We start from the raw sequence: 72,089 nt of genomic DNA on the forward strand, positions 1-72,089 counted from the left end.
CTCTTCCGACCCGCTCGGCAGCCCGGCGAGAAGAGCCGAGCGGGGCGCGCTCCCGCGCCTATCACCTCCCCGGCACCCACACCCCCCCCCCTCCGCACCCCTCCCGCCCCCGCCGTACCGCGGGGCGCGCTCCCGCGCTGGGAGGGGTGGGGGGGAGACAGGGGGACGGGGCGGGGAAGGCGCGCGCCTGCGCGCGAGCCGCGCCGGGGCGCGCGCGGCGGGGCGGTGCCGGCAGCGGCGCGGGTCCCTCGCACCTGAGGTGGCGCGCGGGGCGGCGGCCTCCATCTTGGGCATCGCCTCGCGGCCACCGCCGGGGGAAAGGGGACCGCCCAGCCGTTCTTCGCCTCGGGGCCTGGGGCAGGGGGAGGGGAGGGGGCGGCTGCCGGTCCCCACTCCCTCCCTCTTTACTTCCCTCCCTTACTCCGCCACCTGGGTAACATATCAGAGTAAATTCATCACCGGACCTGCAGGCAGTGCCAAGTCTCGCCCTTCAAAGTCCCCCGTCCCCCCGCCCACGTCGCGCCGCGCCTAACCGCCGCCCCCTCAGGGGAGTCTGGCAGATAACCGCGCCGGCCCCCAGCCCGGCGGAAGCCTCCTGGGCACGGGGGGTGTCGCTTCCCTGCCCTCCCCCGGCCGGGGAAAGCCAAACACTTGTCGGGGCACCCCCACACCCACCCCCACCAGCGGTGCGGGCCCTGGCAAAGGCGGCGTTTTAAATAGACGCATTATTTTAGCCCGGCAGTGCCCCTCTAAATAGATGGTTTCAGCTAGTTCCCAAACTGGAGACAAGGATATTATTTTACACTCGAGAATAGTCCCATTGAACTCGGTAGCACAGCTCACATGTGTGTCGTTAAACACGGGTGCTGGCAGGATTGGAGCCAATAATTTCGGCTGTGGTGGGTACAACAATACAGTAAATGAGCCTGGCTTCGGAAAGACAGAGGCTTGCATTGCCGGCTCCTTCTGGGGGGGCGGTGGAATCCTCCACGGCATGCCGGTTGTCCTGGGGACTGCCGCGAATAGCCGAGCCGCTTTGGCCTGCCCACAGCTCGTACCAGCGCGTTCTCCTCCAGTCAGAGCAAAATTCAATTAGGTTAAATTTCCAGTTCACAAGTTCAGGAAGTCCGAGGTTGAGAGGCGATCGCTTAAAGAGAAGCTCTGGGCGACAACGCTTGGTGGCGGCCCCGGTAGTGGGTTATCTCAAATAAACCTTTCTGCTGAACACGCCTCTCAACTCGAGAAGCACTCAGTGCTCACCTTCCCTTTGACATCTTGCACATCGCTTAATGCACAGTGTCAGAAGGCATTTTAACATCATTTTGAGACTTCTGTGGGCTATGCTTAATATGGCTCCAAATTAATCCAAGTCTACATTTCACATGTAGCAAGTGTCATTATCTGCTGCTGATGAACTTGCTTTTGGATCAGCTGTGTTAGGAATAGCCTTTTGTGTGTTGCAAGGTGGCCAACTTTTATAGTGGTTAACGCTTTGTGATCCATTTCAGGGACCAGCTCTCAAGGTGAACTCTATGGTGATAACTTAATAGTGCAAAACGCAATGACCAAGATAAGTGAAAAGCCCTTACCCTGCATCTCTGCAGAAACCCCATTAGAAGTCTGTCAAGTTAAATCTGAACAGCTGACCTACTGAAAAACAACACTCTAGATGAATAACAGATTCTATAAATGATATAGCACATGCATATAAATATCCAAGTGTTAAACAATAAGTCAGACACTACTGCTTCAGACTTTGGAGATATTCGAGCTCCTATCAATCTGAAGCCAGGATATTATTGTTTGAGACCTGAATATACAAAGAAGATTAGATGGATGTAAAGAAAATCATTTTTAAAGGAGAGGGAAGTGCTTGAAATGGTCTTTGTTTGCTTACATTATTTATTTAAATTTTCTGTTCTATACGACTCCCATATTTAATATGAAACACAAAAACACTACAGTCTTAAGTAAACATTCAGCAACGTGTAAACAGGGAGCCTAAATATTGCCTGATTTTGCTTCAAAGATACTGTGTTCCATAACGAGGATACATAGCTGCTGCTGGCTTTGAGAAAACATGGATGTAAAATGCTGAGAGAAGGATGGTTTCTCAGACAGCTATCTTACTGCAGCTTTGCCAGATTGCCAGGGGAACATGGTGAGCCAAACCTTCAGGAGGTGGACTGAAGAACTGCAGCACACTTCAAGGGAAAGATTTGAGTTGGAAGTGTAACTTGAAATGTTGGAGCGAGGATCTGGTTAGTATTTGGATGGCATACATACCAAATTTTATAAGCACAAATCAGTGGGCTGCAGCAAACCACTTGGTGCAAGCTAGACCACAGAAACCAAATAAACAAAGAGATTTCACTGTTGCAGGGAGGTTGCAATAAGCAACTCTATATTGATGTATGATTAGGCTGAAATGCTGCAGCTGCTATGATTATACCCTCATGATTCCCCTAAGAATTTAGATTCCATATTTTTTTACATTACTGAGATAAACAAATACACACATTCAACAGCACAAAGCAGAATTTTCCAAATGGTGGCATACATATAATTATCTGTAAACAAGTAAAGGTTAATACAGCTTATTACTTCTGCTGGTGGTGGCATCCACTATTGTGGATGAGTGCCATCCATACTGGCAATCGGATGGTGGCACAAGGCGAAAAGAAACAGGTGGGCTTGCTGGCATAAACAACAACAGCCGTTACAATGAGGAGTTGTTGTGCGGCTGATGGACTATTCACTTTCAGAGTTCTGTGCTGCCTTCTGTGGTCATCATACTTCTTTCTGTGGCATTTCTCCTCACTTTGCCAGCTGTAATTATATCCATAGATGGATAAAGCATAAGCATAATGGTTTAGTCTTCACTTTGCTTTAATAACAACCTTGATTTGCATAGCTACCTACTGCTTCTATATTAATCTGATAGGTTTTTTGTAGTCTTTGTTTAGGAAAGCATGTCAGGTACAGGACACGTTAATTTATACACAAAACTGATACACAGACACATGACCGCAGTATTGTGACACAGGAAAAGCTATGAAAAACTCGTCTGTGATAGGCATCAATCACAATCTGGACATTTGTTTTTAGGGAGAGGTTGCCATACCTAATATTCAGAGGGCTGATACACTGGAAGAGACTAGTGTTAGCTTAAAAGAATTCTTGGACATTTTGTTCCTGGACTAGATGTTTTTAAGGGATATGGAAAGACATCTTGGGTTCTTCATCTCACCCAACTTTAGATGTCTACTATGTGAATGTCTGCATCTGAGCTAGTCAGTCTCTGCACTGAGTATAAAGGGAACCAGAAATAGGCACTTTTAGTGTATGATTCATCTAACCTATTTTAGATGTCTACGTTAGGATAAACTGAGTTGCATCCTAGAAATGCCTGTTTCTCTGCGTTGACTGTAACAGGACCAGCGTGTGTCTCGTTCAGCTGTAAATGCCTACACTGTAAGAGTCTGCTTTTACTCAGCTGAATGCCACCCATGTGATTTTAACATGAGTTATCCCAATGCCATCCACTTGTTCTGAGGTCTTATGCAGGTGAATGGAGCATGGTGTAGGACACCGAGCACTTCACACAAAGTAAAAAGGAGAGGAGTACCCTCTGTTCAGTAGATTATGGGACCCTCCCAATCAAAAACTGAGCAACTTCTGAAATTAATTTTAATCTAATTTATTTTTGGTCATCTCAGGTTTCTTTTGGAGGATCTTCTGATACCCTAATGGTAAAAACACATTTGCCAGTGCTTATTTCCTGTAACAGTACACAATGTGAGTATGTCTAAGCAGAAAAGAAAACAAAGGCAAGATCAAAAGCTTAAGTGATAATGTCTAATGTTAAAACCTGCACAGCTTGGAATACAGTAACAAAATCACCTTTCACAGAGAACCAGGCAGATGATGTGTTTTGGTGTATAGTATGTTGAGAACTAGGCTAGCAAGAGAATCACACAGGAAAGATACTGCATGACAGTGTTCTGATATGCTGTCAAGAATTGAAAAACAATAATTTAAGGCTTCAGAACTATTTTCCCAAAAGACAGTTTGTGCCTATAGTTAGGTACTGCCATGCCTGATACATAAGCTATTGCCTAGACTTCCCTTACAAAAAACATTAGGGTTCTCCTAGCACCTAAGAAGGCTAGCAGGCTACGGAACGAGCCAGCAAGTGACAGCCACACAGAAATGCTGTGGTTTGAATCATGCATTTTTAGGGCTTTAGATATTCCAGGCTGCTGGGAGACACTGCCAGATCCACAGGGCTGAAACTTTCTTTGGGAATTAGATGTGTGAATGCAAAATGGAAGGAGGGGATCCTGTTCGTGGAGGAGCAGATGGAGAGGAGGAGCTGCCAGTGTTGTCACCTGTCTCTGTCTTCCATTAGCTTGATCATTTGAGTGCTGAGAAAGGAAGGAGGAGGTCTGGGTTCAGTCATTTCCTTTGCTTAATGAACTTCAACTTCTCGGGGCACAAACCGTACAACACCATCTAGGAGAATATGAGGATGAAGAGAATTTTCAATCCACCCTTTTGACTCTCTTCCATCTTGTACAGGATAGCTGAACACTGGGAGAATGTAAGATTACACATATAAATTACATCTCCCACCAACACACAGAAACTTGTCAATTGATATATTTCTGTATGTGTGGGGAAACTTGAGTTCTAACCCCGTACACTGCTTTTTTTTGTCTTTTAGTTTAAATTAGATTTGTAACTGAGCCCCCTTCTCAGTAGCTTGACTATGTAGACCAATGATTAGAGCATTCTCTCTTGTGCCTCTGGGTATTTCATAACTCCATGCAAAGTGAAATGCCTTCAGAAGCAGAGATAACAGAACCATTTTATTTTGAAACACTTCATTTCTTGGCTGCTAGGTAGCAAAGGCAGGAAAAGGAGTTAAACATACATCCCACACACCCTGGACAGTTCTAATCACAAGAAGACAGTACTATCAGCTTGGTTTTGTGTCAAGCTTAATCAATCAGATGGATGTGCTCTGAGCATGGTTAGGAGATCAGGTTTTTCAGCCAAAAGAAAGATGAACTTTTAAACAACCACAGATCCTAAAGCATGCAGACCACGGCACTTTTGGCCATGCTCAGAAGGTGATCTCAAGGAACATAAAGGACAGTTGGAACTTGCCAGAAACTTGAGAGAGAAAGGATTATATGAAATATGTGTTTAATGTGACCCGCAGCATATTACAGAAACTACATCCATTTTTGACAGCTGTATTCACCACGCTGAAATGGCTCGAGTCAATGGAAATTCGATATCGATTTCAATGTTTTATCTGCTGTATAAATAAAGGAAGGAAGCCCTTCACACACCGCGGATTAAACTGCCTCCGAACACCAAACGTGTTTTGTGTGCACGATCAGCGTTCGCATTTTTCCATTAGAAGATGTTGGCTGAGACAGATAGAAAAGTCTCACACAAGCCAAATTCGTGGTTCAAGGTTCATGAAAATCCGATCCATGAAGATCAAAAGTCTACAGACACCAGGCAGTTTATCCAAGGGGCTTCTGAAGTGCTGAATACTAAGCAGCTCCGTTTTTAAAATTGGAGCTTAAAATCTGGCTTGACCTTATGGTTTAACCTGTCAGATCTTTCAGGAAGTGTGTCACAGGTTAAGAGATTTTTATATTCAGTGGGGAGTTTTCCATTATGGAAATGAGCTAGGAAGCAACTCCCAAGATTCTGGAAAATGCCTAATAACAGCTATTAGAGCTGTAACTCTTCCTTTAGTGAAACTTAATTCCAGTCCAGCAAGTGTTCATGCACTTGTTTACTGTGCACAGACACAATGTGAATGAACTTCATGGCTCACACAAAAAATTAAGCAGTTGGGTCTTTTCAGATGTCAGAGAAAAAGAGCCAAGAGGGTGCAAGAGTAATGCCTGCTCCCTTCCCCAATGCATGAATATGAATTTTGATCACATGTAGTTATGCTTAGAATGAGGGAAATGTGTTGTGTGGGAAACTAAGAAGGAGAGGGAAACTTTGGTGAAAAGTTACTTCAATTAAGTCTTTTTGAAGTTACCCTTTAGTCTTGAACTAGAAAAATGCCCAAAGGGCTTTTCTAGTCTGCTTGCTTAAGATACACCTTGTTCTCTCAGTCTGCTGGACCTTCTAGGGGTGAGATTAAGTTTAAATTACAAAACCATGATTGCCCTAATGCCTTACGTTTGCATTTATTGAAGCAGTTGAAGTTAGAAAAATCTCTGGTTAAACTGACTAGCTCTTCCCAAAGGAGAGACATCAGTTCATGGTCCTTGTAGCTTTCTGAAGCAGATGACAATGAATAATTGGTTGGCTTGGGTTTTTTTTCTGTATAACCAAACATATTTTCAAGATTCTCTTGTGTTGGTCACCTCATGATAATGATGTATTTTTAAAGGGCCAGAAAACTAAAATTACTTAAAGTGAAAGGTTTTGTACTTCATGTTTTTATTTATTTCTAGTCCAAAATATGAAAGAAAAAAATATTTTCAACTCTGAAAATGTGTAATTCACATGGCCAATACACCCAGGATAGGAGGAAAAGCAATACCTGTGCAGCTCATCACCTCAGTAACCACGCATACTGTAACACGGTGTGTGAATAGTCTCTGCTCTAACTGGCAGTGCAGTTAGTTAATAATTCATAGGGTCTGTCATAGTGCAAATGTTTTTTAGAAGATGTGATTGATGATCACTGCCACAGCTAATCACTAGCCCTTTGGGAAGCCTGGAAGAGGAGCTAAAATCCCCTGGGAACGTTCTGGTTGTGGTGACCTCTAGATATGAATTGGGAATTTAGAAGAGTTCATGAAATCTGCCCCCGATACTTCAAAGGGTTTGGAAAAAGACATGCTGGAAAAGTTTAATGTGTGTGAATTAAAAACAAGGAGTTCATGCTCACAAGAAATGTAATATATACACATTTAACATTAAAGAATTTTAAGTTAAAAGCTGCTGAGATGTTCCAAAGGCTGGCAGCTGACGTCCTGCTGGAAATAATTTTCCCCATGCTTCTGGGATTAAATTGAGGTGCAGCAAATTTACAGAGGTCCTGTTGCATGTGCAGGTGGGAGTCTCAGCATAAACGTGAGGAGTACGTTTCCTTTATCCTCTCATCCTTAACAGGAAGTTGCTCTAATACATAAGCAGCAACCAGATCTATTTAATTTTACCATTCTGTCTCTAGCAGAGGACCTTCTGCCTGTGTTTCTGTCTTTTGTTGGATCATTTTCAACTCACAGTACACCAGCATAGCACTTCTCAGTAAAGCAACTGTAAACACCTCCCTATGTCCTCTTCTGCCCTGCCCTTTTCTGAACAGGCCCCGAGCTTTGTTATTTTTCCATTCTTTCCTGGAGAGAGGATGTAATTTTCCTTTCACAAACTGAAGGGAAGTGACACAATTTCTGAGGAGAATACTGGAAATGAGTCTTCTCCATCTCACTATTTACAGGTTGCTGTTTGACATACAGCAATTACCACGAGAGTTTGGCTGGCTTCCATTTACAAGCAGTATCTCACTCAAATCCATGAAAAACCTTAGGTAATGATGTATGATCCCTGGTGTCCACGCTTTCCTCTCACTGGAAGTGAGCCTTTTTCCAGTTCACATTCAAGAGTGGCAGTGAGTACCCCTGCTCCTCCCAAAGTGCTCAGGCAGGGCTTATGTTTAAAAGACAATCACTGACCTCCTCTGGTGCTGGAGCCCGCTTCCCTGCTTGCTGTGATGCTGGCTGCTATAAGAGTCCTGCAGTTTCCTCAGCTCGGGAGTTCCTTTGAATGTCTGGAAAACTTGTAGAAGCAAATGAGTACAGTTACCAGCTGTATGCCCTTGAATCTGCTGGGGGAAGTGACAGAGCCCACACTGGGTGATATTTCAGCAGCAGCAGCAATGAAGTTTCCCTGGTTTACTCAAACTGACCATTATCAACCGAATTTTTCATTTCTTTAATAATAAAGACAGAGTGGAAGCTGGAAGCGAGCCAAAGAAAGGTGAAACATGCAGTTTGGTCCAACTGGAGACAAGCAGTGTGGTCATAGCCTGGCGCTGGTCCTCGCAGATGTAGCTGGCAGACTCTGAACCCACACCTGGAAGCAAGGTGGGTCAACATTGCAACCTCAGGAGAGGTGGTGGAAACCTCTGGATCTGTGGAACTGATTGCCCAGCATCTTAATCTAATACAATCCTTAAAACAGAGCCAGGAGAATGCCTGTACTCCTTACGGGGTATGGATACATCCAGGGTTTTACTCTATGTGTGCATGCACCTGTTCACTATTTTCCACTCCCACGGATCACAGAAACAGCTTCAAGCCTGACTTCCCTCACATATTTAAATAACTATTTTATTTAGCATATACATTAGTAATTTACATATTTGATACATGAATATCTGCAATCAATACACAAAGTCGTAGCTTACTGTTTCAATCTGTGCCTTCAAGCCAAATAGATTCATCTGTCATCTAGATTTCTGTTCAAAAACATGTCATATATATTAATCTTGGCATCAAGCTTTGTTTTTTCTGCTAACATCCACTTTCTGAAGTTATTTTTCATTGCAGGGATTAGGGAGGAGCCTTCTGACACACCCAGAACCAACCCCTTAGCACCACCTATGATCTGTTATTTTGGCCATGCAATCATGATTTTCTCATTGCTCCAATTATCTTTTGTTCTGACAAACATATGTGACCCTCTCAGAGGTTTAGAGATGCTGTAACACTCATATTTTTGAGCAGAAGAGGCAAGGCTATTGCTTTTTTTGCTGTAACACTTTTATCATTCTTTGTTCTGTGGCACAAATTCAAGAAGTAACATGAAGAGAGCTATCTTAGGCAAGTACACACTTGTCCAGAAATAAACAGAGAAACAAATGAGCACAAGGACTGTTCTATAAACCATTTGACAATTGTTTATAATGGCAGCACTAGGTTTCAAAATCAGGCATGTTACCATTAAGGACAGTACTTTAAAACACAGCATTAGAGGTACAGGGGCATCAGAGCTCAAACCAGGCACAGGCAAGTCCGCAGGGTGGGGTTTACAAAAAGTAAGAATTCTTCAGAATGTGGCACAATGACATATAAAAGAAGTGATGTTGTCTGAGAAAGAGAAAGGGATGATCTTGAAGCAGTACTCAGGTAGGAACTCATGCAGAAATGCTATCATACCTCTTGTCCCTAGGGAAGTTTAGACCTTGATTCACAACAGCTTTTGCTCTAGACCTTGAAAGCAAGATGAGAGTAAGGCACAGTGACTGAGCAAACCTCTGAAATCCTGGATATCTTCACAGAGATGTGGAAGAGTAGATGCAGCTGAACGCACGGCTTCTTGCCACCATCTACCGTGACGTCTTGTTTCGGTAACGACAGAGACACACGCAACAAGATAAGAGATTCACAGCCCTGACATACATACTGGAATCAAAGCTCAGAGATGGAAGATGCTAACACTGAGCCTTCTGTGATCTGATTTCTTGACCTGCACAGCAGGTGACAGCGGACAAGAGGTTAACACTAACATACAGACTGGCTGGAGCAGGTATTGTTTAATTCAAGTTAAGCGACAGCTGCAGTGCTCTATCTCTGTAAAGCTATTTGAGCATGTCTGCATCAGATTAGAAAATCAACTGCATTCAATCATTTTCTAGTCTGCTGTTTACTGTTGTGGAGAAGGAGTTTATGAGATGCAATGTGTGTGTTTCCACAAACACAGTCTGACAGGGTGACTTACCTTCTGAAGCAGCTCTTTATTCTTGTTTCTTTTTAGGTAACTAGGGAAGAAAAGCTGTTGAGGAATTGTCACGATAAACAAAGTACACACTTCTGAGCACCTAATTAGAAATTCTGTCTGCTGCTCTGTATAGACTTTGGGTCTGCTTTGCATAGCTTCAGATTCCTTCATTGCCAGCAGCACTGGCAGCAATGCTTTGGGGCTCTGGAGAAAGACCCAGCTGATGTCCCTCCAAGACTCTTAGGTCACCTCCTCATGTGCTCTGCAGTGATTTCAGACTGCAGGCACATATTCCATGCTCCCCCTCAGTGCATGCTTTTGCCCACACAGACAGCACATCTCTGCAAAAGCACAGCAGCACAGGCACCTAAGTGGACCAATTATGGTTTTCCACCACCGAGAAGAGAGCGCCCTCTCTCGCATGTGATAGGAAACTCGGCATTTGGAATAGCAACCTGCCTGTGACCCCACGATGACACCCAAAGTCATACAAGTGGCTTGTAGAGTTAGGCGAGCAGCACCCATGCTTATCCTTTGGTTTGCTCAGGAAACCAGGTCCCTTCCTCACACCCCCGAGAAGCTGTTCTAACACTCTTGAGCCCAGCACTGAATCTAGCTTGGGAACTTCCTTGTCTCATCACGCAAGAGATTTCTCCAGGACAGAAGGTTGGAATGGGAATCCTCTTTCGAGGAACTGTCCCAGGCAGGAAGAAGGCTTGGCACCAGCTCTATACTAAGAATAACTCTCTGCCCATTTCACAAACATCCCTATCTGTCAGCTGGGCACTTGATACCAGCTGTGTCAGGGATGTTCCTGTACCTGTTTACCAAAACAAGGTACCTAGTGTCAGCTGGAGGTTATTTGTTTGAGGGACTCCATACGTCTGAAATGCTTTTGCAATAGGGAACTTACTGGGCCAGGGTAGGGGTGGGTGGTGGTGCTGGCTTCTGCAGAGCCACATCTTGGCACTGACAGTCTTTCAGAATGCCTTAGGGTTTGGCAGTCTAAGCCAAACTGGAAATCAGACATTGCTGAGTATTTTGGGGACCTGAGAAATAGTTCTGCTCAGTGTTTTTAATGACTTAGAGCTGACTGTGAGCTACTGTGACTGTGGAGTATTGTTTTTTGAGGCCTGGCTGCAAGAGCTTCTTCTTTACAAGTAGCCATTGTGAGGGAGGAAAGCAAAGGCATTGTGTTCTGGACAGTAATAATGATCTGAGTCCTCTTCCTCATCATCTCCAGAAAGACAGACAAGTATCTTTTTCTGTGTGCTTAATTTTGTGAAGACCTGACTGCCCAGACTGACTACTGGTATGAAGCAGCTACAACTCCGACATGAAGGAAGAGAATACCCACTGAATAACCGAATGCTGCCTGCCTATGGCTGCCGTGGTGTTCCATGCCAGCAGGGACCATCCACAGAGCACCGGTGCAGCAGGAACTGCCTGGCCGTAACGCTGCTTATGGGGTGTGCCACAGCGATCGTGCCTTCCAACCAACTCAGACCAGCTGCTGACAAAAGATCCTCAGATTTGATCTAACACATTCTGGGTCTCTCCTGTGATAGTATTTGTTTTAATATGATGTGCCTGTTCTAAGGCTTCAAAGGAGGTAATGTTTGCCTGAGAGGCTGCAGTGCGCTGAGCCCTGAGTAACAGATGAGGACAAGCTTTCCTCCTCTCTAAGACAGTCTGCATCATGCTGCAAATATTTTGGTCTTGGGTTTTTTTCTTTACTATGTCTAATATATACAATTATTTTTAGATAAATATGTATATGAACCCATGCAATAAGCAGCTGTCCAGAGCACACTTGCTTCCTGGCAATCTCACCTAAGCTTTCCTTGCTGATGTGTAGATCTTCCCAGGGATTTATGACACGTCTAGTACAGATTATTTAAGTCTGCTATAGTAATACTATTGTCTTTCCTGCTGTATTCATATCCAGATTTGTCTATGTATTGTTCAGACCTGCTTTGTGATTGTTTTAATTCTAATAATTAGCAAGAAATAAACCAGACAGAATGGACACGATGCTCAAGTTCTGATGTTATGACACGCTTATGTCTTAGCAGACTCAGCGAAGTAATGCTTGGAAGTCAGATTTAGCAGTGCCAATGTTTTTGTTCTCTGACTCTACATTTTAAGCAATTTGCCTTTCCTTGCAGGAGGGTAGAAATATTCCCTGTTCCAAACTCTCAAATATTTCTGCTTCTTTTCTCCACAATACATCTCATCATTTCATCGTTCCACGACTGCCTGAAAACATATTCAAGTGACGAGTACGAAAGGCCAGGACACTGCTACTCATTTCTACAGAGCAGCCAAGAAGGCAGCATGCTTTGCTGAAATTATGCCCCCAAATGGACAGGTTTTAAAGGAATTACTTCTGGGAGTTTGCTATCAAAGTTTTGAGACATTCTGGAAGACTTTTTCCCTGTAATACTTACTTGGGTGATTATTATCTCATTCAATTATGAAATAACGGCGTGAGAACAAAAAGCTGTGCCTTTTGCTCTCTATAAGGTTTGAAAATGAAAAAAAAAAGCTTTTAAATGCTAAAATGGTGAGTTTGCTGCACTCAGTGTTTCACTTCAATGGTATTAGTGATCTCTCCAGGTTCTCTCTGTGGTATTACATGATGACACAGTCTTACAGCTTCTTCCTGAAAGGGAAAGATTTCAAAATGTTACCTGTAATTTTAATGCTACTGTAACTGTATGGTAAAATAGCCATCAGCTATAGTGTTACACCAATAAATTAAATCATCAATAAAAAGCAAAAGGGCATTGCTATGAAGGATTAAATATACATTACCGGGAATATAAGTACTGAAGTGTTTCAGTACTCGTTTCATTTTTATATTACGCTTTAAATTTCATTTTATAGATGCAATTTATAAAATTGTGAGTGGTTCCCCTTACAGAAGGCTGCCAGTTTTATTAAATACCAGACTTGTCCTTGGTAAATCTTGCAGAAAGAACAATAACCAAAGTTTTTCTTTGTTATTGTAAGCAGCTGCAAACAATGAAGGACATCAGCAAAGCACTGAAGCTGGTGGCCTACTGGAATTAACTGGTATGTACTGGGAGTGTTTGTGACTGCAGGTATGGAAATGAGGAAGCTGGGAGTGAGGAGGCTGAGCAGGGAATCCGGGAGGGGGCATCAGCCCCTTGAGTTCACACCTCAGTGATGAGGAAGAATCACCTTGTTCCTACAGGGTTTGGGAAGAGGCATTTGGCATGCTTGTTTTTCTTTGTAAGTGAGTATGATTACACTAAGAGTACAGCTTACCTCTAGCACTAGACTGTCCCATCTGACTGTGATATCTGACTCAGGTTACAGCACCAGTGCAAACAAACCCCAGTGGTTTTGCTTTCTTGCCTTACGTAGTCGAGTGCGAAAGACCGTGGGTTGTACCACAGCTGTGCCCCTGAGTGTGGTCCTCCAGCAGAAACAGGAAGCCTCAACGCAGCCCCTCATGCAAACCACTATGCCTGTATTTAAAACCTGTGACTTTGAGGACAGCCTTTTAATGGAAGAAAATCCGCACCATTTGTTGACCCAGCAGCATGTAAGTATTAAAATGTAATCTCTGATGAAAAATGGTGTCAATGAGCAATAAGCACACACCAGATTTTTCCTTCACCTGTCATTCATGTGTCTTGTATTACTTCAGCCTCTGTCAGCTCCCTTTACCAGCTAAGCAAGGAAAGCAAAGTAAATTAAATGCTCTGTAAGCGATGGATCAAAGACAAGACATAATCCTTATCTATTAGGCCTAATGAGGAGAAGGTGTTGGATGCCATAGGCACATAGATTCTGTCACATACAAAGGGTTACTGAGTTCTTACCTGCCACATGGGTTAGAGGGGATTTGGTTGGCCATGGAGACTGTAGTCTTTCTCACAGTGGGTTACAGAACCCCATTCATGAGCTCAGTTTCTAAAAGTTACCCTGAAGCAGATTCTTTTGCCCCATTACTTCTCTGTACAGCTTTCTGTAACCTTGCTCCTTGGGGCTTTAGCACCTTTTTACCTCCTGGCTAAATTTACTTCTGGACAGTTTGAGAATTTGTTTTATGCAAGTGTTACCCTTTAATTTACTATCTTTTCCTTCCTTAAGTGCTTTTAAGCAGCACCATGTTCTCCCCTCCCAGCCCTTGCTTTTTTAAGATGAAACTAACCATGTTCCCTTAAACCTTCCCTTTGGCAGCCCTTCTCTGCATGTGTTTTAGTCTGAATCTCTCTTTCTCCAACAGCAATGACCAAACCTATAATCACATTTGACTGCTGCTGCCTGCGCCTTGTGCAGTAGAATCAGCATCTTCACATCACTGCTGGAATGGACACTGGCAGGAAGTATCCTAGAATCCATGATCCTGCTTCTACATTTCCAAGTTTTATTTTCTTTCCTTTGGTAATGAAACCTCATTCAATTAAGATCATCAGTAACTAAGAGATGACCTAGCAGCTTTTTCTGACTTTGCATAAAGGGACATTATTTTGTGCCTATACCTTTTAGTTCCCTGGTCTGGACTCTTTCTTCCTGCCTTTCAAAATCAGAGCAAAGACATTAACTCGATTTTGCAAAGATTTCACACTACCACTGTGTGGGGTCTGGCTGAGATGGAGTTAACTTCCCCCTCAGCAGCCCTCCTAATGCTGGGTATTGGCAGCCAGCAAGGTGTTGGTAACACACCAGGGGTTTGGCTGCTGCTGAGCAGCGCTGGCACAGCATCAAGGCTGTGTCTCCTACATCCCCCCTCACCAGTGGGCTGGGGGTGGGCCAGATCTTGGGAGGGGAGACAGCAAGGACAGCTGACCCCAACTGACCAAAGAGATATTCCATACCATGTGACATCTGAACAGTGATAAGAAGCTGAGAGAAAGGAGGAGGAAGTGGGGAGCACTCATTATTTATGACAGTTGTCTTCTGGAGCAACAGCTACGCATCCTGAAGCCCTGATTCCTGGGAAGGGGCCGGACAGCATCTGCCAATTGTCTAATAAACCTTTCGGGTTTGCTTCACTTCCACATGTGACCTTTTGCTTTGTTAAACTGCCTTTGCCTTGACCTATGAGATTTTTTCCATTTTAGTCTCTGGCCCTGCTGTCCTGTTGAGGAGCGGTGATAGAGCAGCCTGGTAGGTACCTGGTCACAGTCAGTGCACCACTAAACCAAACTAAAGCATGAAATTCCCGATTTTTTTTCCAGGATGCAAACCTGGTACATTTCAAATGGGAACACTCATCTGTGCAGATAGACCTTGTTGTCTTCTCTGGATTCATGAGTAACCTGGAATGGTTATCTACTGTCTTCATATGATCCTTAATTCACATTGGTGTCTCATTTCTTCAAGCTTGGTCAGATTTTCCTGGCTAAGGAATTCTCTGGTGCGTTGATACGCATCCTGACTCTTGTAACAGTGACTGCTGGCTCAGTGTTTGTTAAGCAGATAACCACACGGCATTCCCAAGGGTCCTTCTTCAAAGCAGGGCTCCTTTAACGTCATGTCCTGCGTTAGATTATTCCATCTCCCATTGTTAATTTTACATTTGCATTCTTCAAAGGCTTTTTTTTTTCATTCTAGCCTATTTTACTCTCGAATTCATGCTGCACTGAAACCCTATCATTCAGAACATTCAATCTCTCCTAGATTCACCTGTCAAGAGAATTATCATGTTCTTCAATCCATCCAAATAATTAAAATACACTAGCATAATCCCTCTGCTCCCTATCAACAAATCCCCTTTTTAATAAATTCTTTTTTCCTTATTTAGCCAGTCCTCATTCCTCTACAGCTGTCCTGATTCCATTTGCTTCCATTAATGGATTGTGGGGGTTTCCTAACCTAATGCCTCTATAAGCTTTGTACACAGCACCGCAGGAATACCCCCACGATAGCTGGGGTTCTCTGCAAACTGCCAAGGTTTTACTTGTTTTTCTGAAGTAACTAAACCCTAGTTACAGTTAGAGAAATAAAACTGTTGTGCCTGCACATTTTGAAGTGGGTTTGGGGGGGGGAGGTTTGGAGGGGCTTGAAACTCTGAGGATCAAAGACTGCATCTTGTGAATCTACACACAGTGGCCTAAAAACAGTCTGAATTAATTAGTCTACAGCTCGACTCAATTCCATGTGTACTTTTAAAAGCCACACCTAAGAAAAAATACTGTCACAGCAATAAAGGAGAAAGGGCGTGAATGAACATAAGATAGTAGCTTCCAGGAAAAAAGGTGCAAACACATATCCTGATTTCATCCTGACTGAAATGAACTCCTCTTTCCCTCTCCTCAGAGCAGCAACATGTAAAAAACCAGCAATACATTGAAACTGAGTCAGAGTACTCCCATAGAATGAATAGATTTAAATAGAGCCTTTGCTTTTGGCTTTGTAAGTAGCCTTGACCTCATCAGTTTAAGAGCTGTGGTGTTTTTACCTTCTGTTGTCACAAGAGATTTACCCTGTGCTGTTGCCATTGCTCATCCTTACATCATCTGTCCATCTCAAGTATTAGTTCACCCACCTCAGAACCAGACTTCCTTCAGTGCAAACGAGAGATTAAAACCGAGCTGTACAAGGGGTCTATCATGAAGCCCGTGTGTTTCTCCTGTCCCAGTTTGTGAGCTGAAGTAACACATGCTGAGATTTTGCAGAGACAAAGCTGCAAGCGCCCTTTTGAAGGCCAACCAGTACTGGCCTTCACTTCTGTGAGCTGATCAAACACGTTTGTGTACATCCACTTGGAAAGGCCACCTCAAGTAACACGGAGACAACGTCAATGTCTTCACAAGTACACTGGAATTTCTTAAACACGGGATCTAAAAAGACAGCCAAAGACTCACCAGCCTAGAATACATTCAATGTTGCCTTCTGGAAGGCAGGTTAGGAAAGCCAGGGCTCTATGCAAAATGACTTGTTTTTTCACCAGCGCTGTAGTAGAAACGTTGTAGGTACCTTATAAAGAACTTGAAAACCACCCTATTATTAAAATAAAGCTAGCTTGAGATATTTTGTACTCATTCAAAAGCTGAGTAGCTTTCCTGGGTTACAGTGGCAAATCACGCCCTGGTGATTATACTTATCCATGGGAAGCGTACGGAGACCTTCGAGAACTTCCCCATGAAGAAAACCCCCTGGATGATGGCAAACTGAAATGGCATTCCACCTGCAAAGACCAGGGCAGTATATGCACTTACCCCACTCTCTAAACATTAGTAACTTTATTTACTAATTTCATTTGGGTGAAAATTAAGTGGAAAGGTCTTAAATAAAGGCTTCTGCCCAGCAGCCATGACTGGACACTTATGAATTTGGAATCACACCTCTGACAGCCTTATGGAGGATGCCATGGCTTCTCTCTTTGCCAGTGGAAGCAGCGTATTACATACATCGTTACATCAAACTCTCCTGTCTTGTTTAATTTAGGATGCTGGCAACACAGGCAATGCTGATGTTGCTCTTGTATATGCTGAAGCTCTCTCACATCAATGGAAAAGGCTTGCTCTCCTGTTACTTTTCACTCAGTTCTTAGTGACTGGTAGGAAGGAGGTTGAGTTGTACAAAGCACATAGAAATTTCCTTTTTAGTATTTTTAGTGCCCCATTAAAGGAACGTTTGGCTTTCATAGTTAAATAAAAGATACTTCTTTCAACGTCTTATCTTTAAATTGCTGTAGCTTTTTAACTTTTCTTTCTGTTTCTCCTCTTTCTCCTTCCTCACATACTGAATTACAAACACCTCTTTAGCCCTTATGCACCCAGATTTGTTTGTTCTGGGAACAGTTTAAAAAACCTGAAGGCTGCAGCTTACATACCAGTGACACTCACCAGCTTCACTGGCAAAAACAAGCCAGGGAGCCAAGGAAGCACCTGAGAATCATGGACAGCTGAGCACGATGGCACAGGCAAAAATGAAAGATGTGTCAGGCTGGAAAAGGAACAGCCCATGTCAAATGTTTTCTTGCACAGTGACAGAATAGGATAGAACGACCTGTAAGGTAACAAAGCTCATCTGCCTTCCAGGAAGTTCCTTCCTAAAGCCAGCCTAATAACATTTGCAACGTTTTAAGATGAGTATTGAAGGCGACTATTGAATTAAATGTTCTTTTTAGTAGGTAATGCAATGGCAGATGATTAGTCCCAAAAGGCAAAGTGACAAGGGCACTGTGTTTCTGTGAAATTGGACAGTTCATCTACCACATCAAACACACATTTTACCTGGTTAGTATTTTCACATACTGCAGCTGTGTACCACAAGACAAAACCTCACCCAGCAACCTGTCAAGCCATCTCACTAATGGGTACATGCCCAAGGCGTGACAGCAGCTGTGCCCAACTCCAATTTCACTGCAGTCACACAGGTCTGAAGGACTCACACGTACCTACCTGTTGCTGGAAAAGTCGTTTCATTGACCTGGTATATCCCCATGCTACCCTTCTTGTCATAAACAAGAAGTTGCAAGGGAATGAGTAGTAAGATCACAGTAAGCTCTCAATGTAGCTTCACGATTCTAAGGTAATTTCAAGAGGATGCATTATAAGAAAGTTTGAAGGCAGAAGGAAATGCCTAAATTATTTCATCTATCAACTGCTGATTTTTTTCTTGACTAGAGACACCTTAAGTTCAGCATCCAAAGCTTCCAAACCTGAAGCTTCTCTAGCAAGCTCCTAATTTACTTTGGTGAACTATTTCAATATTTTATCTGTTTTATCCTGTGATAGTAACAGCTGCTCGAGGGAAGTTTTTGGGCTTGGGAGTATTTTCAAATCATCAACAAACCAATCTAATCCCAAGGGAAAAAAGAAAAAAAAGCAGCAACTCCTAAAAATATTAGTTAATTTTCATAATTTAATATTCCATTTGTAGTTTTCCAAACATCTTAATACCATTATGTACAAAATCCACTGAAAAAAAAAAATTAAGTGTTAGCTTTCCAATGTAAAAGTGCAATAAATGGAGGCAATGGTTTTTTTATGCACATGACATTTCTATAGACTTCACTGGCTGTATGAGCCTAACAGGTATACTGCCTACACTAAAGCAAACGAGGAGTTTATTTGTTGTTAATTCTGAGTAAGCCTGGGAGTTGAGAAATAAAGTTGTTCTGCCACCATCATTATTTAACATACATCCCAAACTGCATAGCACAATTTTTTTTCCCCATAATTTTCAGTTTTTTCGACTTTAACAAAGTAGAGCAACGTTAAGATCCATAAAGTTCAAAAAATAATTAACACCATAAAACCTTGTATCAAGTAAGGGTGCACAAACCAGCCATCCTGAATCGCTTTCTCCAGAACGCTGATCCCTTTCCAATGGCGTAATTTACCCGCAATAAACTTCCTTCCTTTACAGTACTGAAGGGATTTTCTAGGACAAGATTTACATTGATGACCTTTCATGCATCACACGTTCACAATTTGGAAAGAAACGGAAGGCCCTCGTACATGTCAGCCTTTAATCGGACCCAGTCCTGAAGCCTCTGCAAGGTTGACTTCTCTTGGGTTAAAATTTTTGCAGCTTTTCTCAGTTTTTCTTCATTTCGTTCCAAATAACGAATTCCATCTGTCTGCAGCTGATTGAGTTTCTCTTTACGACTCTCATCCAGAGGGATGTCTTCATTCATGAGAGGGTTAAATCTGAAGTAAGTGTCTGGAGGTAAGAGCGCATCCAGCATGGTGTGAACTTCTGCAGCGGGAACAAATGAAGGGGACAGTTACATTTCCCTGAGGCACACAAACCCTCCTCCAATCCGAACAAGTGCTCTGGAGTGACACCATGAGTGTCAATATCTGCTGCTTCATGGTTTTCCACCACCATCTTAGCAAAACCCCTTTCTCACTAGAAGGTTTTTACACGACCCCATAGCTCTGATTACTCTGGAAAAGATTCATCCTTTATTCAGAGACAACTTCCCTAGTATGTCAGTTAAGAAGGTTTTGCTGCTATCCAGGTTTTGCTGCTATCCAGGTGTTCTGAGGAGCAGGACTGTGACCTAGCTGCTCCCGTTCAGGACTCTCATATGCGTCACTCGGTACTACCAGCAGGAGGTACTGGGAAACCACTGGCTGCATGTTCTTCTCTGATCTCCAGGACTGCAGTAAGAAACACTCTTTTGATGGCAACTGATTATTTTATATATTACTACAGATTTGGGGCTTAATGCAATTTTAACAGTTCAGTGAACTAGTGCAATAATCAACTGGCTACGTAACATATTTCTATGTTGCTCTTTTCTTTTTATAACTTATTTTCTCTCTCTTTTAGATCTCTTCTATTTATTGGCTCACATAAAGTGCCATTTTTCTTACTTCTTTCATTCTTCTATTTGTTTCTTCATTGCATCCTTACCATGCTTCCCCATTCTTTTACTGTTACAGAAGAATTTTGAAGTGGAAAAACCCATCATGGCTAAGACCCTAGCAAGAGATGCTTGTCAACCTGACATCTTCTCTGCTTGGTCCCACCTCCTGTAAGTTCCTCAGCTGCATCTCTAGTCTTGTCTCACCACATCCAGTCTGCCTTGCCCTATTCTCCTTTTTGAGCGAACTTCCCATTCGCTCAAGTGTGTTCTCCCTGTTTTCCATTTCCTTGCCTTTGGTCTTCACAATGAACTTCCCATTCCTCCTTCTCCCAAAATTTCTTGCCTGATTTTTCTGTGGCAGTGAAACAGTTTCTTCACTTAACAGAATGTCTCTCCTTCCCACAATTCCCACTGCCTTTCCAGGGTTGTGCAAAACATAGAGGCAGCCCAAAACTTTACCCTCTTCCTAGTGACAGTTGACAGAGATCATTCAGCAAGGGATCTACACCGTAAGAGTACTTCTTTGATCCCCAGCATTTACCCTATTGCTTCTCTTTGTAAGGGGGGAAAAGAAGCATCTATATAGCAGTATTTGTAAAACCAGAACTGATACAAACTGTTACTGACAGAATTCCAGTGTTCTCCCACTTTAGGAACAAGAGTTTATTTTGGAAAACACATGCTTGGCTCCTCCTGACAGCAATGGAAGTCACGATCACTGGCAGATACAGTCTAGCCTTGGAAAACTACACACTAAAAACATAGAACAGAACTAAAGTACTTGTTCTGAAGCTGCTGAAAACCAGTGTTCTACATTAACTAGGAAGTATCTCTGTTTATGGAAAAAAAACAAAGGGCATACAAGTAATATAAGTTTTCTATTTAAATGAATTCCCCTTTAATCTGAAGCACAAGTAAAAGCAGATCACTTTGTATAAATCCTGTTGGATTATCATTGCTGCTCTGAATAAATTTTAAGCTGCCTGTTGTCCTTAGTATACATAGGTCATCCACCTCATGTTAACGGTTGAGAATCCATAAACTAAAGAGCTTAGCAACAACACAGGGAAGACGAGACTCACAGAGATAAGGCTGACACACAAGTCTCATTATCACCTCCAAAAAACCTGTAACACTGGTACTAAAACCACCCAGGACACCTAATGAGCTACCAAAAACGTGTTTTGCATAGTTTCAATGTTGGGGGCGGAGAGAAGAAGGGGAAAGACAGAAGGCTGCAGATTGTTCTCTGAATTGATGCTACAATTCTAAGAAACACCAAAAGCTGGAAACAGCAACACCACACAGGTCTCTTAAGACACCAACCTTCTGTATCAGTTGCGCTGCTGATAACGTTTGTGAGTTTGGCTTTCAAGCTGGTGTACGTGACGTTCGCCTTCCCCTCGCTCTCATATCGGCCGGTGCCCAGCGATATCAGGCACTGCAAGGGAGCGCCTGGCCAAAGACACTTGCACTCGTGAACTGCCAGCGCAGAAGGATTGTTCAGCAGCAGACCTCCGTCCTGCAAATCAGAGACACACACAGGTGTTAGTGCTGGGGGTAGTCCTAAAAACCTGAGATGCTAAAGTGCTAAAGCATAGCACTAACACAGAAAAATCAATGCAATCAATCAAGCACTGATCATCATCTTTTGTGCCACTGCTCATTTGTGCCGCGCAGCAGCGGCATCACAAGGCTTCCCGGGCTTGTGGGCGCTGTCAGAGCAGCTCCTGTGCCTGTGGTCAGCTCTGCTCCAGTGAGTGAGGTATAGAAGAGGCAGGCTGAAACAGCCACATTCACTGGAATATCTGAAGTTGTGACTTCTTCTTCTGAAGAGGTTTTAGGTAAGACAAATACGCATACCAGACTTTTTGATAAAAGTGTTTATTACTGATATTACTGGGATATATTCCAGAACAAAATCCAGTCACTACCTGCAGATTTTAAAATAAAACCCCACAAGAGGTGCACTTGGCCAAAGCTACTTTATAAGCACAGTCACTGCACAGTATGCTATATAGCCTGGATTTAAGACTTAGGAAAAATCAGAGTAATTTAGGATGGAAGGGACCTATTGTACTTCCCTGGCCCAATGCCTCTGCTCAAGCAGGGTCACCTACAGCACATTATCCAGGGCCATGTCCTGTTGGGTTTTGGAGTATCTCTGCAGACAGACTCAAAAACCAATCCGGACAAACTGTTCCGCTTTTTGGCTGCTTTCAAAGTAAAACCTTTTGTTGTGTTCAGATGGAATTTTATGCATTCCCATTTATGCCATTGTCTTTTGTCCTTCCAGTGGTCCCTGCTGGAAGAGTACTGTTCCCTCATCTTCGTTCCCTCCTGTCCCTTATTCATACACATTAGTAAGATCCCCTGAGCCTTTTCTTCTCCAGGCTGAACAGTCCCAGCTCACTCTGTCTCTCCTCATATGAGAGATGCTTCAGTCCATCACCCTTGTGGCCCTGTGCTGGACTCACTCCAGCATACTCATGTCTCTCTTGTACTAGGGAACTGGACAGAGTGCTCCAGATGTGGCCACAGCAGCGTGGAGAGTCAGGATTGCCTCCAGTGGCCTGGTGGCCACACTGTTCTCAACACAGCCCAGGATGCTGTTGGCCCTTTTTGCCACAAGGGTGCATTGCTGGATCACAATCAGCTTGTCCAACAGAACCCCAAGGTCCTTCCCTGCTGAGCTGCTTCACATCCAGTTAGTTCCCAGCATGGGTTAGTGCATGGGATTACTCCTCCCCATATGTGTGGCTCTGCCTTTCCCCTTCATGAACTTCATGAGAATTCTCCAGCCTGTTGAGGTCCCACTGAGTGATGGCCCAACCATCTAAAGTACCAGCCATTCCCCTCACATTTGTTCCATCTGTGAACTTCCTGCAGGTACACTCTGTCCCACCATCTAGGTCATTAACAAACATGTGAGACAGCATTCAGTAGCAGGCCACCATTCCTCCTAGTCTTCCTTTTTGCTGTTTATGTACTTGTAGAACTCTTGTTGTTGGCCTTCACTCCCCTCTCCAGATTTAACTCCAGGCTGGCTTCTGCTTTCCTAAGTCCATCTGTTCAAGACTGGACAGGAGCTCTGTAGTCCTCTTGGGTGACCTTTTGTACACTTCCTTTTTGTGTCTGAGATCAGTTAGGACCTCCTTGCTTATCCACAACTGCCACCTTTGCTTGATTTGCTACTTGCAGAGATGGTCCTTTCTGGAGCCTGGAGGAAGCGATCCAGTTCTCCTAGACCCCTCCTCTCTTAAAGGGGATAGCCCTTGGGATTCTTCCCAGCAGAACTCTGAAGAGGATAAAGTCTGCTCTCCTGAAAGCCAGCGCTGTAGTCCTGCTTTCTTCTACTTCCTTCCCTTTGGATCTTGAACTCTATCACCTCATAGTCATTGTACACAAGGCTTTCTTCGATTTTCATGACCCTGACCAGTTCCTCATTCTTCATAAGCATCAGCACCTTTCCTTGTTGGCTCCTCCATCCACTGTGCTAGGAAGTTGTCAGCAACACACTTGAGAGATTTCCTAGGTTGCTAGAGCTCTTCTATATTGTCCTTTTATCAGGTATCAGGTCCCCCCTTGAGGACCAGGCCCTAGAAACATGGGGATTAAATTGTCTGAAGATGAGAATTCAGCCCAAGACTAATAGAAACAAAGGTAACTGTTCTAAATCTGGAAGTGAGGAGAGACATCTTCTGCTAGTAATGTGTCAAAAGTACAGGTGATGAGGCTGGGACAAAATGCTTTAAGACAAATAAGCATCAGTAAGTCTGAGAAACATTCAGACAAGGAGGTTTTGATCCAGCAAGTCTCAAAATGTATGTTCAACACTTTCTGGAAGTAGAACAATCTCTCCGACTAAAGAATACATTACTTTTAATTTGACAAGACTGTCCGTATTTGTAATACCTTAAAAAAACCCCAAACAGTTACAGAGGCAAAACTTAAGCTGAATTATCAACAGCAGAGATGAAGATCTTTATGGTCATTCAAAATCTATACAAAGAAACCATGTTAAAGATAAAAGAAACAGAATAGGAACTGCAATATGCATTATGCAAAGGCTTCATATAACCTAAAGCTTGCTGATCTCCCATATCCCATACCTGACCATCACAGTATGAGAACAATTAAAAAAGTGACTCAAACAGCTGTGAATTAAAAAAAAAGTGGTTTACTGTTGATAAACGTTTTGCAGAAACTCCTTTTAACCACAGCTGTGCTAGATAAATAAGTAAAAACAGGATTACTGAGCTGAGTTTGTTTTGGGGTTTTGTTTTGTGGTTTTTTTTTTTTTTTAATTAAGCTTTCATTTCAACCTACAAAAAGCTCTTTGAACTCCTTTTGGATACTGTCCCCTCTGCACAAAACATTGCTAAAATGAATAGCCTCTTCAGTGCCTATTATCCTTTGCTTATGTTTAAATTAGCTTCTACACAGAAAACTAAACACAAGGATGTTTCTGTCCTTGATATAATTCCCCACAAATCTTAATCACATGATTTAATAACTTTAATTATCTCTAACCTTAATAGTTACCTTTGTGGTGCTTTTTTCTTTAAATCCCAGATTAAAAACACACTTACCAAATCATTTCCACTGATCTTGTCAATATAATCTAATTAAACACGAGTGCTTCACCATGAGAAAATTATTGTTACCGAAAGTTAGGGGGTATCTGATACTAGAACACTACAATATTTTTGTAATATTGACAAATAAAAGAGCAAAGGAAGGCAAAGTACACATACCTACACATACCAAATGTGTACTGTGGTGATACCAACATCATCATTATTTAGACATTCTCCAATTTAGGTTAATTGAAATGATAGTAAATATCCATTCCTAATAATTTTTAAATGTAGACATCTTTTACATAACTTCTAACATTTATATAAACGTCATTTATACTAAGTCAGAAATAGGACTCAAAAGTACTTGTGGTTTTTCTCTTTCCCCTCAAACAGATTGTGGTTGATAATGACCACATCCCAATCAATACTGTGCTTCAAATCAGCTTACTCTGTTAAATTAAGAAGTTCATGTTGCTCTCTTGCTTACAGTGATCGACTCCCAGAGCAGTAAATAACGTTGTTAGTTAAATTGGACTATTAAGGACTCAATGAAGGAAATACCACAATAATTTAATTCTGCAGCTCCAGAAACCTTACAGCAAATTATGTCAGACATTCTTGTGGAACAATATTCCGCAAGTTTTAAAATGAGTTGCAATGATTTCATGTGTTTGTGAATTCTAAGAGAAGTGTAAGACAAAAATTGTCTGGTTCTAATATTAAAAAATAGATACTAACCTGATTCCAAACAATTCCCCTAACTTCATAAACCTGAACAAAAAGTCCTTCCTGAGATACAGTAAGCTAGCAATGCAGAAATATGAAAGCCTGATCTAAATTTTTCAAAAAGTAAGAAATCACAACAAATCCTTCTTTATGCTTGTCCTTGAGACACTGGAACACAATTCCAAAGTGATTGACTTCACAGTTTCATACACCAGATATACTGAGATCACAAGAAGCTTCACTGATCCTTGCTTCCTACCTATTTAGACTGTTAACTTAATCTGGAGCACTACTCAATCTGGTATTTTTTTTCCTCCCCCGATTTTATTGAAATTATTCTACAATTGTATATTAAATAAATCTAAATCGTCTATAACTTACTAATTATAATATTTTTACTGTAAGCACTCAACTTTTAAAAGTTAATAAAAATTCATTAACCAACATACAATATAATGAAAAGACTGAATGATTGCTATTAGTATGGAATGTCTTTGTGGCTAAGACAATAGCTTCCTCTTCCACATTAGTTTTATGAGCTTCTTTTGCCACTTCAACATTTCATCCCATTAAACAGTTGGAAATAAACAAACCAAATTTATCTGATCTACACATAGGTAGAGGCACTCGTTGGCCCAAAACCTGAATTCTTGTTTGCCTCCATCTCCAGAAGGAAGTAAAACATTTCATTTCATGAAAACGTTTAGTTTAAAATGTTCTGTTCTCCTGGCACAATCTCATCTTTGCTCCACCTAATTCTCAATCTTAAATTTAAATTTTTCAGCTAGTAGGAGAGTAGAATTAGGATCGTCCCAACAAGCTTCTGCAGGATGGAAGAATGGAAAACCAAGAACAGCAGTAAGCCAGAAGCAAGGAGTTTAACTCAGTAAATGTCCTGATTCAGGCTGTGCACTGAAAGACAGCCAAGCCTGGGGAACAAATGAAAGCAAACACTAGTAAAATACTTTCTAGAAATACAGCAAAGTGAATAGTTGTGACGTGCTATGCAGAAAAATATGACAATTACTGAAAAGATTAGGGACACCAGGTGTACTAGTGACAAGCTGCACCACATACTCTATGGAATGACTGCAGGGAAGTTCCATGGGTCTGACTTTCCATGAATACAACTGTATTTATACAATAAACATTTTAGAGTGACTGTAAATATAGTGATTGGCAAATGTCAGCGTTAGAGATATGTGCAAAATGCATGAACAGAATGTAACCTTCTAAGTGTATGAATGACATCACCTTTGAAAAGCCAATCTTACCAGAAACTGAACTTTGTCAGGCCAGTTGGTGTCTTGTGGAAAATGCAAACAGGCAGTTCATACTGTGGAATCTGTAACTGAAGGGGTAACTTCCAGGAACTCTCCAAATGACTAAACTGCTGACCAACGTCCTCAAAAACCTTCCATTGTCCTGAGTTCTGACTCAGTGCTCAGCGCTGGACAAACAGCCAGAGTAGACCCCTCATCCTCCCATTCCTATCCTGCCTGGCCTTCCCTACGTTTCACCATCTTGCCTCATTTAGCTAGTTCTCAATCCAACTGCAAATTCTCTCTTTCACTTCCCAAACATCCATGAGTCACCCCTTCCCTTTTCCAGTCTTTCTGTGCCCTGTGCACTGGCAAGTATTACCTCCTGCTTCGTATACTAGACTCTGCAAAACCACTCCACACTTGAGTCACCTTAATTTGTGTTCAGTGTACTGCCAGCAAAGTGCCATAGCAGGAATGCTAATGCAACCAAGTGCTGAAAAAGGCTTTATAACTCTCCTCACATGGGAGGAAGGCTTTTGAAACATTTCTAATAAAATATGGAAGTAATAAACTTAAAATGGAGCTTAATACATATAAACCCAGCTCGTTAGTGATAGCAAAGCAGTGTCCCAGTCCCTTGGTTCATTACTTTCAGTCATTTGCCAAAGGCTTTCCAAGTGGTAAATATTCGATTGTTATGTTTTGTTTAACATTTTATCAGCTGATTCCCCAGAGAACTCAGTGAAATGTTTTTTTTTAATACAGATTTTTCAAAAAAGAAAACTCCCCATGCAACTGTAACCATATTTTCAGGGTTTGCTGGTTGTTAGCCTGAAGTCTAAAGCTACACCTAATATTTTAAGTTTTCTGATAGCTGTAAAATAGTCAGGGAAGGCTCCCTCATGATTTGACTACCAGATCATAAATTATTTAAAGCAGGAAAAATACACCCTTTGTAGGCATATGTTCCAATGAAACCTCTCTGATGAAGATATCCCCGAACTGAGCAAGCAGGGTAACAAAAGGCCTGATTAAACATTATGAAAGAGATAGGGCCAAATTTTACAATCAGAAGGAAAACACATTGGGAAGTCTCAATGCAAGCAAATGCTCCAGACCACTTGGGAGCCTGGTAGCACAGAGCCTTCTGAAAATCTTGTCCCATTTAAATAATTCTGGTGAACGTGCATAAAGTCACTGCTCAAGTCAAAACTTTAGAAAACATTATTTTAAATTAAGATGTTGGAAAAAAATTGGCTCAAGCCACACTTCACTATGAGCAGTGGTTTCTAGCAAGTTCAGAATACTCTGTACATTCTCAGGGTATCGTTGCATTTCCTGATTTTGTCAGGCTCAAGTTGTGCCTTGCGACTGTTCTGTGCAAACATCCTGTGTGCTGCTGCACAGTTTCACTTCAGTGATGCTGAACTTTGCGAAGAAAATAATCTAGAACTGGATGAAGGATGTATGACTCAAGAAAGCCAAGTCTGATATTTGGAAGCTGAGTTTGTTGGCTCCATAGTAACCATTTCACCTCACTGCCTATGCAGACATGCTTTGCATTTTAGTTCACTTTTACAGACTTGCTCTGTTGCTTACTTCCATTGTCTTTGTGAAAGAGTGGAGACAGAATTAGTGCAAAGTTATCACAGGCTGGGACAAGACAGGCTAAGATTCTGAATGGACTTCTCAAGAGTATTTTTCAAATTCTATGCTTGAAGCCAAAATAAGATAATAAACTAAGTAAAATGGGTATGCCTTGAAAATAATTCTGTAAAGTCAGCTCAATACATTTACATAAATAGTAAATGTCCTCAGAAAAGGTGACAGGAATGAGAAACAGAAAAGTTATTTTACTACCTGTAAAGTCTACTCCTAGAGATAGCTTCAAGATTCACACCCTGACCTCTCATTGCACTGGGCACCTACTGCCATCATAAGAATACTGGCATATTCACATACAAAGCTTCAAGGCTTGCCCACTCAAACAGGGTTACCAAATTGATTTTCAATATCTGCTTTGTGAAAAAGGAAACTATATGTTTAGCTTTAACTGTGCCATAAACTAGCCCCTATAGCATTGAGCACAAACATACTCTCCTCAAAACAAACATTACATGATCACTTTGTTCCATTAAATATATAAATAACATTCGATGTATCACATTAACTATGGCTCTTCTCTTGTGAGTAGTCAGTCTGTCTCAGTACTACTAAGGGTGGAATTGTGGATGAGGAGCTCCCAGCAAGGACAGGAAATTTTCATGTCCCTGCACAAGCTGTTTTGACCCCCCAAAATACATAATGTTTTATAAAAATGAAATGGTATGGAAGTAGCAGTCTTTCTTCTTTACCTTGGTGACTGCAACGTATGGTGGTGACAGTATTTCTAACAAAGCTCTAAAATGTATAGTGCCCTAAAGCAGTTTGGTTTACAGTGGGTCTGATCCACTTTGCTGCATAAGAGATAAGAAAAGATTATTTTAATAAATAATTTTCTCTAAAGCATATGATCACCTACAGTTATGTCTCCAACAAATATCTGGTGTAATTTCAATTCATCACCCTCACTACATTATCATGCTAATAGGGATGCTATTGGGTCAAGCACATACAATGTAGGATAGATTCCGCACTATGCCAACTCCTAACAGGCTTTAATTGGTGACAGATACTATTGCAATCCTCCTATACACCAAATTTCTAAGTATTTCAGAATGAACCAATTCCATTGCTCCTTTAAATTCTTAAAATAAACACCATATGTTTATTACTTCCTAAGGCTTTCTCAAAATTAGGATTTCTCTTCAGAGACTAGAAAACACAAATGCCCTAGAACTGTGGTGACTAACTGCTCCAGTGGGCACTGAAGACGTGATTCCCCGTGAACTGGCTGATGGAAAAATTCTTTAGAAGATGTTTGTACAGAAAATAAAAATTAAATACATTTATATTTGTACTGAATGACAGTAAGATCAAAGTTTCCATTATGGTGTCTTTGACATTTAAAAAAAAAAAAAAATCAGGGGGTACATTGGCTACATTTGTAATTCTACCACACCAGCTGCAAGAAGAGAACAATTTATACTGAGATCAAATTACATAAAGTAAAAAAAATTATGATGAAGTTTGAAAGCTTACATTTTAATACAACTGTTTTCCCAGAAATCATTTATCTTTTTTCCACAAAAACTGGCAACACCATAATACACTGTTTGTCCACAGACACACGTTATACGCTAAATGCTCCTGAGAGCTATCAATACTATTGCTATATTAAGCTAAAGATTTAGTAGTATTTTACCCTACATTAGCCATGTTTGCTCTTAACATTTCTTTAGAATGGATGGTTGGCTGCGGTAGATTGCTAGGTGATTATCTTAAATTATTAACTCATCCCAGCTAGACATTAATTCACAGCAAACAACCAGCTGCTCTGAAGACATTACTGAATTCATGTTTCAGTCATATCTGGAAAACGTACTCTCACACTGTACTGATGAAGATTTGTAAATATTAGCAGGCATCATGACAGAATGAATTATTGGGCAATAAAACATCTTTTCATTAACAGCACAGGCTGTGCACTACACACGTGATTACATGGAATCCGTAACGAACAACGGGACACATCACCAAAATACTGTCTTAACTGTGGCTCCCAAGTGATGAACGGCATGTAATGTTTGTTACACGTGAGGATCACAGTGTACAGCCTAAGAGAGAAAGCCAGCCTGTGGCTGAATCTGTACAGGCCCCAAGGAAAGGTTCGAGCTTGTGTTCTCCATCTGCTGTTTGTGCATTGTAGGCAAGGTTCAGGAGTACACCAAAAATAATCCCTAACGAGCAAACGGTGAAATTAACAAAACCCCAACAGATCTGACAAAATCCTTCTGGATACAGATGACACTCAGGGGCTCAAGACTAGAAGATCCATCCTTTCTAACAACATTTAACTTTGAAACCACACAAAACACCATTTACTTCAATGGGATATATTAGACTAAGGAGCTCTACTACACAAAAGAATCACAGTGTTATAAAACCTCCACAAATGAGCAAGATGTCCCAGATCCAAAGATATCCTAATCCTTCTGAAAGCTGACCAAATTAGATGGTCAAAATTTCAAAGTTCTTTACACTTCATTTTTGCAAGCTTACAATGTAAATATTCCTGAGACTCAATATATTTTTACATCAATAACCTGCCTGATGTTATTAACCTTATTGTTATTAGTTTTGCTCACTAATTGGTCTATACTTTCAGCTGACCATTTACTAAAGAATAGTAAACTAGCATGAAACTCAAAATGCCTTGAGAAAAATACAGCAGGGTATAAAGACAAGTAGGGATTCATGAGGACCCAGATGACTCATTGGATACATCATTAATAAATGCTACTCAAAGCCTGCTCATCATTCATCAGTTTAAAAATGTACAATAATCAGTGTTATAAGCTAATTCTACAGACAGAATAATAATAGTAATAAACCTAAATATATTACACACTCTACAAATTGATTTTTATCTTCCATATTGTGATTTCAAACTGAAATTAGATTTCCCATAAACCCTCTTTTTTATTAAACTACGTAAGCTATTTAAATGTCTTAATACAATTTTATTCTTTGTTGACTCAAACGTTAGTTTTCATTTAATTGCAACTGAAACAAACCAGGTTCATAACTAATGGGTTTGATTTCAAAATAGATAAAACTTAAACGGGTCCCCTACATTAAGAAGATTCTTGTCTAGATGGAAGAATACAAGATGGATTTATCAAAAGGCAGATAGAAATAGAAACAGAAAACTTTAGATTAAAAAAACTTGGATTTATAAAGCACCTCATACCAGACAACTGGAAGCGATGAAGAGAACACGGTGGAAAAAGAAGCGGTTGATTAGATGGGACAACAGTCTGAATGGGGAAGTCATTCACTGGAACTGTTTGTTATCAGTTACAGCTGGTTTGGGGCTCATCCTCTTTATTATAATATTTTCAGAAGCACTAACTGCTAACGAAATCTGTTACTATAAAGTTAGACACTTTGCAAATACAAAAGCCTTACTGTAAATACAGAACGACTCTGTAGCCTAAGGAAACCCAAAGGGAATGACATCTAGCCAAGTGCTCATAAACAAAAAGCCATGCTCTTCAGAACTATGTTGGAATCAGGCCAACCATGAGAAAGATTCAAGTAGAGCACCATCACAGAACGATTTAACTACCTATATATTAAGTAGCTGTTGAAAGGGCAACTGTAGTTCTAAGTTGTACCGTCCTCTGGAATAGGAAATCCATGGCACAGTTACATCCTCATCTAGAATACAGTGTTCAAGCTTGATCAAGTAACTCCTCTGAATCTTGCTTTTAATTTAGGAATGCTAATTTGGAATCTCGTATTTTATCCAACTTTGCACAATGTGTCTTGGGTCATGCCAAAACGCACTGAATAGTCCAGTTTCAAGAAAGATTACTCAAACTGCAGCAGGTGCAATGAAGGACCATTAGAATCATCAAGAGAACACTGATCCTATTTTGCAAGGCTGAGGCTGAAATATTTAGACAAGAAAAATAAAAAAAAAGGATGAGTGCTTTCTATATACACATCAGAAGGCTAAATAGTACAAGAAAAATTAAACTGGAGAACATTACTGTCACAAGGGCAAGTTGTATCCGTTAGCTAAAAATAGACTTAAGAGCAAAACCCAGAAGTTTTCTAGCCATGAGAAAAAAAGTGAAGAAATATCTTCTTGAAGTAACCTTCTACAAGGGTAGCAATAGCAAAGACAGTGTCACAGGTTTATGAGCCACAGCCTGTGATGCTGTTGACAACCATGACAGAGGACTGAATTTGACCTGAGGGAAACTGTTCCCTTCTATACTCCTTTTTTTCCCTAAAGAAATGCCAGCTGAAATAATTCTAAGTTCTATAGCCCAAAATCTAAAATATATATGTGTTACTAAAGAGAACAATGTAAATGTACTCAGTAAAAGAAACATTGCAAGGTAAAAAAATCTTTGAAAAGACTGCTAACTGATTTGGGATTTGTAAAATTAATGCTACAGATTAATCCTTGTATTGGAAGAGAAGCTCAGGACAGGACACTGGGCATAGACATTGTGCCCTGTTTGACTAATGGGAACGCACTCGGTATGGAACTGATTATGCACATTCCGCATACATGGAGAAAATTATTCCAATCACAGTCCTAAGACATGTATCCATGACAAGAAGAGAGCAGTTTTCTAAACTACAATATAGAAGGCAAATTAGAAGCTGGATCCTAGCTGACAAAACATTGAACTGATTGTTCATATTAAGCACCCGGCCACTATCTATCACAAACAAGCTTTCCTTGAGGGAAGAGGAAACTGCACATCAATAGTGTCACGATATTATTCAGCTTTTGCATGTCACAAGGAAATATAGTTCCACTGGCAGATACAGAACCTGGGAAAATAAAAATTACAAGCTATCAAGAGCTGACTGTAAATTGTTCTTTTTGTTTCTAAGGAATGGTGGCCGGTAACATCTGAACTTGAAAGCAGCAACCTAGATTGCCTGACATTTAAGAACTGAGTCAACTACCAGCCTCCTCCAATCTTACAAGATTTGGTTTATAGCAAATATTAGCGGGACAAGAGTGTCACTAAAGATATATGGATGCTGAACTCTAAGTAAAAAGACAGTTAAATGTAACAACTCATCTGGAAGTGAAGTTATTTTTTTTTTCTTTTTAAAATAAGCTCTCTGAAAGTTACATTAGCAAACCATTACTCGGATTCACTGGAGATAAACGTTACAAAGCATCCAAGTTAAACGCATAAAAACATACTCTCGATTTCATTTCGCTAAAATAAAATCTTCCAATAAAATAAAACCTTCCAATAACACCTCACTTAGCAAGTCCCTGCAGGGAATCCTGAAAGCAGTCTACTCTACAAAGTACTGCTGGTGCAGTAACCGGAGCAATCTCATGAAGGCTGATAATCTGCATCATGCAGCACCACCTTAAGAGCTGCTAACCGAGCCTTTAGCATCCCTAAGAGAAAAAGGAATGCACACATCCACATAGCTAACACATGCCAGTAAACTCCCTCTTCCTTAAACAGTAGGCAACGATGCCTCCAAGGCTGTAGGAAAATGTGTATGGCAACAAGTAGCCAGAGAAACAAAGAAATACTTGTTTCTATCATTGTGAGAACAAGATACACCTATTAAACTGGGGTCTGTATAAGCTCTGGTGCATACTGATCACCGTGGCATATCCTAAGAATGAAAAGCACTTCAATGTGACCTATATTCTATGTCTTCTTAGAGCCTGGGAATCACCCTTGAATCTAATTTTAAAAGCTACCGTGTAAAACCAATTAGGGTAGGATCCACTGGGCGAATCACTTTTGAAGGCCTCTCCTGTAACAAGCTACAAAGATGAAATGGCTTTACAGATTTGCTGCCTAATAAAAGGGAGGGAAAAGTTTTAAAAACGTAAAGAAACCGTGTATTATGTCAAAGGTGAGAACTGACATTTTAGTTACATCATACTATTGCTCTAGGTATATTTATATCTAGGCTGTGTTCTCACCACACGTCCTACTACACTGGCATTATTAAGACTTCACTGAGAGATTAGCTGCCTATTTAACCACTTTAGTATCTAGTCTTGCTCAAAGTAATTTTGAGTTATAGCAGCGTTCAAATAATCAACGCCAGTGTTTTAATAAGAGGAATTGTAATGCAGCAATAAAATCATGGGAAGTTATCAAGAAAAAGGGGATCCAAGTCCTTTGTATTAAACTGGTGATATTTCCTTTTGAAAAACATCTGTGGCTTCGTTAAACTCAGCACCACCACACACACACAGGCTCTGCTGCCCTTTTAATTAATCCTGTGGGACAAATTGAGTTTTCACTGTAAAACCTAGTAAATGAAGTGTGCATAATGATTTTGTTAAATCTTAAATTGCTCTTTTAATTAATTGGTAATTTCCTCAGCATACTGTACCGGCAACTAAAGTGACATTACTGAGTACTCCAAATGCTTTTCACACTACAGGGAAGAAATTAAAAAAAAAATTTAAAAAGGAGGAAATACATTATATATACACACATATACATAAAAAAAGATGCAACACCCCTCTGTGGGAAGTAGGAAAAAAAATAAATCACTGGTTTTAACAGGACTGGGAAGAGATGAAGAGATCTTCAGTGCTTCATAAAAAATTTTTTATATAAAAGAGCTGACATGCGTGGCAATGCAGCTTCTATATTGTAATATCATGACTTGGTCTCTCTTGACTAGCACAGTTCCTGGAGAAGCATGTTACAGGGATTAAATCCCTTTGAATGTTAATGTGCTCCTCTTTTGAACCACAAAGAATATTAATCCTCCTCCCCTCAGCTACCAACAGCTGCACTGGTTTTTCCTACTTGACAGAGTGGAACCAGATAGCATGGCATCATTGACCTGAATGTAAATATTGCTATTTTGTTTTCAAATGCTTTATTTTCCCTCAGAAATTTAGCAAGCCTGGCATCAGTTTATCTACAGCACAAATAAAAGCGAGTGTTCAGACACCTAAAAATCTCTTTGTAAATAATTATATCGGAAGAATTGTAAAAATTAATTATTACCTTAGTAATAAATTAACATACATTACAATCCCCTTGAACATCTGCAGTTCCTAGGACAGGAAGTCATATTGGAATGTTCCCAGAGAAAGGGCATGCACGTGTGTACACAAATATGCATGCCTATATAAATATATTTATTATGGAAAAGTGAGGGTTAAAGCAAATGGCTACAGTTCAGTTCAGACATGATTCCTGATATTACGTCTAGAGTCACACACAAAATCTTTATGGATTAATCTCAGCCCTATACATAACTCTCATTCAACTACTTCATATAGTTTGCGAAAGGACTCGAATGTCAACAAAAGCTAGATAACAAACGAAGAAGATGCAGGCTGACCATAAAACAAATCCAATAAATTTCCATTATCAAAATTATTATCTTCACACACTTGAAGAGTCAGATCAAGTGCCAGAGTGCTTTGCATTCAATTTAAACATACAACTGACTGATAAGCCAATACAAAGCCTGGTCTCCATATATAATCCTTTAGAGTCCCCAAACTTCAAAGCCAGGAAATAAATCCCATTATATTTACTATTCTGAATTTTCACAGGCATTTTACCACCATTTTGAGATTCTGTCCACCTCTATTCTTTGAATTACTTAGAAATATCAACACTGCAGAAACAGATTATATGTAAATTAATAAGAAGCTTGCATGGTTTACCTTCAAAAAGAGAGATTATATTGATTAATTAATGGAAACTTCCAATCCATTTAAAAAAAAACCCAAAAACAACAACAAAAGACCACCACCTTTCTGAAACTGTGCTATAATATTGAAGCTTTTGGCATAAATTATTTTTTACAATTAACCTGTATTGTGTTGATACACTTTGCAGAAATCACAGTACTACTGAGAATGCCTAACAATGTTACACTGCATTTATTACTGTAGACCAAAAGCAGTTCAACCTGTTAGTACACAGGCTTAAAGCAATAAACCAGAAAAGAGTATTTCCATGTAAGCTATAGATATTAGTACCATACATGCCAAGGTTGATGACCTTAACATGACAATTGCAGTGCAGTTTTAGAATAAGACACTTTAAAATTTACTGTCTCATATTTATGACAGAAGCTATAATTTAAGTTATACTTCAAGAATAATCACAAAGCTGTTTTAAACAGGAATATGACTACATTTAGGGTTTTATTTATTTAAAAACATATTTATGCATATGTATTCTTTTGAAATTAATCTTGAAGACTTTGAGAGGTAAGTCTTGACTACGTTGCATTTTGCACTGAGGTACCATCACGCCCAAGAACATAAGGGTAACAGTCTGCTACAAGAATGAAGGCTCTTACCCCAGGGTTAAAACAAGGTAATTCAGGGGGCTTGAGTGTGCAGCACTGGATTTATAAGCACAGATATAAATGTGCACAAGGACAGTTATGTAGCATTTGCTATGTAGCACCTTGCTGGCTGGCCATAAAAAAACAAGCACATACCACAGAAAATCATTATGGAAATAAAGATCTGGTAAAAAAGTGTTCTCTGGGGAAAGAAAAGCATGGAAGTATAAAGTCAATGAAAAATTACAACCTTCAGAGCCTAAAGTCATTCAAAAGTGTTTCAATATCATGCCTAGGTAGAAGAGAGGTTTTCAGATGAGACAGAAGTTAAGGCAGAGAATTTACCATCTAGTTCTAGTAAAACAGTTTTAGAACTGAAAACACATTCTTTATGACTTACAAAAGGTGAACCACATCCTAAGCCCATGTTTTCTAGTAATTAAAACACACCAAATCAAAAAGAATGGTGAGTTTATCACACAGCATTGGTAGGATAATACAGAAGGGCTTTGTCCAAAGAGTCTGGAGTAGGGGAAAAATGAACTGGGCTTCCTTCTAGCTCAGATCAGATACAGTATTCTCAATTAACACTAATCACAGAATCATTAAGGTTGGAAAAGACCTGCAAAATCATCTACTCCAACCGTCCCCCTACCACCTATATTACTAACTAAACAGTGTCCTCAAGTACCTCATCCAATTTTTTTGTTGAGCACCCCGAGGGACGGTGACTCCACCACCTCCTTGGGCAACCCGTTCCAAAGCTTAACTGTTCTTCCTGAGAAGAAATTTCTCCTAAATTCCAACCTGAACTTCCCTGGCACAACTCATAGCCATTCCCTCGTCTTATCGCTACTTATCTGCAAGAGACAGCTGACTCCCTGCCCACAGCCTCCTTTCAGGAGCAGTAAGGTCTTCCCTGAGCCTCCTCTTCTCCAGGCTAACCAGCCCCAGGTGTCTCAGACGCTCCTAAGATTTGCGTTCCAGACCCTTCACCAGATTTGCTGCCCTTCTCTGGACACGCTTCAGGGCCTTGATGTCTTCCTTGTAGTGAGGGGCCCAAAACTGATCACAGTATTTGAGGTGCAGCCTCGCCAGAGCTGAGCACGGAGGGATGATCACCTCCCTGGACCTGCTGGCTACGCTATTCCTGATACAAGCCAGGATGCTGTTGGCCTTCTTGGCCACCTGGGCACACTGCTGGCTCATGTTCAGGCAAGTGTCAACCAACACCCCCAGATCCTTTTCCTCTGTTCCAGCCACCCTGGCCCAAGCCTGTAGCGTTGCCTGGGGTTGTTATGACCAAAGTGCCATGTTGGCATTTTACCATGTTGGCTTTCACTTCATCCTCTGCCCAATGATTCAACCTGTCCAGGTCCCTCTGGCCCGTCTTCCTACTCTCCAGCAGATCAACGTTTGTCCCCAACTTGGTGTTGTCTGCAAACTTACTGAGGGTGCACTCAATTCGCTCATCAAAATCATCAATAAAGATATTAAAGAGGAAGGGCCCCAGTACTGACCCTGGGGAACACCACTTGTGACCAGTCGCCAGTTGGATTTAGCTCCATTCACCACCACTCTCTGGGCCTGGCCACCCAGCCAGTTTTTAGCTCAGTGAAGAGTGTAAGAGTGTACCTGTCTGAGCCATGGGCTGCCAGCTTCTCCAGGAGAATACTAAGGGAGACCGTGTCAAAAGCTTTGCTGAAGTTTCACACAAGTCTGGCAATTCAGAATTACATTTACAAGTATAAGCACTACATAGAAGTTAAAAATCACACTGCTTATGTAGCTGTTCTTCATAGAGAGGCACAGACAGGCTTTGATGTACTCTCAATTCAAGGAAAGAGGGGATAGAAAGGCGAGAAGAGGAAGCAAAGTGCTTCACATAGCTTAACACTGACCCATTCAAGCAGTTAAGGAGCAGCTTGGAACAGGTCCAAAAGCCAAAGCAGCTCCCTTTCCAGTTTTGCTTGGCCAGATGGAAGATGGCCACGATTCAGGATTTCAAGCAGTGCTCAGGGTATCTCATATGTTACACCATTTTTAGCTTTAAAACCCCACAAAACTTAATTATTTCAGGTAGTATTTAATTAAAATGTTTAGGGGATAACAAGATGTACCACACTGGGGAGATTGTAGGGTGAAGGGGAAGGGAGGTAAAAAGAAAGACCCTAAAGAAAAAAAGGAAACAGAATAAAATGGAAGAACTCTCAGAATCTGGCTGATGTAATAGCACCATCCTGCCCTCCATGGGAACCCTTCCCCTTCAGCCTGCAACTTGTATTCAGCTATATAGAAGCTCTACATAATTATTATATCACCTTATAAATATTAATTCAAAACATGGAGGTATGATGTTTTTTTCCCCCATTAAATTTTAGTTGTTTCTCCTTAACAGTGCTTCAGTGAACTATTTCTTATCTAATGCATTTTTCACTATTTCATCTTATCCTCCTTATTTGTTAGTCTTCAAACTTCAGTATTGCTTATGCATGTTATGACACTAATGAGATCACAGAGCCCCCATTAAAAGGGTCACCATGAGAAATTCTCTGTGTGATCCAGGTACGTTTTAAGTCAAAACATGCTCCTTCTGCTTTGAAGTAGTTCAGGCTGATGCCACCATATGGATTAGCAGGACTGAAATGTAACGGGTGCCTTCTTAAGTGATCAAATCCCATCCTGTCTTTGTTGAAGGTCTCTGGTTCAGTCACCATGTGTAGTCTTTTCTCTCACTGAGCTGCCAGCAGATCTTCTTTAAAAATAAATACTAAGAGTTTGAAATGAACGTGTACTGTAAAAAGGAATTTTTTAGAAACTCAAGAGAACTGTGGGACAAGAACACAATGGTTAAAGAACCACTAAAGAGATTAATTTGCCTTGCTCTTTACTAACTAGGGTCACCAACTGAAGATAAAATACAATAAAATAGCATACACTTTTATCCTCAAGGGAATTGTCTGCAGTTGTCCTTTGAGTTTAATCTTACTGTTGTGGCATCTCTTATTCTTTTTCCTAGCTCAGAACCAGGGTAGAACTTAATCACCTATCAATGGAACAAATTTAAAGTAGACCATACACTGAATTTATGCACTAATAAAAGGAACACTGAAATGCGTAACTTGTCTTTTTCACACTTTACAGTATTAGATTTTAGGTCATACCATCTGTTCAGTGAAATAATGCTCAGTGAAATACCAGTTGCAAGTAGGAAGTCAGACACAATTTACAACTCACGTAAGATTTCCTTCCAGACAGAGGAGAAAGGAACAGCAGAAGAACTTATGGTTGCATTGAGGAAACAAACATTTTCAAGCCACACCATTTCTAGTTCTAGAAGTGCTTTACAAGTTAAAAATTTCCTTTCTTACCCCTATCCATCATAGATTTCCTTTTTTGTTACCAGCTTATTTGCTTAATTCTCATTCATAAATTCAGACACCTTTTTTTTTAGGTATAATATTGGAAAATACTTAAAAGGAGAAGATTTCATCTTACCTGGTGAAGATCATTGCCCAAAACGTATTCCTGAAAGTATCCCGGTGCAGCAGATGATGCTCTGATGGCCTGCCACAGTTTATACTGACAGCCTCCAATATAATGAGACTTAACACCAGGAAAGTGGTTGTAGTTTCTGAAAACAAATGCTTTCAGTGGTGTTCCTCTGTTGACAATGGTGCTTACTGCAGCTACCTAGTGAATTAGGAGGAACAGAAAGAGTTACATATGATAATAGTAGTAATGACAACTTCCCACAATGTAAAATGCAATTTATACATTCAATGAATCTCTAAAATTCGACTTGGTTCATTATTTTCCTTTTTATTAATTATGTCTATCTAATTTTTAAAATGCAAAAGTAAAACCAAACCAAAACCAGCCAAAATACACACTCCCGAAGGAAAAACTGTATTTTTAACCTGAAATCAGTTGTTTCCACTGGCTATTCCTTTTCTACCAAACTCTCTCCATTGATATTTAAACAAAAAGCTGGTGCTATCTGTAAGACTTTAAAATGTTTTGCTTTCAGGAGTAAGAGTTTGTTTTCAAAAGTCTGTAACCAGCAATACAAAAATGCCATTAAACATGAAGGTTTGAATCAACCAAAATTTTTTCTCCGATAAAACGATTACTTAAAAATGCAACCTGAGTTAAAGGATTGCAGGAAGAAGCTCTCCCAAAGGAGAAAAAAAAAGGAAAATAATCATACATAAACCTTTCAAAGTTTTTTGTAAGGATACTGAAATGTCATTAACAAAAGTCTGCATATGCAAATCTCAGTGAAAGGCTAGAGAGGTATTTCCATAAAACCAAACGTATGACTGCAAAAAAAATAAGGTACAACTTACGGATATAATGACATGAGGTGAGAGTACCTACAGTTAGGGGCGAGTGTTCGAATGTGCAAGACCTTTTAGTGATGACACACCCAGCCTGGCTGGCGCTGCTCTGAACAATACACTGTAGCAGACAAGAGGGTGTTCAGTAGTTCTGTTTTGTTTACTGTTTTACAGAGTGTTTTTCGGAAGCATTACTCCACAGCACGAGCAGCTGGGCCTGGGATATCGCTGTATTCGCCTCCATTCTCCAGCTCCATGAGTGAAATCATTTAATCCACAGTAAATCCATACTTATAAAAAGGTAAACAACTGCGACTTCCATGTGACAATGCAGAAGCAAAACACATGATGATTCCCACTCCATCATTTGATGGAGGAGTTTCCTGGCTTTATCAAAAGGAAGGTTTGGTTCCAAGCACTACTAGAAGCAGTAAGAAAAAGAAATCTTTGAAAAACTTCACATATAACTATCAAACTGATGCTTGAATTTATTTTTGGTAATATCCACATATGCTTCCACTTCATGATGCAGTTCAAGTTGTGAAGTGCTGAGCACCTTCTGGAAAAATCCATTTCACCATGATTTTTACTGCAGCAGAGCACATAACTATGTTTTATTTTCATTTTGTTGTGTCTTGCAAAGAGTGCCACCCCTGCCAGCACTACAAAGTGATTACCGGGAATAGCTAGCTTCAACTCTATTTATATTCACATCTCATTACTGAAGAACATGGAAGAAAGCCAAAGATCCCAGTTCAAAGATAACTTTCAAGTCAATGTAGGATAGCTTCTCTCTCAGAAAGAAACATGCCACTCCAGCCTTTTCATGTCCTTGTTTTAGATATGGACTAGGAACGCAGTCAGTCAAGCACATGTTTCTATGTTTAGAAAAATGGGAATATCTTCCATTTAACAGTAAAGCATTGAATATAGTGCTATGACACCAAAACACCTGTTAATTACAGATTGTTCTGAAATATGTGCTATTATATTTCTCTTCTTTCTTCACACCCTATCCTTCAACAAAAATAAAATACGCATGCTGTCTCATCTTTCACTCCCATGCTGCTGCTGTATGTAACACTCCTCCAATCAACTGGAGCCCAAGGATCACAGAGGAAAAGGAGACATCTCAGGGCCTATGAATATGTCTGGAAAAAACCTGATAATCCACATAAAGTGAGGAGAAACCCTGTTCTCTCACTATACAGAAATAAATCACAGCTGATCTGACAGGATCTCCAGACAGGAGAAATTTCTTACATGAAAAAACAAACTTTGCAGAACTTCAAGAAGTTTACCTAATGTTTTCTCTCCTTATAAGCCTTTTAACATCTCTGAAACATATTCTAACAAAGTAAAAGATGAGAAACTGGTGCAGAAATTAAGAATTCAACTAATTTTTAATCCCTTAAAAGAATGGTTTATCTCATGTGGAAGCCTGGAGAGCATATCACTCATGCTGTTTTATAGAATACACCAGGTTGGAAGGGACCTTTAGAAGTCATCTAGTTCAATCCCCCCCAGTTGCTTGCATTGTATTCTCCAAGGGTTGGTACTCAGAACTCTTAAAAATACACTTAGAATATAAAATTAGTATTCACCCTACAAAACTGTACTTACCTTTGGACAATTGGAATTTCTTGCAGTTTCAATCATAAGATTTGAGCCCATTTTTTCTCTGAAAATAAATGCAAGAAATTGAAAATACTCCATCAGTTTTGCATGAAGACATAGCATTTTTATTATCTTTCTGAGAACTTCGCAGTTAAAAGAAGCAATGCTTGGATTTCACTTTAGTAATTGGATTTCTACAGTTGACTTCAATGGACCAATATTTCAAAACCTTCTAGGCTATTGGAATTAAGTTTGAAGAGCGACTGAGGTCTTGATTCAGTAACTCCACCACTTTCTAAGCCATAAATCATCAGGATTGTTTTGAAAGAGGAAAACATAATACTTCATTACATTTAAGAATCAAAAAATCAACATCATTTAGTGGTTTTATAAAAGTTAAAATTGTTCTCCTGAACTGTTATGAAAACAAAAGCTAAGGAAAGCAAGGCAACATTCCACGTGATTTAGAAGTTAAAACATCTATATGTATTCTTCCATAACAGTAATTCAATATGTGTTTTATGTCCACCATTTTGCAGGCAGAACTTTTTCTTATGCATACACTTTCATCAGTCTGACAGTGAAATCACATGCATGGTCAGCAATGTAATTCATCATCACAATACCATTAGGGTCAGTACTGTAATTGCTAATTAGACAGTAGCCCTCCTACATAGCACAGGAGGCTGAAGGATCAGCATCCTAGCCAATAAGCTCCTATCAGCATCTATTCCAATTGAAAAGATACAAAACTCTACAGAGTGGATGCTCATCCATAACAACTCCAGACAGGCTTTCATTTAAATCAAGAAGCTTTCTCCCTCCCCTTGTACAGAGCCCACACAAACACAGGTCGTGCATCTACCTTATTCTGCAAAGATGTTTTTCAGTATTGACATGTTTTTTACGTAAGTTGATTTCACATGTTGGTGGTAAGAAGAGGTCACCCATCTGTAGCTCACACTACTGTGACAGCAGGTACCAGTGCTACTGTCAAAAAACACCACTTCAATCCACCTCGTCAGGTCAGAAGATAAGAGCAGCTTTAAATGCTACAATGGCAGTAGTTCTGGATGCAGACAGCAAACTGCATCCAGAGGTAGGACAATTTACTGTTCCACTAGTGGATACCTGTGTTTGAAGGATGGCTGTGCACTTGTCCTCAAGAGGGAGGAAGTGAGACAGATTCTAGTCCTAAAATTGAAAACTGCTGCTGAGACAATTCCTACATCAATAGCATCATTTTTTCAGTAAATACATATAATTACAGTCTCGCAGTCACCAACCAGAAGGGGAGGAGTGCCATCTGCACTCACTAATTGATTACAGAAAGAGATGAAAGCACACAGAAGTAGATTGTCAGAGGTGGGATATGAAAGACAACTACTGATCTGCATCACTTTCATCTACTTCTTCCTAAATATCTGTATAAGATATTTTTTTCCAAGCCCTGAATGCAAAGACTAAAAAACTGCAAAAAACAATATCCACTGCCTAAATACAGGAACTGTCAAACTGAATAATTATTTTCTTACATCTTGTTTCTTATGAAGGCTGGGAACTGACTCTTCAGAGTAAGTACAACAAATTCTTTAAATTACTACAAAAACTCAGACATAAAAGTCTTAATATCACTACCAAATTTACTTTAGTTTCATTGCTAGCATTATAGTATTTTCTCAACCCTCGCTGTTTAATTATTTTCTTTACTGAAGTCACAACATAATTAATTCCAGTTTAGTCCCATACTGTGTTAAAAGAGAAAGCCTCCTAATTTTATTTTTATTGAATAGTCCCTTTTTGAAGAACAGTAATGCTCAAGATACCTTCCTTTCTCAAAGTACCGCTTTAACTTCTTTGCTTTTTTTAACAATGAGGAGTCCTAATCCCTTCAAGCAGGTTGTCTTTAGGTCACTGGGAACTTTATATCATTCTTGCAAGAGAAACATTATCTAAAATGGGGTAAATGGGACTGTAAATAGTATAGAAAATTAAACTGTGTTATGGATTAACGGAATGGTAATATAATATTTTCTGTGTTTTCAATCCCAACCTTCCCACACTGAACCATCTTGTTTGACCACAAGCATACAGATGTTTCATTAAATTGACCATGACAACCCCCAAATCACTTCTGATATTGAAGTTTAAATCCATTCATGGGTTATTACTTTACACATAATTCCACCCATCATCCCATTCTTCCATTTATGTGCTTTTTTGTGTCTGTGACCTATGCCCTCTAGACATGACCTACCTAAGCAACAAGTCTCCTTTACAAGTGTTGCTCTTTCATTGCCCTGAGCCACTAGTATTACAACACTTATTTCAATAGCGTGATGAAGAACATTTTGCCAACTATATGCTTGTTCTGATAGGCTACAGCCAGGGTGCAATCCAACAGTCTAGAGAAAACCCTGTTTGAAAGGCAAAATTGTAACTTTTGCCCCCTTGTAACAACAACAACAAAAACAAAAACAGAAATACCAGGAAACTGTCATCCTTGCCAAAGGTACAGGGGAGACTTTTATTACGCCTTCCATAAAAGATACGGAACAAATCACTGATAACACTGCAAAGTCTGTTGGGTATGTCTGGAGTGACTCACTGGTACAGAATGTGTTGCCTGTCTAGTCACTGGGGAGCAGTCTCAATTTGTATTTCCAATTACGTAACAAATATTAGTTTGAAGCATTAATACTTCCAATCCCAAACACATGCATTATCCATTTTCCTGCCAACAGAGAATATGTAACTTTTACCCTACCCTCTATACACAGTGCTTGATTGCTTCCCAAGATTACAAATTTCCAGCATGGAATTTTAGTTAGCTTGTGAAAACCTCTAGCTGCTCACCCAGTTTCTGAAGACAAATGTGAAAGAAATTTATATATACAAACAACAGTCAAAAGAAAAAACTAGGAACTATAAGCCAGGTTCTTCTTACAAATGCAAACTGAAATTCAAGGAACACATAACAAGAGTTAAATACATATCTAAGACAGCCAATCAATTCCCTACAGCACTCAGAATAAAAAAGTTAATGAAAATTAGTTGTCATTTTCTGAAATGGAATTCAGAGTATGCCTCATGAATGCATCCAACATTAGCCTAATGCAACATTAACTGAATTATTTTCAGCAAGAATACTTTTTGACAGAAAACAATTCTGTCACTACTGTGGTATGGATAAACACATATTGCATGCCCATATAGCATACTGTAAAGGGATGCTCTCCATTTCACGCAAGGCTGACAAGTCTATCATCATTTAAACAACAAAAACCCACCCAGTACAACTAAGGCTTTTAAACTTAAACCACAGAGGAGTTTTGCCATGCAACAACTGAATTAGACCTGACTTCTTTTCAATTCCCTTGTTGGTTCTAGACCTCCGCACCACAAAGAAGCCTGCAGGAATCCCTACTGTTTAAATAAGATGTAGTGTAGGCATAGCATCTCCCTTCAACACTGCACAGTTAGGTCAACAGAAAGTAATTTGTTGATCAGTAAATTTCATTTTTAAATTAATATATGGATAATACAATAAACGCCTGGCTTCTCTCCACTGCACAGGAGCTGAGTGCTTTTACCTCCCTCACGTGATACATGTAGCTGCAAAGACTAATGGCATTTTAATTAAAGATGAGTAAAATACTTTCACATGAAGTCATTCTATTTTCACAAGACTTCTTTTGGTTAGGCAGGGGAGGAAAAGGAAGGTTGAAAAAAAATCTCCTTTCTGAAGAAAAAAGAGGAACTTCAGATATTTGAGAAGAAAATGTTATTTGATAAACATTTATTCCTAAAAATATGTAAGAGCACAGACAAGTGCTTCAAAGTCTCTATCTCCACTTCAGCAAAGTAGTGAGATGCTTAAAATTCAGGCAGCAAAAGTATTTCCACTAAAACATGTAGGGAAAACTTTTTGTTAATATGATTTATGGGGTTCAATTTTCCCAAAGGAACTTATTTATCCAAAGAAACTTTTCACCAATTTACATTTGCTCTAAGAGATGGTTGTTTCTGTTCTTTCATTAGCAAAGCTGCAGCTTACACTGTCTGGGAAACGATTACATTAGTTTGCTAGAAGTCATAAACAATGGAACTATCAATACAAGGACAGATGAATAAAACTAAGTAATGAAACCTGTAATAAATATTACAGATTTCTTCAAGTGACTTTCCTGACTGGCCATTAAAGCATTTGTATACATACCTACAGCAACTAGCCATTTCATTGGCAACTCTGACACTTGAGTATTTTTTCATTGCAATCCTGACAGCAAATTTCCCTTTCCAAAGAAAGGGAAAATGGGCAAACCCCTTCCATATAGCAGCTAAGATTAAAAAACCCTACTACACACATTATTTCATTTCTCACCATGTCTCCTATAAGAAAAAAGGCACAGCAGGTGGCTAGTAAAATTTGTAGCAGATCTATAATGAGTCAGATCAAGCAGAGCTGGCAAGCCTAAAGGAATATAATCAGAAATCAGTGCACTAAAGCTTACTTCACTCCCCAGAAGCAGAAATCATTACATTAAAGGCTTTCAGTGTTGTTGTAAATATGAAAACAGCTATTTCAAAAGAACCAGAGTATATGCTAATCCTTCCTAGCTGTTTGAAGAATTTGCTTACTAGTGAAACAATAACAAAACTGAAGGCTTTTGAAGACATACAAATTCTTTTTCACTTGATCATCGACTTACTTCAGCATTTTTTCCCATATATCACTGTCATAGAAGGCGTGGCTCCACCCCATTTTGACTGTTCCAACAATGACATTCTGCTTAAAGACATCCGATCCCAACTTGCGATACAATTCTTCACAATCATCCAGAGGGATGTGGAACAACCCCAACATAAAAGCTAATATAGCTCCTGAAAAAGAAATATTTTGAAATGTAGAATACAGCCTGGAGTAAGATTATAAATTTGGATTACCATGTAATGTAGTTCATAGGTTGGCAGAATATATATCCTGAAAAAGGAAGATCAACTGACAATTGTATCACTAAATTTCTGTTAAGAGACATAAATCACTAACTGTGTTTCAAAAGGACATATACAAGATACAGAGAGTCTACTTTCAAAAACCAGACTGTTAGAAGCTGATGAACTGAATTACTGCATTTCACATATTTCATCCCTGCAAACATGCATATGGTAGAAAGCAAATTAAATGCACTGCTTTATTTGTAAGGAAAAATGAATAAGACAAATCCATGCTGTGGTATTAAAAAATGTATTTGGGGCATTACTTGCTATCTGGCAAACCCTGAGTCAGTAAAGAAAAATTCTAGAAAAATTATGTAAAAAGAAGGGAGTTTTGACCAGTTTGGAATACATTTGGCCTTAGCCATTTATAATTCACCATTCATACACACTGCCATCTAGTGTGTACCCAAAAATATGATGACCTACCCTTGTAGGAACAAAACAGTACTCAAAAACATGCCTGTGGAATACCATTAAAAAGACTGTGGAAAAATACAATTAATGCATCATTACAAATCTTACCTGTGTTACACCAAGAAGGACATATATGACCCTTAAAACTAATTCTGCAATACTGTAAGGTCTTGTAATTAACCATTAGAAATAATTACAACATGATTTTTCCTATTTGGACATGAACGCACTAGTTTTGATTAAAATTAATTTAAGAAGTAGTACATTATTGAAATAGTAAGGATAACACACACATGCAGAAAGAACTGTGTAGAGAGAGTTACAGGTGGCTTTAAAGGAAACCTGACTTCCAAGCTGCTTTTGCTCTCACAACCACCAATAGCTGAGTGTCAGTGGATTGACAGTCTCAGGTTTTTTTAAATGTAGCACACAGGCTTACAAGAACCTGGGCCTACCTGACACAGCAGTTTCATCAAGAGAAACTTACTCAACTGCCAAATCACCACATGCCTGTATTCAACTCAGACTAAACATCTAGCAGCAGAGAAACACCGCTTTCCTGAATCATGCAAATCCTCAGCTACCTCCTTTTTCTCCTAACTCTGCAGCACCAGTTCTCTAGTATCACACATTTGCTAGTTTGGTGAGCACTTTCAGAGCCAAAGAACTAAAATTCATCCTACAAGCAAACTCATTTTCACTTCACTTCCTGAGAAACAGCACCAGAAACCTCATTTCACATCAGCATACATATAGCACTGGAGAATATCAGAGCCAAGGTACACCTCAAAGGGTGTTGCTGAAACCTGCTGGATGGCTACAAGAGTCTCACAGGACAGAAAGGTCAAACTCAAACATACAATGTAGGTTCTATCAGATGGTCCAGTGAAAGACGTTTCTAACATTTCAGTCCCATCCTGCTCTGTTGCAGACTCCTACGCTCCAGCCACTATCTCAGCCTTGATGGCAAATGCTTCAGGAGGGAAAAAAAAACCCATAAACTAAAACCTGGGAGGCCAAGGAGCATAACTTGAACTGAGAGATAGAGTTGCCTGATGATACGTGGAATAGGCAAGAATATAACCTGAGAAACAAAAGTATTCCTTTCTAATTCAGTACTGGTTAAGACTTCAGCAGAAGTCTGGACCTGACTGATGTTCTTCAAAATAGATGTGGACCAATTGGGAAAGAAACCCCAAATAACAAAACAGAACACACACATACAGAAAACAATCACAGGTCAAGAAAAACAGTCGAAGTAAAGGCTGAGTAAACAGGCTTTGACAAGAACCTTTAAATGTGTGGAAGTCTGCAGCAAAGAGAAAGGAATAAATTCATTATTCATGTTCCATGGAAGTCAGAACAAGAGGAAAAAAATGTGAACTGAAACCACAGTTGAGGATCCACATTAGACATCTTGAATTTTGCTGGGTTTTCCCCCAAACGTAAAAGACAGCAGATTACTAGCACAGATTTTTCTGAAGAGATCTGACATAATCCCAAATCTTAGATGTCAGTTGTGAAACACACACAGAGCTGATCTCTACCCTGGGAAATGAGATAACCTCCTAAGGATGCTTCCACATTTGAAAACGTGGTAGTATGCACTCTACCCAATGGTAGTATGCACCCTACCCCTCTGACTGAAACATAAGTGCACCAATATTGAGAAGTCTCTTTGATCTATTTGGAGACCTCATGAGCAGTGAAGAGAGCATACAAGCCACATCCACAGCATACCTGCAGGTAAGTGGTGCTCAACGGGTTAAGTGCTCTGTGCATCTATAAAAGCATCTATATAATCATTCTCACGTAGAGGACTCCCAGCAGCTCAGCTCCCAGGGCAATGGCACTTTCTTCTCTCATCTTTGCATTTTTGCACAGAACAGGCACAAACTCAGTACAGAATTTACAGTAACTTGGCTGCTCATAAGATTTCCCTGGACATTACTGCATTCCTCGTGCTTGCAGATTTTCTGGTGCTTCCATGCTCAGCAACAGGCAGGTGACCTAAGTATAGAGGGCCCATCCATGACAGCATCACTCAGTGATCTCTCTGCCACTGCTTGCATTTACACCCTATGACCACCACTGAAATACAGGGAAGCTAACTAGAGACAGACTGTGATACTGTATTCGCAGAAAACTGATTATTTCTAAACCTCAAATGCAAAACAGATAAATAATAGTAAGAGATGAAAAGCACAGCAGGAAAAAAAAACCCAATAAAAAACCTGTAATACACAAGAGGCATAATTTCGTTCATTTAATGCATCACTCTTGCAAAGCACAACTCAGCCAGCTGCAAGCTTTTCCAAATCCTATTGGTATATGTACCATCAACACAAATTGAAATGGTAACATACACTACTAGCACATGCTGACAGACATGTACAACCTCTCCTAGTCATGTCTGGTGACCTATTATTGCAAACTGGATGACCTCAGACAAAAGCTTGATCATGTAAACAAGGCTTAAGAGAACACATTAAGTACTTACTAGCAGTACAAAACCCAAAATCTGGTGAATTAAGTTCGTTCTAATTGGAGCAGTGGGATCGAATTAATGTTTAATGTTATTTCTGAATTTAACTTTATGGTAGATAAATATAGTGTGGAAAAAAAGCAAAAAGAAGAATTTAAGTTTCTAAAGGAAACTGAGCTATCGAACTACAGCATATCTCATGTTAGAGTTCAATATTATGCTGTTACTGGTCTAACATAGTTTCCAAAAGACAAAATTGTCTTTAAAGTGTAAATTTCTTTTTGATTTTCCTGCTTCCTAGGGAGGAGTAACTTATCATTGAGTCACAGTGCAATTAAGGCTGGGAAGGACCTCTAGAAGTCATCAAGTACAACCTCCTCTTCAAACAGGTTTAATTACAACAGGTTATTCAGGACTTGTTCAGACAAGGTTTAAATATCTCCAGGGATGGAGATTCCACACCTTGTGCAGTCAACTCATTCCAGTGTCTGACCATCTTCCAAGGAAAACATGACTCCTTACACTGACTGTAATTTCCCATATTCCAACCTGTCTGTTGGCTTTTCTCCTATGACTGTGCACCTTCAGGAAGACTCTTAACTCCATCTTCATCTTCTCCGCATATTGTTGTTGGATGAAACATCAGTAAGGCCTCCTCTTGAGCTTCTCAAGGCCAAAGAAGCCCAAGTCTTGCACTCACTCCCTGTCTGTCATAAGCTCCAGTACCCCAACCACCTGGCCCTCTGCCAGACTCACCCAGTATGTACAAGAATATATCCAACAGATTAATGGTCTACCAAGGAGCCTAAAACTAGATATACAGTGGCCATAGACCCTTAATCTGTTGTGTATGCTCTTGTGCATAAAATCCAGCATGTGGTCAGCTTTCTTTGTTACATGAGTGCACTGATGATTCACATTCAACTTGTTCCAACAGGACCTGGCCTTTTTCTGTGAAGCTGTTTTCTAGCCAGCCAGACCACCTCCAATGGAGGGCCTGGTACTTGGCTCTACTGAACCTTAGGTGGTTCCTGTCAAGCTGTTTCTCCAGCATTCATGGGCCAGTCTGAACAGAGGGCACCACTGTACTGACCACTTCCTCTAACCAACTATCATCCAAGATCTTGCTTACAGGCACACTCTATCCTGTTGTGCAGGTCATTAATAGTGACAGGTAACACTGGCCCAGTATCAGTCCCTGAGGGACTTTACCTTAGTTGACTGTAAAGCCACATAAACATCCAAGATACTAGTACCTGTGTGCAAAACGAAGGGTTCACATTTGTTGAAAAAACCCTGAAGTCAGGTTGAAGTTACAAGTGTATCATGAATCACACAAAGTTCGTGCTTAGAAGGAAAGCCTGTAGAAATCCCACTTGTACCTTCCCAGTTTACACTCCAAGTCAGAAACAGGCAAGTTCTGCAAACTCTAAGTTTATTCTCAGATATTATTTTACTATACTAATAGTAGAATTCCAACGTGTAGCTTAATTACCTGTGCTTACACCACAAATGTAGTCAAAAAGTTGATGAACAGGCTTTCCAGTTAGTTCTTCCAGTTTCCGTAGAGTTTGAAGTGCAACTAAACCCCTGAAACACACAAAAAAACCCTTCACATACAATAGTAGTTTTATTTTACACAGATCTTAAGTAACTAAGTCAACTTCTGCTTAATTATAACTAACCATAACTAACTACAACATTAAGAATCCTGACTATTTCAGGGAATGAAAGAGTAGCAGAATGCAATTAAAATGGAATTATGAATACTGAATATAAATGACACACTCAGGCATACCAAAAACAGTACTCAGCAGCTACAGCCATACTGTTTTGTAGCAAAGCCTCAGTGACGATCCTCTGCAGAGGGAGACTTGGGATAGATTTTAGCTGCATCAACACCACTCAGCACTTTAAGTCTGGTCTTACAGGGCTGTATAATGCACTATGGGACATAGTATTTTTCTGCCTGGGCTGTTCTGCCTCACTTCAATGTGTCTGAAACAATGGGAATGATGCATTCCAGACCACAGCTGTGCTTCCATAGCATGAAAAAGAGCATCTGACATTCAAAGGTGCTAGCTCTAGCTCTGCTGGGCGAGAGCTAGAGAGCTGCACCTCACAAAAGGAGCTCCAAACCAAGTATCACCTTGCCACCATGTTCTTCAGAGAATGGCACCTCCTGCCCCCAAATCTGTCCCAGCTTGTGCTTCAGGGCACTAGTCAACCTAGTCCAAAATTGTAACTGGCCAAACACCATCAACTAAGTGGCACAACAGCCAGTTCTCTGGGTCACTCTCTGAACTTGTTTCATTCAGTGTTCTAGATGTAGAAACTGAAACAGTTTCTAAAGATAAGGTATCTTCTAACGTCACTCCCCTAGAAACCCAACAAAAACTTATCACACTTTATTTATATGCATTGCATCCTTCTTTCTTCTTTGGGAAATCTTTATGACTTACAATGAACTTCTGAAAACACAAATACTGAAGTTGTGACATACACTTACTCCTTATTGAAGACAACTGATTTGGATGCAAGTAAAGACATACTACAGAGGAACAAAAGTTCACAAACCCCTATGTCTTCAATGACTTCATACTTCAATTTCTATCAATAAAGACTTGTCAATCCGCAAATATTTGCCAACAAGGTATCTTCAAATATGCCTGAAAACACCTCTTTTCATAAATAGCAGATTCTGATTTTAGGGAACATGTTTCTGCTACTACTCTTTACAAGTTGTGGTGGGTGCATAAATCATGCAGAACTAGAGCACAGGTAATTAAGGACATGTGGTACATAAAGTCTTCGTTGTAGAAGACACATAAATCAACAACATGACTACAGTAGCTTTCACCACTAGCCTATTCATTCTTTAATGAGACCTAAGGCAGGCCACCCTCAAGACAAGAGCTTTTTTTGTATCACTAAGTCAACAAAATAATAAGATTTCATAACATTTCACATCTATTTTGTACACCTGAGATAGGACTTGACAGCACACTAACTCAAATAACCATTTTGTTTACTTCCAAAAGGAGGAAGAGCCAATCCAAGCTCTTAGGCTTGTATCCAACTTTAATTGGGTAAGAAATTTCAGTGTCATAGGGCTAGGAATGGATGGAAATTTAAACACAAACACATATAAAAATACCCATCAATTGGACAGTCAAACATAACAGTAAATCATAAATTGCATCTTCAGCACAAACATATCAAAGAGATACTGAAATTTTACTGCCAGTTACAGTATAAAAAAAAGTTACAAGTATATAAAAAGCCCAGATGATTTACCTTGTCCCTCCTCCATCAATAGCAAGGACTCGAATTCCCCAGCCTTTCACAGGATCTGTATATCCAAGTATAGCTAAGGTCTCTCGAACAGCAGCCTGAAGACTTTCATCATTTGCTTGTCTCAGTCGCAGTAGACATGGGATTAATTTTTCCTATCAATAAATACAAAAGGCATTTCATTCTAACTGTATGTTTATACCAAAAGAATCCATGCTGAAACTTAACTAGTTTGGCCTTTAAATCTAAAAGTAATGTAAATTACTAAATCCAAAGGAAAAGTTCTTTAAATCTGTCTTTACTCATCTCTCTTTCTAACAAGGCAAAAACAGGACTACAATATTGTGTCTTACGTGCCTCAGTGTCAAATTAACTTATCAGAATTAAATAACAAAAAAAAAACCGTACATCGAATGACTAGATAGAAAAATCTATATTTACCGGCAGTTTAGTTTGACTGACTTAAATGTCACACTGGCCAAATATAAACTCAAGTAAGGAGCACACTGAGCACAGCTAAAAGGCCAAATTTTGCTGAGTAAGTATCACACTGCTTCAAAACAGGAGATACTTTCTAAGTTCACTAATACTACAACAAAATTTAAAATTCTTCCTCACGTTATGTAGCTTTAAATGTGCATTTATTATCACAGAGTATCATAATCAAAATGGTAGTAATGGATGTAAACTTTCATAATAAAGTCATTCACATTTATCAATGTGAATGCCCAACCTGTACCCAGCCTGGATGATTCATCTGACCTGTGCTCCATTCCCAAAGATCTCTTTTCTAGCAGTTCTACAATCTATGTCACACATCTGTCACGTCTTGCAGCACGAGACTGACAAATGCTCTGATTTGACTAGTAGTGCTAGACTAGTCTACCACCCACCTCCTGTCCTCTCACCGATGAGAGTAAATAGGACTAGATTACATGAACTTATATGATGGTTACATTCCACTCCTGCCATCTCTCTTCGAAGGAAGCATGCAAACAAGCATAAACACTGGTGTGCGTATGCAGATCAACTGTACCGTACATTCCCGTCTGGGCAACTGTGACAGAGGACACAGTGTATGACCTTCATCTACCACTACAATAAGCTATATTATCTATCCACATGACAATGCTGTATGTTTCTAAATTAAACACGGAAGTCTTAAGAGTCTTTAGTTAAACTATTGATAGTTTGCTTACAAAACTGTTGCTTACAAAACTGTTTGAACAAGCTAAAAAATAGCCATAATTAGAGACATTCACACTGTAATCTTTACAGAAAGAAAATATTACTATCCCACAAAACCACAGAAGGAAGTTTTATGTTATTCTACATGAATTGTCTGCCAGATCCTTTTTTTTTTGTCTAAGCATAAAAACTGTTTGCACCTTAATTGCCACTCCTCTGCTCTCTGGAAATTCTAGAAGATGATAGGTCAGTTCTTCAACCCTGCTGATACAGAGTCTTCGGTTAGAGGATCTTCGTAGGGCTTGAACTAAAGCCCGAGTCCTGTTGTCAATACTCACTCTTGCAATAATCTAAAAAAAGATAAAGTTATACAAGTAATATAAAACTACTCTAAGAAACGTGTAAAGTTTTCCAAGACTATCTTCAAACTGTTATTTAAAGGCTTCTCAGAAGTAATGGACAGCATGCTGTACTAGAGATCTCTACAGATTCCTAGTAAGCATTGCCTAAACGTAAACAGGAGACCTTCTGATTCTTTGTTTACTAGAAACATAAAGGGGCTGATGACAATACAGGAAACAACCATGTGTCAGCATGTCCTCAGATGCATTTTCAGGGCAGCTCTGAAGTCACAGTATTTTGATCATGAAAGACTGTAAGATTACTGCAACTACAAAACAAAATAGGGGCAACTATATCTATGGTTATGCATTCTCTCTCTACGCATATATAAGCTAAATTTATATACTATCCATGCACCTGAACATATAGAGACACTGTATAAAATTAAATGCACATAAAAAGTATAATTTTTATATATACATATATACTTAAGTACATACATGTAACCTTACATTTAACATGCATACATATGCTTAATATAGCTTTTATATATGTATAAACATAGGTACTTACATATTTATATACCTACATATGTACTTATGTAAGATGCATGTATGTACATACAAGTAAGTTTACATATAGATATATACATACATACAGAAATTATATACAGGTTATGTATATTTTATACAAGTGTAAAGATACAACAGAGACTTGCCTTTTCTCTCTGAAGAGACAGATGCTTCTCCTTTTCTTCTGCAGTCTTAGCCTCCTTTGCTTTGTCGTCCTCATCCTTCTCAGACACTTCTTGTTCTGGCTGTTTACTCTTTTCTTGTGAAACAACTTTTGTATCAGATCGTAACTTGGGAACCAACCCGCCAATGTAACTGTCTACAAAAGCTTGTACACTGTTACTGGGATAGGAAAGAAAGTTTGCAATACTTTTTTTGGTGGAAACTGGAAGAGCAGCATTTGCCTTTTCAGCACCCGGGACTTCTCCTTCAGGAGCTGAAGAGACTACTGAATCCACTGTCTTTTCTTCACTCACTGAAGTACTTTCTGACGAACCAAGCTTATTCCGCTCTTCACCTTTACAGTCCCGCAATAAAACATTCCCTTTTTTCTCTTCATCCATAACAAACTTATTATTAAAGTACCAGTTGATATGATCAGCTACAAAGTTGTAAGTCTCTCCAAAACTGGTAGACAAGTAGCTTATGTGAAAAAGGTGGTTTTTAGCAGATGCTGAGTCTTCTGGAGTATCTTCGTAAGTGCCGCCTGAACTTACTAACACAGACTCCAAGTTCTCATTTGCGCAAGTGGTTTTCTTTGCAGCTGGGCCTCTGTTGCAATCCTCCTGAGTTCTGGCATCTGGGACTTGTTTATCATTTTCTAGATTTGCATCGATGTTACTGGCCTCTGCATTACTTTTGCTTGCTTTTCCCAGCGTGCCCGAGTGTGACTTTAACCGAGCTATCCGTGAAACCAGTTCACTGTGAGTGCCAGACACTGCCTTTGAAACAGACTCTATAGTATTCTTAATTCGTGACATGCGATTGTTCACTTTGGCAAGTCCTTTGGAAGAAGAAGTTAAAAGTTTAGAAACTCTGTAGTATAAAAAGTCATGGCTGTAAATGTATTTGTTATACCAAAACGTTCTGCTTCTGGCCCATCTACACCGAGGCTCGCTTGTGTGAAAAACTCTGGGGTGAATGGCATGATTTATCCTCCAGCAGACTTTGGGTCTACACAAACACAGGTATTTGTTTCTTTGTTTCCACCACAGACTTTTCGGGTTAATCACAAAGAACAAATATACATCTAAAGGTAAATGAACTGTCATTACTTATAAATAATTACACCTTTTCTATGTTGCAGGTCTACTTCATTCCAGAAATTATGTTTCAATAAATAAATCTCACGCCACGGCGTTATCTGAAAAAGAAAAAAACACCACAAAAAAACCAATGGAACCCCCAAAACAGTAACAAACTAAAGGCACAGAGTTGCTTAAAGCAGACCATCAAATTAAATAATCTCATGGGAATATCTACTGCTTGGGACATTCAGCAGAGGCATCACAACATTTGGATTTCAACACATTATTCCTTAAAGGCCAACTTAAGTCCATCTTGAGCAATACACACCACTTCTTGAAGGCATTTTGCAACAGACACGAAATTTCTTGCCAGCCTTTTCAACAAATAGAAATTTGTATCTCTTTAGCAAGTTATCTTGTACAGAGACCAAATTCCATAGGAACCTGTCATTGCATTACCACCCTCCTGAAGAATTCCTCCCCAGGAGAGAAGGGACACCAATTCTTTCAGCAAAGCTTTGGTGCCCAGCCACAAGTTTGATGAAGCGTCCCTATCTTAAGAGCTCAGGGCAGTATGCAAGCCTTACTCTAAGAGGAAAACGTAGGTGTTTCTGGGGCGGATCAGAACTTTACACAACACAAGCGCTGCGGTGAAGCCGCAGGACCAAGCCCATTATCTGCCTAAACAGCAAGCTCGGGCTCTGCCAGCCCCCGTAACAAGGGCCGGACGGGTCAGGCAGGCTGAGGCCGCCACTTGGCCGACGGTGAAGCGGCAGCTGAGGCGGCACGGCCGCAGGAAGGAGCGCCGTTACTTACGGTTGTCCTCAGCGGCTGCCTGAGCCTACGCTGCGCCCGTCCCACACCTGCCCGCTCTCCCGCTGGGTCACCGACGCCGCCGGGCTCCGGGCCGCGGTGCTATATAGGGACACGGGCGCCGCCTGCCCGGCGACGGGGAGCGGGCTGTCCCTACCTTGGGCCATTTCGCGGAACAGATTTCGAGAGCGGCCGGCGTAAACAAGGGGCGATTCCCGTCTGGTGTGTCCCCTCCGCCCCCGGCCCGGCCCGGCGGCCCCCACGTCACGCGTCCACACCCACTCCTGCGTCACGCACGCGAGCTCCGCGTGCCTGGCACGCGCCCACCGTCCTCCTTCCCTCCCCTCCCTACGCCCCTCGGGGCGACGCGGCCCGGCGGCGGCGAGTACCTGCTGGGCAACGACTCCCGCCTCCCCCCGCTCCCCGCGCCGCCGCCGAGCGCCAGGCAGGGTCTGCCGCCCTCACGAGCGGGACGGCCGCGGCCCGCGCGGTGCCGCCCCAGCAGAACAGGCAGGAGGGCGGCAGCACCAGCTACCGCGACCGCGGAGCGGCGAGCAGGGCCGCGCTACTGCGCCTGCGCCCCGCACACCGGAAACAGCTGAGACAGGCGCCGTTTCACCGGCCGGGGCGGGGCGGCGCGGGGAGCAGCGGCGGGGGGCGGGCGGTGTGACGTGCCGCCCTCGCGCACGCCGCGCGGCGCCCACGTAGGGCGGAGCAAAGCGGGGCGGGGTTACGGTCGCGGCGGCGGCTGCGCCTACTGCGCCTGCGCGCGAGCTGCGGCCGGCGGGGGGGGGGTGGTCGGCGACGTGCTGAGCTGCACGCAGAGGGTGTGGCCGGTGGGTGCCAGCGGCGCTGTGGCTGCCTGGCGCTGGCGGGCTCCTGGGCCACGGCTGTGCTGGGAGAGAAGGGGCCGGGAGGAGGTTCCCTACCCCGCCTAGCTCGTCTCCGGCCGCTCTGTGCGGGGTCCGCGGGCGTGTGCCCCCGGCCCTGAACGTTAGGAGGGTGATGTGTCTTGTGTGGTTCCGGATTCCAGCCGTCTGCCGCTGCTCTTTCTCACAAATTAAAGTGAAATTAATGTTCGTGAGTGGTATTTGCTTCCCCAGAGGGAAACTTCCACCCATTGTGTGATGTAATGCTTGTCACGTACTCTTCCTAAACTGGACTGATCGAACTTCCTCCATCTCCCAGTGCAAGATGCTCCTGAGCATTGTATGAATAATGTAATCCCGGTTTTGCCTCCTGTCAGTGTGCCGGGTTGAGCCTGGCTGGAGGTTCGGACCCCTCCCCCCGCCCCCCCCCCAAGCCGCTCTGTCAGTCCCCTCCTCAGCTGGGCAGGGGAGGGAAAATAGAACGACAGGCTGTGGGTTGGGATAAGAAAAGGTGGAGATGGCTCACCAGTTACTGTCACGGGCAGAAGAGACTTGGAGGAATTAATGTACTACCCAATGAAACCTGAGTCAAGTAATGAGAAATAAACCCCTCCTCCAGCTCCTCCCTTCTTCCCAGGCTCAACTTCACTCCCGGTTTCTCTCCCTTCTACCCCCCTCCACCCCCCGGCCAGCAGCACAGGGGAACAGGGGATCGGGGTTGTGGTCAGTTAATCACATTGGCTCTGCTGCTCCTTGCTCCTCAGGGGGAGGCCTCCTCACACTCTTCCCCTGCTCCAGCATGGGGTCCCTCTCATGGGAAACAGTCCTTCAGCAACATCTACATGAGTCCTTCCCATGGGCTGCAGCTCACGAACTGCTCCAGCATGGGTCCCTTCCATGGGGTGCAGACCTTAAGGACTAGACTGCTCCAGCACAGTCACCCATGGGCCCACCCCGGCTCCAATGTCCAACGTAGGCTTCTCTCTCCGCAGGCCCACAGGTCCTGCCAGGAGCTTGCTCCAGTGCAGGCTTCCCATGGAGTCACAGCTTCCTTTGGGCATCCTGCTGCGCTGGCATGGGGTCCTCCACAGGCTGCTGGTGGAATCTCTACTCCCCATCATCTTTCATGGGCTGCAGGAGGACCGCCTGCCTCACGATGGTCTTCAGGGGCTGCAGGGGAATCTCTGCTCTGGTGCCTGGAGCACCTCCTCCCTCTCCTTCAATGACCTTGGTCTCTCCAGAGTTCTTCCTCTCAAATATTCTCTCTCCTCTCTCTTGCTGTAAAAGCTCCTTTTGTTTTTCCTTATTAAATACATTATTGCTGCGGCACTAACAGTGTTGTTGATGGGCTTGGCCTTGGCCAGCAGCAGGTCTGTCTTGGAGCTGGCTGGCATTGGCTCTGTGGAACTAGGGGGAAAGCTTCTAGCAGCTTCTCACAGCAGCATCTGCCCCTGCTGCCAGCCCCCGTCCTCAGCAAAACCTCGTCACATAAACCCAACTGCAATGAAATTTTTGGCACTCTTGAGGAGTATCAAGGCAAGACATAGAAAAGCCAGTGTCTCTTCCACAGTGAAGTACTCGGTGCCCACAAATATTTTATGAGCCATGTATTATCTGGGCTTCTCTCACACAGGACAGTGGTGGTTCACACCCAGATGCTCATCTGTTCCCTCCTAAATGCTTTCAGAGTTGCAGTGTTCTGGATTATAGTGGCCTGTTTGGCAGGTATGGCCTGCCTGCCCTCTGTAGATGACTATACATTTGGTTGTATTGTCTAGTGATGGTTTTAAGACTTGTGTGCTGTCCTTTAATTTATCATGGGATTCATTATATATGGTTAAGCTCATTTTTAAACCAAATAGCTCAAAAGTACCATTTGTCACTAAGCAGGAAGGTTTTGCCCCCATTGTATGATTTTCTTCAGGTAAAGGCCACTTACTATTACGAGAGCAACACATTATGATACAGTTTAGGCTGTGGTAGCAGTGTTAGCTTCAGAAGTTTCCTCAGCTCTGTCTGCCCTTGTGCGAGCCCCAGGAATCTTGTTGGGAGTGTCAATGTGGAGAAACTAATTTGACCTCATGAGTTGACTTAAGAAGCACTGGCCTATCTGAAGCCACAGTCTAAGCTGGCTTTAAACAGCCTAGCTTGCATTCTTACAACAAATGGTGAGGCAATACAAGACTTACAACTTCGCTAAGAAGGAGGTTTCGCCACGTTAAGCTTCATGTTGCCAGCACACATCCTGCCAGTCACTTTAACTAGCAAATAAAGTATTTGAGGTAGGTGACATAGCTCCTTCCTAAACAATCACACTTTCTCCCATCACCTCATTATAAAGTTCTCTTCTGGGCCTGCTCAGGTGATCATCTCATTACTGGAATACGTACAATGGTATGTCGATTCATACCTTTGCTAAGGAAAAGATTAAAGGGTTTTGAATTTCAGGTCTGATTGCAAACTCCTGCATTCTTGCCGCATGAAGAGGATGAACAGACCAGTCTCAGCTGACATGTTCAGAGGCCCATGACTCATTAGCTTCTCAAAACAATCACGCAACTCTCCATAAGAACTAAGAAAAACTGGATGAAAAGAGTTAAATTTATGTGTTCCCAGGCACAAATTCTCCACCTTCCTAAATGCTTTGCCAATTTAGCCTTCTCTTTACTGCAGTCACGACATGAAGAAAAAATTGTTTCAAATTTGTTTGTTTAAAAGCTAGATGCTTAAACTAAGCTAATAGTCAGGGGTGAGTTGATTCATCCCATTTTACTAAACACCCACTTTTATGCTAAGAGAGATACAGCTACCTATGGTATTTAGAGAGCGGCTAACGTCAGATATAGTAGTTTTCACCTGATACGGAAATGATCCCATTTATCACATTTTGAGTTATATTTTATAAGAGGATGTACATTTACTATTTTAAAAATACTTTCATTGCAGTACTTTCCGTGGGAAGTCTCAAGCAAGAATTTTTTGTGATTATTGATGGCTTTCTTCATGATCCCTATTAGATTGCATACCCAGCACTTGAGCTCTCTCAGAGTGATCCCTTAATATGTAGTAGTTTCCAGTTTAGGAAAACACTAGAAGTGGCTTTATTTTAACTTAATTTAAAAAAAAAACAGCAGCTTTCAAAACATTTTCTCAATGTACATGTTCATACATGTTCTTGTAAGTACGATGCAAACTTTTATAAATCAAGTTACAGATCAAAAATTATGAAGTCTTTATTTTTATTTTAAGTGGCTTTATTTGTACTTGCCATGTTGATTACGGAGGATATCCTGGAAACAGAGCGCTGTCAGCTAAGACACTCAAAACAAATTTTTAAAACCAAGTATTTCAAAGCGCTATGACAGATTAGCATACATTGGTAGGGTATTATTCTGCTAATAATGGTATCTGAGATAACTGCTTATATCTAACATTGTCAGTTAGGCCTTGGGGAAAATGCTGTTTTCTGTTTTCATCAGTGTAGTATGACATAGGCAGAAGCTGTGTAGTGCTTTGTAAATGCAGGACACAGAAATTCTGCCTGTTAACACTAGATGGCAGACAAAAATGGGAAAACATTTCCTTGTTTTCAGAGCTAGAATACTGAAAAATCAATTTGCAACTTGAATGAACGTGTACTGGAAGTTCTCAATACAAGAAGAATGAAGACCATTGGACACAGACAGAAAATATCACGGCTATGATAGCATGGATACTTTCTGCAGCCTTTCATTTGGCTGCGGTTTTTGGCACAAATACTGCAAATAATCAAGTGGAACACTTCTACGTTATTTTCTTATTGCTTTTTTATCTCCATTATTTCCCTTAAATATTTTGCTCTTACCAAAGAAGAACTAAAAGTTCTTCAAGTCTTAGAAAACCTTAATCAACTCAAATAGAAGAGATACTTTCAGGGAAAACTGCCCTTGCCAGATAGTCACATGGTTGTGAAATTGCCTTCTGTAAATCCAAAATGCAGGAGGTAGAAGGCTTATATTGCAACTGCTTAGTATCTTTGTCTTACATCAGTTACATAAAGTAATTAGGCTGCTTTGCTTATTATTGTCATTGTGTCTTAGCAAACAATGTGGAAGTAAAATGTTTGCTAAGGAGGCAACTCATTTTCATAGAGTATTATAAATTGTTGTACTAAATATTATGCTCACCTAGCAGCCAGTGACCATTTTGAGTTGTTAACCCATTCCTCTCCCAGATACATCTTCTAAAAGAAGTGTAGCAGGAGAGTCAGAATCCCCAAGGGGGCCCATCCACGCTGAACCACACAAAACTACTTCCCGTTGCCCATTATGTATGGATGTGTAGTGAATTTATGGGACTGATAGCCAGCACAGACTTCACTGCTATTAGGCCATGATTTGCTTATGCAGGACTAGAACCGTAACAGATCCCACCTGATCCATCTCTCTCTGTGCTGCTGCTGTGGCTGCACAGATTCCAAGCCAGTCTGACCATCTTCAGTGCAGCGCTGGTAAGTACCAGCACCCTTATGAACTGTAATCTGAAAAGACCCAAGTTATTCCCATGCTGCTTTTCCTGAAAAATAAAAAAAATAAGAGAAAAAGAAGTGTCCTACAACAGAAGGGTAAACGTGAATGTAAATATTCCTTTCTTGACTTATGGTTAGACAAAGGTGGAGGGGCAGGGGGAGGGGGAGGAAGTATACTGTCACAGCACCGACCTCATTGTCTTGCATCACCTGGGCAAATATTCCATTGAAGAGAGTGTTATACTAGATACTGTCAATGACCTTGTTCCTGTTCCTTTTCCCTCCTGTTCCTCCTCTCCCAGACCAGAGACCTCCATATTCTCACTCCAGAACCGGACAATTCCCAGCCTGTTCCTTGAAGGAATGGTTAAGGCACCTCTGGAGTTACAGGCTCTGCGTTTGGCATGGGTAAAGGTACCTGGCTCTCCTTCAGAGTTGGACTTTAGATTAGAATCTGGATCTGGGATTTAGCTATGTCCCCCTCTGTTCATTTTCCTGCTTTGCTAAATCTAGGCAGCTTCCTGCTTCTCACACAGTATAAAGGTGTTTAGATGCCTAAATCAGGGTCTGTATCCCTATGGCAAGGGTTTGGATTCTTCTCAAGGAATTTATACCTGAAATGTTTACAGAGCCAGCATTGATTTCCTGTGCCTCCTCAGCTCATAGTCAGTGGTCTCAGGCCTTGTTCAGCGCTTTTGTGCATTCTAGAAATCTAACTGCTAAAACCAAGAGTGCACTAATCAAATAATTGTATAGTAGCTATGAATAATGCAATTGATGACTTAAGAGTTTGAAATTCAGGCTCATGCCAGAGGTCATGTTACAATTCCTTTCCAGCCCCCTGTGACTGCTGTAACAGCCGTTCTGTTGTCTTTCAGCACTCAAGACCTGATAGATGTGAATGTTGTTACTGCAGCGTCTGGTTGGGAGTGTGATTGTGCAAGTGTCAGGAAAAGTTCTTGGCATGAATGGAAGGAGGTCAAAACGCACAGTCTCTTTAGGTCTGCTGGAATTAGTTCACTGCCCACGTTGTTATTCAGTGTTATTGGAGAAATTGAGTCATTGTTATTTACTTGGTCTTTTAATTAAAACATTGAAATATGTCTGGCCTTTGCACCAGACCTTGAAGTATTAGACTAAGTTCCATATTCACGTTTTTCCCTTCATTAAAGATCTCTGTTTATAAGTTCTCATCTGTGGAAAAAAGTACTTTCTCATTCTTCTTCAAAACCACTCCATAGTAGTTCCTCCTCCCAAAGTTACACTTTAGTTCTCCATTTTTCTTCTCTCTGACCAGCCTTGGTGAGACTCCTTATCTGTCAGTCGTTTTCCACGGCGCCTGGTGGCAGGTGAGCTGGCAGGCCATTTACTGTCCTAATAGAGAATCCAGACTGTCTGGAATGCTGCAAATGAGAGTGATAGTTGCTGGCAGAAGCCTGTGTACCTTATTTGTAAGGATTTATTTATATCTCAACTTAAAGTAGCCTGATGAAAGTTGTAGAAGTACCAGTAAAAGCTCAGTGCCGTACGGGTAAACACTCTTTATTAAAGTTGCACAAAATTTTACATCAACAATGTGGGAAAAGGCATTTTTAGAGAATAGTTTACAAGCTGTGGAAGATAATTCTACCACCGTGATTCAAGTACATGAATTAAGCGAACCGGTTCCAAGCTTTGGGCCGAGTGGGACTCTCTCACTGCTGTCAGCAACATCTGTGAAATCAGAAACATACCCAAAGAATGATGTCAGCACTGGTAAATAATAAAGCTTTTACTGAAACAGGTTAAAAAGTTATTTTTTCAGACATAATCTCCTTAGGGATTAAAAAGAGGCGCGTAGTAATGTACGTAGTTAGTGGTACTATTTATGGTGAGTACCTGGGACATGTCTGGTTACAAGTCACTGGGGGCCCATACTCCCTGTTTATTGTCTGGCTGCAATGCCTGTGGCTAATTCCTACTGAAAGATGCACTCAATTTAGGAGAGTCTTGTTCCAAAATATTGCCTAACAGTAATTGTAGTAGTGTGTTGTGTTGCAGTTCTATGTTTTATGGCTATAAAACTGGATTTGATGCTATTTAGCTTTTAATCTTACAGAAGTAACACCCCACTCCTTCAAATGCAGAGTTAACTAACTCATCTGGGAAGTGAGCATAGTTTCATGGAAATTGAAAGGCATTCATACAGAGCACGTGCAGGGGGGGACATAGGCGTGTGCAGAACTAGGAGATAGATCCATTTTGAAGGGTTTGAATTCCACTTTTGGTATATGAACAGTGTTAACAAGACAGAATGTTGCCCCATGTTCATTCTAATGTCAGTGTGAAAAGTTAAGGGTAGTTTGCAGTGTGTCTGGACTGGGAATGGATGAGATACTGGGTTGTCCTGACATTTTCTAATAGCCTTTTGGCTTGCCTAAAAATTCTCCTTCCTGCCCAAAAGTGTCTTCGTCCAAGTCAAAACTTAACTCTTTCTGAGGAATGGAGTGATTGATGCTATTCATCATTGCGTGTCTTCTCCTGTCATGACAGCAGCATTTGTAGCTGCCTACATTGCATGACTGTATATATGCTGCCTGCAGTACGGTCTGCAATACATTTTTCTCCATCTTTTGTTGGCACATTGGCTTTAGCTGTGGCCTTTGAGACTGCTTTAGTTCCATAGAGCCTCCCTAGTAACTTTCTAGTTGTGAAGTGAATGTTGGTTGGAGTGAATCACTAAGTCTGGTCCTAAGAGCCTTGTTTGTTAATGTAACTATTGAATTAGGGGAAGGATTTTGTTTCTACAAAACCAGAACTGTAGGAGGGTGCACCTGTACAGCAGGTAAAAAGGGTGTACATAATTTTTGTCCAGCAACGATGACTTACAGTGAAGTAGCTTATCCACCACATTCTGGAAATAAGCAATAATTGGACACTGAGAAATATGAATCTACTTTGCTGTAAATACATCTATGCTACAGGCTAAATCCTTGGACACTACTCAGGTCTAACTTTGGCTAATCTCTTATATGAAAGAATCCTATTTGATGGCCATTACATTACTTCCAAAAAAGTTCTTATTACATTTCATGTTACTAGCACGTACTTACATTACTTAATGCATCTTCTATAATGTATTTTCTAGCACCAAGGCAACTTCAATGCAATACTATGTTAAGTCTTTTTATCTACCCTAGAATATATTACTAAGTAGATTATTAAATATTAAGTATGTAGACTCTAGTCCTTTCCACTCTGTAAGGTATATGGTAGCTGTTTTTACATTTTAATGTTTGAAAAATAATAAATTACATCATCACTGAGGAAATAATGTTTGATTTCTCTGAAATCCTCTGGAGATGTAGCCAACCATGCGGAAATTTGCCTTTCTTAGTTAATTGGTTTTCATGACTTGACAAGTGAAGTAGCAATAATCTACTAGCTCTTCACGTCTACAGAATCTCACAGAGAAGAGGCAGACCTGGGTTTCTTAAATCAAACGAAGACAGCAGTACTTTCCACTTGATCTTTTCTTAAATATGAGCTTTTTAGAGGTTGTTTATGCATCCCAAGGTAAAAGAGTGCAAACCTACTATCTTCACAAGTTCTCTTTAATAAGTAATGTCTGTCATGAGATGAAACAGTTGCTGGTTTTTAGAAGTTGGTGGGGGACTTTTAACATTAAAATGCATATATTTCTGCTTCAGTATTTATTCCTTGCCTGGCTTCACAATAAGCATCTGCAACGCACTGCAATTCACGTAGTTTTTGGAAGACAAAGATGGTTTAAGTCTGACAAAGGTTTGGTTAAGCAGTGACCTAATACCAGCCTGTAAGTACTTCCAAGGGAACTACAGAGTTGATGGAACCATCTCAGTGGTAGCAGGGGATCTGCTAGGGGACAGTTGCCACTGTGGGAGGTTCTGAAAGTGCATTAGGAAGTAATTATTCACCAAGAGCACTGGAACAGGCTGCCCAGAGGTGAAATTTCCATACGGCCTAGCTCGACAAAGCTGTGTCTGACCTGATCTAGTGATGGTGATAGTCCCACTTCAGTCAGCAGTTACGCTCTGGAGGAAGACCTCAAGATATCCTTTCCAACTAGTATTTCTACAATTCTGTGTTTAAGGTGCTCAGGATACTATAGTCAGTATTGTTGTCACAAGAGAAACTGTGGCTGAGATTTGTCTAAATCCTAGCTTCAAAAATATCTCCTTGACCAACAGTGACTTGAAGTGATTACACAGCTACAGCTACAGCAAAAATGCTTACCTGATTTACTTCCTGTGCAGCCTCAGTGAATTTTGAGAACTGCAACAGTAACAACAAACTAGGCAATCTCTTATCTTCTATGATAATATTTCTAGAAAATAAACTGAGGAAACTACATGGAAAGATTTCAGAATGTTAAATTGTTCCACAGTCTCAGCAGTGGGGTAAAGCTGATGCTACATGAGTCTTGGCTGCCTCAGTATACCCTAGGGCAACCTAAACAGTCCTCCACACCTACATTTAGGCACTGGACTGAACCTGTGTTTCCCTTTGGATGTGAATGGAATTGACACACACAGCTCACATGTAATCCATAGGACGAAGGAAGTGGTTATTCCCCTCCACTCAGCACTCATTATACCACATCTGGAATACTGCCTCCAGTTGTGGAGCCCCTGCACAGGAAAGGTGTTGAGGAGCTCGAGTGAGCTCAGCATAGGGCCATGAAAATGATCAGAGGCTTGGAAGATTTAAGCTGGTGGGGAAGGCTGAGGAAGCTGGGCTTGTGCCTCTGCACCCGGGGGGTACAACAATAAAAGGTACAGTCAAATAGTTGTTTTCCTAAGATAGGGTGAAACTAGAAACACAGAAAATCTTGGGACACTTCTAATGCTGGGAACCTCACTTTTGTGCAGCATCGGACAGACATCAGATGGACTTCCCCCAGCACACTGCACAGATGTCAACTGTGGAGGGGTACCTCCTCCCTCCCATGCTGTGGAGCCTTTTATTTTGTGTAGCAAACAGTCATATATCTTCTCCTGACAGGCTTGGACACTCTGTCATAAATTCACCAGCGCCAGCACAGGGTTTAAGTGCAAGACTCAGTAGAACAGACATGTCCTGTTCAGGATCACTAAATCCTAAAATACAGTATTTTCTGCAAGTGTCCCAGTACATCTTGTTCAGCCTGGAGGAGAGACAGCTTCAGGGGCCCTGAAAGTTCCCCCCCCCCCCCCAGTACCTACAGGGAGGCTGTCAAGTGGTACGAGCAAGGCACTTAGTGGTCTCATGGCAGAAGAATGAGAGAAGGTGGTCAGAATCAGGACTGATCTTGTGGCACATAAAGCTTTTTCACAATGAAAATAATTAAGTATTGGCAACTGGTTACCCAGGGAGGTTTTGGGGGTCTCTAGTGGTTCAATCCCAAGTAGTGGCTGAGCACCACATGCTACTCTCACTCCCAGAGGAGAAACAGAAGGAGCCTTCATGGGTCAGGATAAGGACAGTTTACCGACAAAATCACCATGAAAGGGGAGCAGTAACAGCCCACAGCCAATTTCACTCATACCCAGAAATAACACAGAGTACTTTATTGGCCTGATGATAACAGAGTGCTGCGCAATGCAAAGACTGACCCAACACCCCAGTCACACTCAGACTGGCCTGGAGGCACCCAGGAACACCTCTCCCCAGCCACCCCCTTTCATGGGGAAATGATGTCAAGTGGTGTGGAAACAGCCTTGGCTGCCTGGGGAGGGTAACTCTGGCCTGGACAGAACCAGGACAGGGTCTAACCTCTTGGAGGTTTTCAACACCTGACTGGACAAGCCCTAAGTAAACTGGTCTTAATTCAATGTTGTTACTGCCTTGAGCAGCTGTGTGATTCTGAAAAGACATCTAAATTTAAGTCTTAATCCGTGAGCTGAATCCCTCCTTACTAGCTAACCAATAAACATTAGATGAGAGCCCACACTCTGACATTCAGCAGAAGTTAATTAAAATGTGCCTTCCCACACTGCTGAAAGCAAATAATTCAGAGAAAGAATTTAACTTGGACAGATAGGGTTTGGAACGAAGCAAGGCCAGGCAACGGGGGAAGGACAGTACTAGAGTAAAAGAACAGCTAAGACTACTTAAACATTTTCATCTGTTATCCTGTTTTTGTTTTCTCAGTGAGTTTTGTTCCCAGAGTGGCTTCAATTTCACTATAAGATTGTCCTGAATGTCTGCAACTGCGATGAAAATGATGGAAAGGGCACAATTATATATTTATGAAAAGATTAGCATATATTGAGCTGATTATATGCAAGATGGACTAGAGTCTTACACCAGCAGGACAATTTGTACAAGGAGTGCCTCCCTTTTAATAAACATGGCAAGGGCTGGTGGTTGCACAGTGTGCTTGCCCTGTAACCCATGTCCACATGCTGGGTCTGACACCTGTTATAGCGTGTCGGCTATAACAGGTGTCAGACGCTGGGTGCTGTGTACATGTATAGGCCTAGGAAGTGTTGCATATTCCCGGGGATCTTGTGGAACTGTTCTAGGTGTAGGTGATAAAACACATTTGCCTGAAAGGTGGGTCTACCTATACCTTATGCATTGTGAAAGTTGTACATCTATATGCTTCTGCTACTATATTCTAGTTTGTCTTCCAGTAGCATCCCAGGAGTGACTTGTGTTGCATATACTGGTCTTTTTACATATAATTTCTTGATCACCTTTCAGATCATGAAATGTTTTGTTTGGTTTTCTTAATCTTCCACACACAACCCCCAGCTTATTTTTCTATTCGATATATTCCTGTTTCCCCTTAGTCCCAGCTCTGCCTAGATGTACATGCTTACTCCTTGTCCTGCTAGAAGAATAAAGATCCCACCTGGCACTTTGTTAACTCATGGAGTTAGGATGGTCAAAGTAAATGATTTTGGGGCACACACCTGAAATTTTGTCTCCATCTGAAGGTAGAACTGGAAGTCAGCCAGCATGCTCTGCAGCATGGTGTTTGCCATCAGCAGAATTGCCAGGGATTCATGGTCTGTGGCCAATTCAGTTATTCTTCTGGAATTTGCTGGGTGAAGGGAGGATGAGGCTAAAGGCAAAACTGCTTGTTCCTTTACGGTCTTGCCATGCTGTTTCCCACTAATTGGGGTAAAATCCAAACTGGGAGGCAGGGGAGGGGAGGGATGAAACTAAAAGGAAACAACCTCAGGAATTCAAGTTTCCTACAAATAAGCTTCCATTTAGGGAAAAAAAAATCAGGTATATTAAATTATTATGACTCATACCCTTTGCAACATGTTCATAGAGAAAAGCTGTTGTGGACTTGGGCAGCTGTAGCAGTGTTCAGCCAGATGTGGATTATGGATACTTAGAACTGTTGTCAGTGGCAAAGTTTTCTGAAGTTGCTCAGCTTGTCTGTTGTCTGTTCACATAGTCTTACCTTTGCTTGAGATATTAACATTGGTCCCACGGTGGGATGTAAAGGGAGAAGAGGGAGAGAAAAAAGGAGACCACACTCTTTTTATGAACCATTGTTGATTCTCCCAGCATCCTGTTTGTGAATTTTGCCCTTCCTCTGTCAGTTGATACATGAAAACATTTAGTGCCAAAGAAATCACAGAATCACAGAATTGTAGGAGTTGGAAGGGACCTCAAGAGATCATCGAGTCCAAACCCCCTGCCAAAGCAGGTTTCCTAGACAGATCACACAGGTAGGTGTCCAGATGGGTCTTGAATATCTCCAGAGAAGGAGACTCCACAGCCCCCCGGGCAGCCTGTCCCAGGGCTCTGTCACCCTCACTGTGAAAAAAATGATAGTCTGCGAGATTCCTCAGCTGGTTTTATAACAAAGTCATGATTATCATTATGTGCTATACATGCCACAGATGATATACTTTTAACCTTACTGGCTTCTTGTTCAGAAACTCTTCTAATTACCAGTCTCCCGGCTGTAACCAAAAGGATATGAGCACTCCAGCTTCAGATGAGATTGCATACAAATATGTGCTATCTTTCATATTAAATTAATTAATTTTATTAAAACCATCTTCTGTGATGAAGGGGGCAGGCTGTGGGAGAAAAAATGCAATTAAATCAAAATTGTTCTTTTTATCTGAGACTAGCAGTACGCAAAAGTCGTACCAGAAGATTGAGGAACAATGAAATGCTTGTGGTCATTATACAATTTACTGTACACAAATAGAAAGGGAAAGATACTGAAAAATTACCTCCCAGCTTTTAGCAGTACTGTAGCAGAGCAGAGACCCTTGGAAATTGTTTTATAGTAGAAACCTTTTCCTCAGTTGGATTTCCCACTGAATTTTCACTTATTTTTATATTAAATTCTCAGTAGACTCACAGTCCCATTAAAAGTAATTTATTTCACATGTGTCATTTTTCATTTTGCTGAGAAAAAACCTTTAAGTCTTGACCCCATCTCGAAGTAAAACGATTATTTTTAGGGCAGTTAATTTTTTAATTTTTGTTTCAGAATCAGGTGACTCCAAAAAAGAGAAGAACTAAAAATAATAATAATAATAATAATAATGAAAAAAAGCTATGGAAAAATGCATTTCTTTTTCTCTGCCGCATTTAGGATGTGGCTGTGCCCCAGGAGCCTGGAGAATTGCAGTTACGATGTGCCTGAGCTCAGGGGCCCAACTTTCCGTCTACGTATAAACATTCCTCCCGCTTCAGCCGGAGCATGCACTTCTGGTTGGCGTAAAAAAAACCCACCCCAAACAATGCCCCCAAAAAATATGTGCCAGAACTCTCCTGAGTAAGATCATTGAAGCATGATTTTGGCCACAGCTATTTACAAGTTTGGGCTT

General features: G+C 41.0%; 1 protein-coding gene across 1 annotated transcript; it reads right to left on the minus strand.

Moving 5' to 3' along the window:
- Positions 1–18,598: 18,598 nt before the first annotated feature.
- On the minus strand, positions 18,599–57,147 carry PNPLA8 (patatin like domain 8, phospholipase A2). The gene is made up of 9 exons (XM_084279563.1): positions 55,990–57,147; positions 55,130–55,279; positions 53,745–53,896; positions 51,943–52,037; positions 47,260–47,431; positions 42,554–42,611; positions 40,089–40,283; positions 21,401–21,596; positions 18,599–19,458 (listed from the first exon to the last, which is right to left on the minus strand). Exons 1-9 carry the CDS (start codon positions 57,112–57,114, stop codon positions 19,184–19,186), a joined length of 2,418 nt encoding a protein of 805 aa, XP_084135689.1. The 5' UTR covers positions 57,115–57,147; the 3' UTR covers positions 18,599–19,183.
- Positions 57,148–72,089: the final 14,942 nt, after the last annotated feature.

Source organism: Gallinula chloropus (genome assembly GCF_964237585.1).
Source record: "Gallinula chloropus genome assembly, chromosome: 1".
NCBI classification, from domain to species: Eukaryota; Metazoa; Chordata; class Aves; order Gruiformes; family Rallidae; genus Gallinula; species Gallinula chloropus.

Coding starts and splice junctions, on each gene's coding strand:
- PNPLA8 (XM_084279563.1), bottom strand. CDS start 57,114: ATGACAGTTCATTTACCTTTAGATGTATATTTGTTCTTTGTGATTAAC. Junction 55,280..55,989: donor TGTCTCTTCAGAGAGAAAAG/GCAAGTCTCTGT, acceptor ATCTTTTTTTAG/ATTATTGCAAGAGTGAGTAT. Junction 47,432..51,942: donor CATTTGTGGTGTAAGCACAG/GTAATTAAGCTA, acceptor TTTCTTTTTCAG/GAGCTATATTAGCTTTTATG.